Source organism: Mytilus californianus, unplaced genomic scaffold, assembly GCF_021869535.1.
Source record: "Mytilus californianus isolate M0D057914Y unplaced genomic scaffold, xbMytCali1.0.p SCAF_9, whole genome shotgun sequence".
Classification (NCBI taxonomy): Eukaryota; Metazoa; Mollusca; class Bivalvia; order Mytilida; family Mytilidae; genus Mytilus; species Mytilus californianus.
The window spans coordinates 70891634-70963722 of NW_026262745.1; the positions used below are offsets into that span (position 1 = coordinate 70891634).

Sequence of the window (72089 nt, forward strand, 5' to 3'; positions counted from 1 at the left end):
TTAATTAAAAGCTTAAAACGGACAAATAAGTTCCTTTATGTAATGGTAACGCCTCAGGTATCGTATATAACTAATTTGCGTTTAATAATTGATATGTATGCGTTGCAAGGAAAAAAGGAAAACCATTCGTAATGAAGATGAATTTGAATAGTATGATTTAATCACGTGATATATTTTCATGTTCGGGAATATATTTGAAAGTAATCACTTTCTAACCAACAGTCGTAGTGTTAAATTTGATATTACATATTAGGATATAACGTTTTCTTTATTATTTATATGTGTGTCTATGATCAGTAACGTTGATTTGAACACGTATATTTATCAGTATCTTTTAATATATTTTCTTTTTTATAATAATCAAAGTATTCCTTCTGAGATGTTCCATCGAGCATTGGAAATTTGACAAAGGTTTCAACTATTTTATTTTATAAATTTTTTTTTGCTTTCAATGCAGTTTGACCGAATCAATTCATTGCATGTGGCTGTACCTGTTCATTTATTACTAGGATTTAAAGAGAAATATTATGTACATGTATGAAGTATACTTACTGAAAAGCCAAAATAAACATAATTCCACGATTATTAAAAGTAAATCAAAACTTTCATTAATATGGGATAATATTATTATTAAAGTTATAGGAATACCTCATTTCATCACTAAAACAATCTTTGGAAAATTGAGGGAGCATTTTTTGAAATAAAACAGGAATGTGTTTTTTTGTTTTTGTTTTTTTTTTTAAACAAATGTGTAGGGTTCTATTTCATTTGAAAAACAATATCACTATAATTAATTGTGACGTCAAAGGGTTCATATATATGTTATGATAACAGAAAAAAGTTGCACAATAGTAAAATAATACTTTACTATAGTAACCACTGATAGAATAACTAAGATATTAATGTATGTTTTTAAAAGGAGAATAACCCCTTTTTCCCTTGGCAGATTGCGCGTAGGCATAATAACTGTTTGGGTATATGCGCGTATGCAAAATAACTGTTCAGGAATATGCACGTAGGAAAAATAACTGTTCGGGAATATCCGCGTACATTTGCATGTCAAAACAACAACTATTCACGTCATATTGTTGGTTGACGTCTTGAAAATATGGCGTCCGCCTTCAGATTTAGCTCAAGATTTATTAACAATAATTATATCCAAAAAATTTAGAATGCAAATGGGGAATGTGTCAAAGAGACAACAACCCGTCCAAAGAGCAGAAAACTGAACCATGTATTAAGTTCAGTATAAAAATACAGTTATGTCCTTCGCGAAAAGTAATATTCAAAATTATTAACTCTCGAAAAGGCACTTTTTACTTGGTTCTACGTACCTCGAGGAAAAAAGCATTTCGTCGATTTAATAATTTGGGCTATTAACTATTTAGGACGGTCATAATTGTATAAGATCAAATCTTGTTTATACTCCTGACAAAATTTATGACTTAAAAAAATATCTAATCAATCAATTTCTACACAGACAAAACATTATATCCATTAGAATGTTTAACAGAAGAGTATATTTTTACTATGTAGTGTAATGTTGGGTTATTATCTTAACGACGTATATCCTATACCTCAAAAACAACAAATCAGTTTGAAATACTCAAGACATTAGCTAGTTAAAAAAAAAGAATTTGATGCGATATACCATTCCGACAAAAGATATTATTTCAGTTCTTTATTTGATTTATATTTCAGACCAATCAATCGACGGTTTTATTTTTAGCATCCATCTCCCAGTTGATACTATATACCAGCACTTGCTTTTTTCTGTCATATTTTCCTACTTATATCTTAACGAAATTCATTGAAACATTTGTTTCGAAACTATACAAGTGACATCACTTTATCCAACGATTTACGGACGCAATTATAGTTTGAAAAAGTAAAATAACAAATATACCAAACTCAAAAGGGAAATTCAAACAGAAAGTCCTTTATAAAATGGTAAAAACAAATGACATATTCCCGACTTGGTACAGGCATTTCCTTATGTAGAAAATGATAGATTAAACCTGATTTTATAGCTGGCTAAATCTCTCACTTGTAAAACAATCGCATAGAATTCCATTATCTTGACAACAATGTGTGAGCAAAACAAACAGACATAATACGTAAAAATGTCAAAATTTTATTGATCCTTATGGAATACCAGTGAATTAATACTAAAACAGATAAATCAGCTGAAAGATTTTACTAAGATGTCAGCGTACACTCTCGCTATGGACAAATAGTCTGAAATACACAAAATTATAAATTTTAATCCTTATATTTCACAAAGAAATAGAATTAAAAATATTTAAACCAAAAATTAATATAAAATTGTCCTATTTAACTCACATGGTTAGAAATATTCAATATGGCAATCAATTATTCATATTAAAAATGTTCTTATCTAATTTAGCATGCCACTGTACAATACGTTTTTCGAGAACAAAAAATGATTGTTAATTATATTCATTAGCTGCATTAGTGACACATTCAGTCAAACGAAAACGACAAGATTACCTTAACGAGTCATAATCCTATACATAAGAAGGCTTTATACAAGGATAGCGGACGATTCAATTTATCTATGCAATCGATGATTTTCGAAAATCGTATATCTTTATGTAATACTGTTTTTCTTATAAGGAAAATAATATTTTCGAGAATATGACAGTTGTTTTCCATTTGTTTGATGTGTTTGAGCTTTTGATTGTGCCATTTGTTAAAGGACTTTCTGTTTTGAATTTTCCTTAGAGTTCGGTATTTTTGTTGTTTTACTTTTTGGTATCATTAAAATCAAACAATATGTTATTTTATAATATGACAACATCATGATATATCATACTTACTCTTGGAAATTCGCAAACGTATAGGGCGGCAAAAGAACAAAAGTTGTCTCCCCATAGCCATATTCTAGGTTCAACGTCAAGTCCTAGTATTCCTAAGCAGCTATCATTTTCGTCAGACATAATCGCTACAAAATAACTATTCTACAATACAACTGTAATAATATAATGACATTGGCTAATTAGAAAAAAAAATGAAACAAAACTCAAAGACGTAAATTGCTGTTTTGAAAGACGTTGTGTCACAACACTCAAATAAACAGTACAGCCATACGATCGAAATGAATTGGGGTGCATTTAACAATATGTAAAAGCAATTAAAGATGTCGATGTATCAGTTCATAAGGAGTTACACTGGGCTCGAGTATGAACCTTCTTTTTTCTTTTCCAATTTTCTGATGCCTTTTTTTTTTTTTTAACTATTCTTAGATATTTTCTTGTTTTTATCTATACGAAAGATTAATAACTGTAGTTTATATATGCTCCTTTATTTTTTTTCTTTTTTATATTTTCTTAATGACATTAAAGATCAAAAGTTATTCATGTTGATATATCGTACTTCTGCTCGCCTCCAGCACATTTACATAATTATGTAAGCACCATATTTTATTAAATCATACAAATAAGGACATATAGTGTCATACCTCGGTCGCTATAGTTTCTTTAAGTCTATGTCTATAACTTTTGAGCTTGTATATCAGAACAGGGGAAATCTTTCGAACTTATTCATTTTATTGAACTTCATGATTTTAAGCATTACAAATTATCAACAGGAACAAAAAGGTAAGTCTATTTTATAGTTACTCATGGTCTTTGTACGAAGAATAATAGCAGATCGTTTCAAACGTTTAAGCAAATGGAGAGCTGATAAAACTAAAGAAATTTAAAGAAAAGTCAAAGAAAGAATATGCAAAATTTACAGCCATATGGTTGCAATGACAAAATTGATGGTATAGGTATTCTATCTAGTCTTTCCTGTAGCTCGGTGAATGTGATGAATATTTTCAACTCTACTCCTCGACGTAGACGCAGTCATAGTCATCGTCATTTTGCATCACCTACTTTGCATGATGTCTCTATTAATGACTTGCTGCCATTTATACAAAAGCCGTTAGGTATTCATCAAATTCGCAAGAAACTTTATTCATTACCCTTTTCAAAACTTCATTCTCTGTTCAATGTATATTTGAAAACCACTGTTACAAACCCTCATTCAAACAAATACAAACTTACAGCTATCCTTTCGGATATTGCAAGTCACAGACTTTTCAAACCAGTTCGCATTGGAAAAGATGAAAAAGAGAAGATATCTTTTCTTAAACTTTCCTTTGCCAACAAAGGTCTCGATGGCGTCAACTTAGGCAATATCCTTCATCATAAATTAGTTCAGTCGAAAATACCTCCTTATTTTAAAGATCAGTCTGTACCAATAATTTCTTATACCTATACCAAACCAATTACAACTAAAATTTTCAATTATAAACACGTTTTGCAGGATCTCAACATTGACGACTTCAAGTCTAAACCTCCTGATTGCACCTGTGCTAGTTCCCAATTCACATATTAACCGGCTGGCCACGTTATTACCGGAGACCTCAACATTGTCAATAACACTTCCCTGTTAAATTTGTTATCCAAAGGTCCGAAATATCGTGAGCCTAAATCCATCAATTGGAAATACAACTTCAAAATACTGATGGATTCAGTCGATGATTATGCCAGGCTATGGGCTAAACGCGAGAAAGAAGACGTAGATACTCTTTCCGAATGGATTAGAGCTGTGAGGTCGTTGATACAATTCCGAATTAAGAAACTAAATGGGCCTATCAATACCCACGCTATGTCAATTTTTAAAGACCCAAATGTTGCAAAACACTTGTCCTACCTCCATGACAAACATGTTGTTGTCCCCGCAGATAAATCCCAAACAACATCGTTTTTGTGTGTAAATATCATTACATAAACTGCTTGATAAATGAATTAGGTATTGACATTTCACTTGGAAACTCAAAATATACCCTCACGATACTTACCAAAGAGGAAATCCTTGATAATCATAGGTCTGTTATATGTTCCTTTGGAATTGCAACCAAAGATAAAGAACTGGATCTTCCATCACTGTATTGGATACCTAAACTACATAAGTGTCCTTACAAACAACGGTATATTGCTGGGTCTTCCAAGTGCTCCACGAAACCGCTTTCTAAATTATTAACATCTATTTTATCAGCAATCAAAACCGGGCTCCAAAGTTATTGTGCAACTGCCTATTCTAGAGGTGGCGTGAATCAGATGTGGATACTTAAAAATTCCAAAGATCTTTAAGAGTACATACAATCTAAGACTCTCTCATCTTGCAATAGTATTAAAACATTTGACTTTTCTACACTTTACACAAGTATTCCCCATTCCGAACTAAAAGACAAATTGAAAGAGTTGGTATTACTTTGTTTCATTAAAAAGTATGGCGAACGTAGATACAAGTATCATGTCTTGGGGAGGGATAAATCCTACTTTGTAAAGAATTACTCTGATTCAAACAAAAAATTCTCTGAAACAGACATTATCAAGATGCTTGATTTCTTGATTGACAACATATTTGTTACGTTTGGAGGACGTGTTTTTCAACAGACTGTCGGAATTCCAATGGGAACCAATTGTGCCCCTCTTCTTTCCGACTTGTTTCTTTATTATTACGAGGCTGACTTCATACAGGAACTTCTTAGGAAGAAAGATAAGAAGTTAGCAATATCCTTTAACTTTACGTTCCGCTATATAGATGATGTTCTCTCACTGAATAATACAAAATTTGGTGACTATGTTGAACGAATCTATCCCATCGAACTAGAGATAAAGGATACTACAGATACAGATAAGTCAGCCTCATATCTTGACTTACATCTAGAAACTGACAATGAGGGTCGGTTGAAAACAAAACCTTACGACAAAAGAGATGATTTCAGCTTCCCAATTGTGAACTTTCCATTTCTATGTAGCAACATTCCAGCAGCGCCTGCATACGGAGTATATATCTCCAACTTTATACGATATTCCCGGGCTTGTATTTCCTATCAAGATGTCCTTGATAGAGGATTGCTGCTCACAAGGAAGCTATTAAACCAAGAGTTCCAAATGGTGAAGTTGAAATCATCCCTTCGTAAATTTTACGGACGCCATCACGAGTTGGTTGACCTTTATTGAATAACCGTTTCACAGATGATATCGGATATGTTCCTTATGTCGTAACTACAATACCCTTCCCTTTTCACGAATGTGACCTACCGAATTAGACTTTTTACCGGATTTGTAATAACATAAGTAACACGACGGGTGCCACATGTGGAGCAGGATCTGCTTACCCTACCGGAGCACCTGAGATCACCCCCAGTTTTTTGGTGGGGTTCGTGTTGCTTAGTCTTTAGTTTTCTATGTTGTGTCTTCTGTACTATTATTTGTCTGTTTGTCTTTTTATTTATAGCCATGGCGTTGTCAGTTTATTTTCAATCTATGAGTTTGACTGTCCCTCTGGTATCTTTCGTTCCTCTTTTACAGCATATAGAGGTATCAAATACTTAGTTATGTTGAAATACTTCATATCGGTAAAATACCTACAAATGTTATTTGTTTTCATCCTCAGCGGTATCGTGTACTCAATATAACTACTTAATATAACTATTCGATTTAAAAGATTTAGCAGTATGATCTTGAAGTTAAATAATTATAAAAAATATCCAGTTGTCTTTAAATCCATGTAAAAATTAATCGGAAAAAATAGACTCTACTAAACACTACACAATTCAAAGGTGATAATGTCTGTATCAAAGTTCTATTTTTCTGTTCAAGTATTTCTAGAAGTAAAAGTACCCTTGTGAATGTCTTTTTAGCCTTAGACTGTACCTCATCTTTGGAATTTTTGTTATTTTAATATGTTGTCAGAGAAGAATTTTTAAAAAGTAAAAAGAGGTATTAACTTGACTTTGCGGTTTTGTATCATTTTTTGGAGAATTGTGATCTCTTTTATACTCGGGGTGAGTGAAAGCAATCCATATTGTACAGACACGTGTTTAGTGTTTTAGACCTTTAAATGATCGTTGATGTTCTTGAGTTCTTTCAATACTGCTTCATTGTTGTATTTCCAGCAATTCTTCATACCTTTATACAAAACGCATTGTTTCTTACTTTAACTCATCATAGTTACCAAGATTTAAATTGTGTACACAAGAAGAGATAATGTTAAGATTACTCTGCGGTAAATGAACATAAGTATGTGAATAGCAAATTTGTATAGATTTACTCATTTCAATGTTAATTTATGAGAAGAGTTGCATAATTAACTGAAGAGTTAAAGTTACCTATCATGCCAAATGGTTGACGATTCGTCATCATATCTAATGGAAATCCACTTTTGTCTATATCAAATACAAACGTTCCATCGTTGGCTTTTCTGCCACCAGTCCACATACATTCTTGGAATGCTAAAACGATGGAATTGTAATAAATTACTTGAATGTGTAACATATATCGAGGTTAATTAAAAATAATCCTGGCGATGGTAAAAAAAATAGAATGTGAGTATAAAGATTCCAAATCGAAAAATGTTAACTAGTGTATCACAAGATTTGTTGAAAGAATAAAAAAAAATATATGTATGGATAACGTACATAATCAAATATGGAGAAATATAAATACATATAGATTGTCTGCTTATTGACGCATGCATACAATTTCCTTCGTACTCTACTAAAGCTCGTTTCTCGAATTCGTAGACGCTAGAAATACCGAAAACGGTTTTTCTTACATTAAAGGTGGATGAATTTGGCCGAACAATAAAATCGTATATATTTAAGGAATGACTGTAAAAATTTTTCTGTCTATGAAGAAATAACCTAAAAAAAATGTGGTGCACACTAAATAACCCGCGTAGCGTGTTATTTAAAAGTGTGCACCACATTTTTTATGTTATTTCGAAGAGACAAAAAAAATATTACAGTCATTCCTTATAATTTAATTCTAAAATCCGTTTTTAAGGAGTAAATTTTGAAACAAAACGTTGGTGACGTCACGGTTACATGACAAAATTATGTCTATGAGCTGATAGACAAAACACTTTCAGCCAATTAGAAGACGTGTTACATCCAAAATTAGATTATTCAGAGTTAAATTATTCGTAGCGTTTGATTGTTTAAATCAAATCAGCGGCAAATGCAAAACAAATGATAACGGAAGGAAATTTTACATAATAATATAAAAAAAGAATAGAACGAATGGTAAATATAACTAGGGGTTGCATAATGGAAAAGCAAATCTAGTCCTTTTACTATTAACTGGGGTCAATTTATGTAACGTGTTTATATAACCGAGGAAAAGTGACGTTCGTGAACTTTTTACAAGAAATCGAAAAAGGCTAAATACGAACATGGATATTGTTTTGAATTATAGATTGTTTTATTTCAACCAGATAGCAATTAATGGGCGAAGAACTGTCTTTTGATACTCGTCAACTTCAAAGAATCAATTATTGCTTTTAAGGAGTTTCGGATAGAGGAACTTATGAAATTGATACTATACAAGATTAGACAATAATAGTGGATTGTTTACCTAAGTTGTCGTTTCATGTGAGTAATTTCTAAAACCGTTAATGTTATTTCTTGGTCGATACATCTGCTGGTAGACTGTCAGTCCCCGAAAGTATCGCCAGCCCAGTAGCCAGTATATCGGTATGGAAATATAGATATTGTGTCATCAAATTTGCTGTTATAATGATTTTTAAATTAATTGAAATGAAGGGGTATGCAAAGCACTGATTTCTTGCCCGGCATTGACTATATTTACGCTCTTTTATGTCTATAAACTCCTCTTTTTTTACGTTTTTAATTTTCAAATATTTTGACCTTGAGCCAAACTGAAGAGTTAATAATTGTCCAAAGGCGCATTGGTGCATAAAATTGTAACCGTTAATGTTATAACTACCACTGGGTCGATACCTCTGCTGGTGGACTGTTAATCCCCTAAGTTATCACATGCTCAGTAGCCAGTACTTCGGTACTGGCATGAGAATACGGATAAAATGTTATTAAAACTTGCTGCTAAAGAATTTGGAACATTATTTTAAATCAAGGAATATATCTCCCTCGTGAAAAGCTCAAATTTCCTATCCCAGCTTTGCCTATACTTTTTTGTTATTTGAAGTCTAGAAGCTCTTAATGTATTTTTAGTTGTTAATTTTCAAATATTTGTGCCTCGAGCTTAACTGGAGAGACATTTATTGTCGAAATGCACATTATTGGTACAGAAAATTGATACCGTTAATGTTGTTTAGACCAGATGGCAAGTGTCTCCTTTGACAAGCATGTTGCACTAGACTCAACTGGATGTGCCGGTAAATATGATGCATACAGATATAGCTGCAAACATTAATAAAGCACAGACGCTTACGTTCTCCCTCTTAAAATGCTATCTTTGAAAGATATCCTTAAAATAAAAGATTAGATAAAAGAAAGGTTTTTTTTTTTAATTAAGTAGAACAAATGACGCAGAAGTCAACAAATAAAGGTCATCGGACGGCTTCAACAATGAGAGCAACCCATTTATCACAGCAAGCTTTAAAAGGTATCACAAGAACTAAATGTAAACCAATTCAAACGTGAAAACTAACGGTCTGAATAGGTATCAAAATAATAAACAAAAATCGAATATACTATAAAGCAACAAACAACAACCTCTGACGTACAGGCTCTTATTATATATTTAAATATCCGTTTTCTAGTTCGATGCTCGTGATTATCGTAACTGCTTCTTTAGAACTGTTCCTCCTAAAAAAAAATTATGACGGCTTTTTCTACTATAGAACAGATTTGAATAGTTCTACCCTGAAACTGATTCGGAAAGTTCTACCATAGAACTGGTTAGAACAGTTCGTCTCTAGAAAATAATTTGCAATGTGTACCCTATTCTGGTGGACGGTAATTATCCGAGGGTATCACCAACCTAGTAATAAGTACCCCTGTCCTTGGATGAAAATTTGGAAATCTTTTAATTGCAGTTTACTGATATAAAATTTTGAATTTATTTAAAATAATATATATAGATGCTTTAGAAGCAGAGCTCTGATTGCTTGCTCGGATTTGGTTGTATTTTTGGGGTTTATTAGCTCTTGACTTTTTGAATGAGCTTTGAATTTCCAAATATTTTGGCCTCTAGCATCACTGAAAAGATATTTATCATGGTGCATTTGGTGCAATAAAGGTTGAATCGTTATTCTTGTGACTACCTTAGAACACATTTAGAATGTTTATATCAAATTAGAACAGGTTTACATTTTTGACAGTTATACCCTAGACCAGTAGATTAGAAATATATTAGAGATGTTCTAGACTAGAAATATTCTATACTAGAATTGCTTTACACTTGAACCGATCCAAATTGAATTATGTTGTTCCATATTAATCTAAAAAAACATGTCATACGGCAGCCATCAATCTGAAAAAACGATCTTCATTACTTTTCTCATTTACATCGATAAAGAAGGTAAAAAACTCATCAAAGATACAAGGATTATAATTGTATTCGCCAGACGCTCGTTTCGTCTAGACTCATCATGTGGCGCTCAAATAAGAACAGTTGACGCACCAAATCGATTACGAACTTGTAGAGCTTTACAAACATAAAACCACGAATAGCTTATCAACTCCTAACTTACGAATAGACAATTTATTTATCACGGCATTAGCTTCTACTTCAGTGTTTGGATTCCACAGGAAGGCTCCCGGGGTCATGGCACAAGTCCTCTGAAATTAAAAAAGAAGACATACATGTTTTTTTTTATATTTTATTTATTCAACGTATAATCATTAAAGAACGACTTTTCTTTTCATTATATGAAACATTATTATTAGATTTTTTAGTCAACAAACATTATAATTTGAGATTTGAACGACGTTTTATATGCTTTAGAATTGTAATGAATTTGTGAATGTTATTTTGAAGGTATCATTTTACAGTTATGCTCAGACAATTCGTTTTTCTCATGAGAAATTATCTTCTTGTTCTCAATTAATAGTTTTAATATGTTTATGTTTCTGTCTCATCAACACATGCACCAAATATATCCTCACTTTCCTACTGCAAATACTGGCGTCTATGTTTAAGTAATTTTAGTAGTTCTGCGCCATATAGGGTTTTGGTAGACAAGGTACTCGTTGTTGCAAAGTGCAATCATAGATTCTGAAACGTTTCATATTGGAAAAGCCATAGCTTATGGATTTTTTTATTTTTACTTTTTTTGGGGGGGAGGGGCGATTATATGAGATTATTGAGGTGTAAACAGGGCAGAAGGATTTTCAAAATGAATATTCTGATTTTTTTACAAACTCCAGACCTGATGGGAATCGATAGTTTGTTCAAGAAAATACAGGTAAAGCAATTAGCAAGACTAGCAATAGGTCAAAATTAGAAATCTGCCCGCCAAAAAATTTCCGGTCGCGATGAAAGTTAAATGTTCGTCAGAACCATGTTCATTTTTTTCATCAAGATGATTATAAATGAACCAGAGATCACTATGTTAAAAATGTTTATAAGCTTTACCTAAAATTCTTGAAAGAGCAAGATAAAAATTTAAAATTTAAATACAGCAATGCAAATCCTTACAGTGATATTCAACAAAATTGATGAGGCAAAAGCAAAGACCTTATAGTTACATGTTTAGTTTTCTCTTTCTTTTATTAGTAAAAGCTAATAAGTTGTCTTTGTAAAGGCAAATAGTAAGCTTTGAGGCATGCCATGTAGTAAAAAGTACATGTTTCAAAATTGTTTAATAAGGAGATGTTCTATGATTGCCAATGAAACAACTATCCACCAAAGTTCAACTGAAGTGAACGTAAGCAATTATGGGCAACCGTACAGCCTTCAACAATGAGGAAAACCTATACCATAAAGTCGGCTATGAAAGTCCCCGACATTAAAAACAATTCAATTGAGAAAATTAAAGGCCTAATGTATACAAAAACAATTTACGAAAAAGGAAATATGACAGACATGAACCGACAAAAACAACTGAACTACAGGCTCGTCACTTGGAACAAGCACATAAAGAGTGTTGGGGGGTTAACATGTTTTGTGAGCGTTCAACCCTCCCCTAACCTGGGACAGTTGTGCTACAGTCCAACATAAAGAAAGAGTTCCTTTTTCAAAAGGTTTTTATTCGTACGATGATTGAATGTATAATATGCCACATAGTTATTCAAAAGAAGAGTAAAGTATTGATAATTGCACACTACGCCAATAATAACTAGTTGCACTCAGCAAGTCTATATGCGATTAAATTCTATCAATTTTAAAATTATGGCATTTAGAAAAAAAAAGTGTATGAATATATATGCCATATTATGGCTAAACATGTAAACATGAAAAAATAAAATGAGTTTTTGTCATTCATTGTAGCTTAATTAAATAAACAGACATTTGAATAACTGACGAATAATTAGAAACTAAGACTATATGCAAATAGACTTGTTTAATCAACATATGAGTGAAATTTTTTTCAAAACTAGTGAAGACATCTTAGGTTATAAAAATAAAGAAAGAAAGGAATGGATATCTGGAAAAACCTGGGATTATTATTATGGAAAGAAAAGCATTGAAATAAAAAACTAACCAAGCAACAGGAGAATAACAAGAGGGAATGAAAGAGCTGTATAATAGTAAAGAAAAAGAAGTGAAAAAGAATGCAAAGTCAGACAAAAAGGCATACATAAATAATATTGCAGAAGAGGCTGAAAAAGCATCTAAAGTTGGAGATGTGAGAAAGTTATACAACACCCCGAAACAACTTAGTGGCAGGGTAAATACCACCAGTACTTACATCAAAGATAAAGATGGTCAGACAATATGCAAATTTGAGAAACAATTGAAAAGATGGAAAGAGCATTTTGAACAGGTGTTAAATAGACCTGAACCAGGAATCTCAGTTGACAGGTTAGAGGAAGCTCCACCACCAATAGAAATAGAAATGGGACCCATAACAGATGATGAGATCAAAGCAGCCATTAAGAAACTTAAAAACAACAAGGCGCCTGGGGCAGATGGCATACCAGCAGAAGTACTAAAAGCAGACATAAATCTCAATGTGAATATCCTACGTGATTAACTGAATGAAATATGGGGAAAAGAAATACTACTTACTTAGTGGAAAGATAGTATCATCATAAAACTACCAAAGAAAGGCAACCTTACAGATTGTAACAACTGGCATGGAATTACTTTACTATCAGTGTCTGGAAAGATACTTTGTAGAATAATTCTAGAACGAATCAAACACAAAACCGATTCTATTCTACGGGAAGAACGAAGTGGATTTAGAACAAACCGTGCATGTATAGATAACATCCTCATACTAAGAAATATTATAGAACAAGCACTAGAATGGAGATCACCTATATATATATAAATTATGTGGATTTCGAAAAGCATTTGATAGCGCCCATAGAAAGTCACTTTGGTACATCATGAGTATGTATGGAATTCCACAGAAAATAATTAACATCATTATGGAAATGTATGATGGTTTTAGATGTGCAGTCAGACATGATGGAAAACTATCAGACTGGTTTTTAATAATATCTGGGGTAAGACAGGGACAATTAATATCTCCTTTTCTCTTTATATTGGTGGTTGACTGGGTAATGAAGTAGGCAACAACTGAAAATCATGGTATACAGTGGGGACTAACAACATTTTTGGAGGACATGGACTTTGCTGATGATATCAGCCTCTTTTCTCATACACATGAACACATGCAGAAAAAGACAGATAAAGTTACATCAGAGGCAGCGAAAGTAGGACTGGTGATAAATGATTAGAAAACTAAGGTGAGGAAGATAGCTACAAAGAACAAAAACGCAATAACAGTGAACGGAAAAGAACTGGAACAAGTAAATTCATTCAACTATCTTGGTAGTAGAGTCAATGCAGAAGGAAATATTGAAGAAGAAGTCAACATCCGTATTGGCAAAGCAGCTGCTGCATTCAAGAACCTGAACAACATATGGAAAAACAATAAAATTTCTAGAAAGACAAAGATTAGATTGTATGTGAGCAATGTTAGATCAGTTCTGCTGTACGGTTCAGAAACATGGAAAACAACTAAAAAAGTCGAAAGTCGAATTAGAGGATTCGAAGGACGCTGTTTGAGACGAACTATTAACATCAGATGGCCAAATGTAATTTCAAACAGTGAATTATCAGAAAGAACAGGTGTGAAGAATATAGTGAATGAGATCATGAGAAGGCGGTGAAAATATATTGGACATATATTGCGAATGGATAACAACCGGCATGTGAAAAAGGTGCTGACATGGACACCACAAGGCACATGGAGAAGGGATATAGCAGTAGAGATAAAAAGACATGGTTACACCTGGAATCAGATAGAGAAAATCGCAAAAGATAGAACGAGTTGGAGGTCCCTTGTTGATGCCTTATTTGTTCAAGACCATGAAGAGGATTAAGTAAGTAAGTAATCAAATATGATTGGCGTACTGGAAAACTAAATGTGACCGTGTTATTTGTTGTTGTTTAAAATGCACAATTGGTGTTCATATAATAGAAACAATGTACCATTCTTGTCTAAAATTACGTCAGTATTTGTAAGATCAGTATATCAAGCTCACTTTTATGGCAAATAGTCTTTAAAGGAAAGTTTTTTTTTTACACTGTATTCATCATCCTCGCTTTGTTACTCAGCAACGTCTAGAATTAACTTTATAGGGGTTATATTCTGTGAGTACATTCGTTTTATGATCACCATCATGAATTCATTGACATATACGATATGTTCTAGATCTTAGGAACTTTTAATTCTACTGTATGTTGCCTACAATTTAATCAAAATTAGTTATCCGTACTTGCACCGCGCGATATTTAAACAACCGAAGGAATATGAGGAGCAAGTAAGGATAACTAATTTCAATAAGATTGTATTGCCTATTCTCGATTGTGAAATTTTGATTTAATGTAAATTTGAAGGCCCGGTGATCCATGCATAGATGGAGACACTTAATCAACCGATGCACCCGGTCTCTCTAATTTAGAAATCAATCAAATTTGATTTGTCACCATGCATTTTCTTCTTAATCCATGTATGAGATATTAACATCAGTAAACTACCGTTTTCTATATTTACAACTTGTGCTATGACTTGTCTGAACAAAGTGAAACAAGTAAGAATGTAATGAGAAAAAACAATTAAGGAAAAGTATTGGCTACAAATCAACGCAATCATGGACTTTATATTGATAGTTGAAATTGGTCTGATATTAATGAAATACAAGGTAATTAATTAAAATAGATGCACTAGTAACACTACTCACCATAGCATCATCCCAGGATTGCAAGTTATTGCCCCCACCATACAGGTAACAATTAGTACTAGCAGTTTGGTCATCTAGCAACCTGTACCCATGAGGACAATTTGGTGTAACACATGGTGCTATAAATATGACAAAATAGTAGTTTGAAATGATCAGAACAGTACGAAAAAAAAAATGAAGGTAAAGTGTTGACGTAAAACACAATTAGGTCAAGATGAAATGTCCCTTGAATTCATTAAGCGACGTATTATGTCGTACATATTACCGGATTTGTAATAACATAAGCAACACGACGGGTGCCACATGTGGAGCAGGATCTGCTTACCCTTCCGGAGCACCTGAGATCACCCCCAGTTTTTGGTGGGGTTCGTGTTGCTTAGTCTTTGATTTTCTATGTTGTGTCATCTGTACTATTATTTGTCTGTTTGTCTTTTTATTTTTGGCCATGGCGTTGTCGGTTTGTTTTCGATCTATGAGTTTGACTGTCCCTCTGGTATCTTTCGTCCCTCTTTTTGAACTTGATTTATTTTTTATATAAAATGTACCATTGACTTTAAGAGAGCATTTAGTTTAACAGTACATTGATTTTTTATTTACTTTGATTTCTTTATATCCTAGGTTTTCCTTTTCTTGATTCCGATTGGTTACTCTGTGAACTCGTTTGATAATGAGGCACTATTTTTTAATTTCATTGCAGAAATTAGGAACACAAACACTTTTTGTGCGAAATGTATTTATATTATGTAATCACATTTTTTCGCTTAGCGCCCTGTTGTATAGGGATGACACTGTGTTACTTTCTAGTACCGCTAACGGACTACAATCACAACTTGATGTACTTTAAAAATGGTCAAAAAATGGTCAAAAAATGGGAGTTGAATGTGACCATTGATAAGATTAAGATCTCACACGTTGAAAAAGAATCACTGGCGCCGTGATACTATGGTTTCATTTGATGACACATATCTATATCGATATCTGAGATTTACATTGGGTGACACATTTGATTATTCTATTGGTGTAAAAGAACTGGTAACAACTGGTAGCCTTGCTTATGGATCACTGGTATCTTATTGTTGCACACTGGATGGCATGGGCTATGACACATACACCAAACTCTTCAACTGTACCGTAACTCCAATTACAGAGTATGCTTTCGGGGTATTGGATTCAAAACCCGTCAATGGACTTGATAAATTGCAAAAATTGAGCAATTCGTTCGTTTCTGTGCGTTGGTGAATTCACATCTATTCCAGCTATTACAGGTGGAGTGGGATGGATTTCACCGGCAGTTCGATTTCAATGTCTGATAGTAAATCGCTGGTGTCGCTTGGTAAGCATGATCAGGAAGAGAACACTGCGACGAATCTTTCGATAGGATTACCGCTTTTCGGTCAACAATCTTTGAGCTGTTTCTTGCTCTTTGGTCGGGTTATTGTCTCTTTGACACATTCCCCATTTTCATTCTCTACTCTAATCGTGACACTAAGAGTATCAATGTGAGATATCTCATGAAAGATTGTGGACTTTAAAACTTATTCAACACTTAGTGCTGATGGACTTAGTGAAATATTGTTCTTATCGTTAATGACCCGCGTTTGCGGAAACACCAGTCTAAATGGTCAGAGAGTCTAGAGGAAATGTCAAAAATTCGAACTTATAAACACTTGGATTTCTTCTACACTGTGAACATAACCGTATGTACAAATGAACGATCGATGATTGCTCAACTGAGATGCGGAGTGTTCCTGCTCGAAATTAATAAGGGATGCCATCGAGAAATTTCTGCAGAATGACGCTTTTGTTAAATATGCAAGTCAGGCTCTGTTGAATATGAAACTTATTTCGTAATCCACTGCTGAACATATGTAACACAGCGATTTACAATGTTATCAGACCAAATATAACTATGACCTTACAAATCTATCCGATGTGGACAAAACTTTTCTCAGTACAGTGATAGAAGTAAATGCCAAGTTCGTTAATGATACTTTTCGTACCAAAAATTTATCTGTAACTTAATAACCAACTTTTTGCACAAATGACATAAAAAACTTTCTTTGAAAAATTAATGTTTAATATTCTTAAAACAAAGTGCATCATAAGATATAAATTTTGGTACATATTCTTTTTTATTTTGTTGTAAAACGGATTTTTTTTTCTGGGATATTTCATAATGAAGTAAACTGTTGAGATAACTTGTATATGACTTTATTGGTATGAAGAGAATTAGTCTCATCGTTCTTAGTATGTATGCATAGTGTCTTATTGTTTTTTTTTATATAATGCTGGGTACTTATTTGAGATTGCCGTACTCAGAGTAATTGTTTCGCCCAAACTGATGAGTCGACATGTCTTTCATTTAGAAACGTAAATTTTTTTTTGCATTGTCCATATAAGATAAGGAGTTGTGGTATGATTACCAACTAGCCAATTATCAACCAGTGATCAAATAATGTAAACATATCTCCCAGTTGATACGATATTTCAGGGCTTGTATTCCCTTTCATGATTTCCTTGATAAAAGGTTGCTGCTCACAAGGAAGTTATTAAACTAAGAGTTCCAAGTGGTGAAGTTGAAATAATCCTTTCGTAAATTTTACGGATGCCATCATGCGTTTGTTGACCGTTATGAAATATCTGTTTCACAGATGACGACGGATATGTTTCTATTATCGTATCTACAATCCCGTCGCCTTTTCTCCGAATGTGACTTACAGAATTAGACTTATCACCGGGTTTGCACTTACATGAGCAACACGACGGGTGCCACATGTGGAGCAAGATCTGCTTACCCTTCCTGAGCACCTGACATCACCCCCGGTTTTTTTTTTATGTTTTTTTGTTGCTCAGTCTTTAGTTTTCTATGTTGTATTGTGTGTATTAATGTTTGTCTGTTGGTCTTTGTCTTTTTTAATCATGACTTTGTTAGTTTTGTTTTCGACTTTTCGAGTTTGAATATTCCTTTGGTATCTTTCGCCTCTCTTTTAACAACTATATATATCACCGAACTGTCTACAACAATGAGCGCAATCCATACTGTAGAGCAAGCTATGAAAGGCTCCGACATAGAAAAAAAAAACATTAAACAGTTCAAACGGGAAATTCAACGGCCGGATGTATGTACAAAACAGCAATCAAGAAACAAATACGAATTTCCGCACGACAATTGAACGAAAATGTTAACTTTCTTTTCATGAAATAATATTTAATAGTATTCGTTTATTCTTAACTGCAATGAAGATTAGCGAAAGGTCTTACGACATAATCAAACAAATAACAATTGTATCAAATCAGGAATATGACAGTTGTTTCCCATTCGTTTGATGTGTTTGAGCTTTTCATTTTGCCATTTGATAAAAGACTTTCCGTTTTGAATTTTGTTTGGAGATCCGTATTTTTGCAATATTTTTTTTTTCTTTTTACATGAAGACAAACACATAAAGAAACGATCGTTGTCATTTGTTAATTCAAACTTTCGACCTCAAATAGACTTTCAAGTCCCTCCCAAGCGCACTTGCGAAATGATATACAATATACATACAATACTATCACCCGTTGAAACTTTATCAGCATCAATGATTATATACATATCGTATAATGATAAACTCATCACAGGTACCAGGATTAAAATGTGATACGCCAGACGCGCGTTTCGTTTTACTGTTCCTGCTAATATGCACATGAAAATTGCATACATATTTTGTTTTGTACAATATTTCACATCCTCCTCCTCGACACCCTTTAAAACCAAACTCAGTTATGGGGGCAGAGATCTCTTGAATGCAATAAACTCTCACACAATTCTTTACCAACTGTTAAGATCATTTTAAAGAAAGGTATGCATTGCCGTTCCTAACGAAAATTCATTTTGGTTAAGGGTGTACGTCGATGTAACATTTCTAATAAAAACAGATTTATTGATTATTGGTGCTTAACCTCACTTCCTGTATTCTTTGTTATCATCTTTTTACTAAAACGCCTGTAGGTTTGAAAGTGCTATCCAATTTGAATTGATTGATTGAGGATCGCTAAACGTCCGATGGTTGACCTATAGTGTGACTCCCTCGTGGTTAATCAAGTTCGTTATACACTCCCGTAGTAGTAGCATGCATCTTCAACAAACTAACAATTCATAACATTGGTTGGACTAGAAACGCGATCATTGGATGCGACGTTCTTTTTACAAGAACGAGGCTGACCATTCATACATCCCTCACATCTAAACGGATGCCCACTGTAGCACGAATTTTAATGCTAGACTTGAAAAGTTTAGGGATGACTCTATTTTATATCCTTCTTATCCACGAGGAAATACAGGGGAAAACATCTTATTTTAAAATAATTCTCCATTAACTCGAGCTTCCATTTCATTTTGACGCTCAAATAAATAAAAACATAAGAAGAATATCCAATGTGTCTTACATGCAGGTTAACATTGCCTGATAAAGGTTGTTTGAAAATAAAGTTATACGCGTAAAGAAATACTTTCAGGAGGTTTTTTTTGTAGTTGAAACCCGAATTAATTCTTTCTGATCACATGTACTTAAATTTTAATTCTTGAAACTACTTCGAATAGAACATTCTAATGATTTCGATCTTCATACTTTTGAGCTTTTTACAGCTCACTATACGATTCTTAATCCCAACTAGTTTAATTTTTGAGAGATATTTACACAGTTCCGGCTTTCTCGGAGGGAATCGGTATTCTAGGTTTGAGCCCACAATTTCAATTGAAATATTTACTTGCAAATTTTCATACCTGTTTGAAAAAAACTAAATGTACAGTATTAAATTTTGTTTAATTCAAATTAATATTTAAAAAAATATATCGAAATTACGCATTTTCGCAATCAATATGAAACAAAATGAATTATAGCAAAGCATGCGATTTTTTTTTTCATTGAAAATAGAAATGTGTATTTTTTCAAGCAAGTAGTTACTTTCAAAATTAAATGATGGATATTTTTTCTGATATTGCAATTGATATTTTGTAATCTTCTTTTTCTATATATCCGTCGCTCTATTGATTTGTGCTGATAACGCGTATCAAGATAAATATTTCTTTAAATAGAATTAAGGAAAAGAAACAAAAGCATTTAACAATCGATAAACATAACGCTAAATAGAATTGAGAATGAAAACGGGATATGTGTCAAAGACACAACAACCCGAAAAAAGAGCTAAAAACGCTGAACAATGCCGTTTTTCAATCATATAAATTGAACGCTAAACGATATCAAATACCAGCTGACATACGATGAACGAAAGATGTCCTGGCGCTGACCAAACAATGTACAAAACGATACCCAAATGGTTAACGGATGATGCCCTAGTGCAATACGACCCATACCTGAACGATGTGCGGCGTACCGCACTCGAATGAAAAACTTGTTTTTCCCCCGTTACCTGGATTGTATATGCATGAGTAAACATAATTTTTTTAACAGTTTTAAAACAGTAGATTCACACTAAGGAGGCAATAGTTATGTTTGCTTTTTCTGAAATGTTAGTGTTAAAATGAGACAGGTATACAGATATCGACAACGTTTCTGATTGACAGTTTAATCATTCCATCTATAGTAAAGTTATGTGATGTTGTTGATAGATAAGAACAAATGTCAGGTTTATATAGAGAGTTGATAAAACAATACTACATTTAGATCACTTATGTGCTGATCTTGGGGTTAATATTGAAGACCAACGACTATTTTCATTTCTAAACATCAACTTTAGATAAAAGTGTTGTCATCAATACTTACTAGCTGCTGGTTGGGCTTGTGTTGTAGTAGAGGTCGTTGTACTAGTAGCCATCGTTCCCATCATTTCATTTGTTACCATATCAATCATAGGTACCATTGTTACCATATCCATCATAGGTACCATTGTTATCATTATTAAAAAAAGCATAGAAAGGAATGGAAAACTTTCTCCTAAACCGATTCCTGTATCAGTTCCTGAAATGAATTTACAAAATAAGAATTGTTGCCTCTTGCCTATTCGTGTAAATGTTTTCATTGACCCAATAATAGGGGTGTTCCTAAGGTAGGAATCCTATACATAAGAGTGAAAAGAAGATGAATACTAAGTTAAGGTATTTTATAAAACTACTAATAATAGTAAGACAGACATGACTCTCACAAAAATAACAGAAAGTCCAATCCTAAGATTGTCTATCCGTTTAGCTGGATAGGACCACATTTTGCATTTCGAAGGCGTCTTTCACCATTATCACGGATGATACATTTCGATAGTGCAGTGCCAAGTTTATTTAGTTTTTATGAAGTTTTTATATTTTCAAAAACGTGACTGCTGATCACAAAAAAGAAATCAAAATAGTTGAAAAAACACACGTATTATGTATTTTAATATGAAGTTTCAAATTTACATTTAAATACATAATAAGTGTGTTGTTTCAACTATTTTGAACTCTTTTTTTGTGATCAGCAGTCACGTTTGTTAAAATATCATTCAAGATTCACGGTTTACTAACAATATCGTATGTTTTTACTGATACATGTAGATTACAACGACCGAATGTAAACGTTTGTCTTCATTGAGATTTTAAACTCCTGGTAAAGTTTGGAATTTTTTTTCTACTTGATCAATTTAGCAGGAATTCACAATTTGTGCGAGAAATTTGCTGGACATCAGAAGGAGATATTAAGAAATCAAAATTACGGAATTTGTTTCAATTATTTGATATGTAACAACATTTCAGTTTGTCTTCGACTCATGATTTTAAATGTCTTTTTGTTATCTTTCGCCTCTTTTTTACTTTCTTTTGAGAAGTTTCGTCTTTGAAATTACAAAAGAATTGCAGAGCATGTCTTCGATGCGGAAAAACATATAGAGGCTGTCATACTTTCATTGGATAATTTATTATTTGTCAGTTATCTAAAAGGTATGAAGGCACCACTGGAAGAGGAGTAAAACATATTGTGTTCCGTTCAGGAAAAACCAAGAAGTAACAATGTGCCGGCAAGAAAACTTAATTAGGTTTTTAATGTTATGTGTATGATAATTAGGTGGTTTGTAGAAAACTACATAATCCAATGATAAGGACATTCTAAAAAAGACAATTTTTTATTAATATTCTAAAAAAACATATTAAATTTGCATTATGACACACAAATAGAAAATACAAATTCTCTTACTTTATTCGAATGTATTAAATACTGCGGAAAATGAAAAGTTTTGCTATATTTAAAAGGCATGTTCTTTTTATTTTTACCTTAGACGTTCTTCAGGAATTCTAAAATTATAACAGTTACTCATGAAGCAAGAAGAAATTTCCTTATGTTATTGATGAAATCAATTTGTTGGTAAAATAAGAAAGTTTTGCTAACTATGACTATACTTCAGTTATTTGAGAATTTATAAAACCTTTATCGTTTATCATATAGCAAGCTGAAATTCCCTTACTTTGTTGAACATAACTGACCGAAAGCGAAAATGAATAACTTGCTACCTGTGATTGTGCTGTCTATAGTTTTACATAACTGTTCTACAGAAGTAGTAAATAAACTATCGTGACTCACATAGCAATTTGGAATTTCCTTATTAATAGAGTTTTATACAATATGAAAAATGCATTGTCTGACAGAAAAAAAATATATCCGAAATCGTATATAACTGAGTTTACCTAATTACCTCATTTCCATTTATGGAGAAAACTATAAACCAGTTAAAGACAACTTTTGTGCAGATACATTATACATACACAGGCTCTGTTAGAATGTTGTTTTACGGGAATGGTGAGTTTACAATGGGAAAATTGGAATTATCTTTTTTTGTCGTAAACTTTATTTCTTCTTTGTCTTTGTCAATTTCTAGTCATTCACAAGTTATCAGACAGCTTCTTCGTCATTTGGTCTCTTTTGATGATATGTCTCATCGGCAATAAAACCACATCTTCCTATTTTTATATTAACAGTATTTGTGGTATCCTACATGTCATGGAATTGTGATAAATGCAGTAAAAATAGTCAGAAAACTTTGAATGAATCAGTAAATATTTCTGCCGATTTGTAAGTAACTTGGACCAATTCATAAAGTTTTCTTATGTAAAGACTGATCTCTGCTTATACCCTCAATACGAGTTACTGTAGGTTTATATCATCACAAAAAAGGGGAAAATTTGGGTTTGTTTTTTCACAGTCAAGAAGATGCATTAAGTCATTGAATGGGATCAGTTGAAATATGAAAGTTTTTATTGTTTAGTCATTATATAATTTGTTAATGATTAAATTAAGTTACTGAGTATTGTTTTACTTTTCCTAATTTATAATAAAAAAAAAAATACACACATTGCACTTTAAGGATGTTCGCTACTCTTGTTTTTTACTTTTTGTCAGATATTCGGCATCATCTAGTTTTATCCATGTTAGTGCCAATAAAAATTTTCCTCGCAAACGCTTACTTTTCTTTTCATAATTTTATTACATATTGTTTAAAAAAGCCGTTTTTGAAAATCTTTTATAATCCTTGTTATTTTTTAAAAAGTTTTTGAAAGAAAAAAGGTGCCAATTTTAAATATAAAAAAATCTAGAGAGAAACGGTTCCCGCCGAATTTTCAATGGCTTATATCTCGGAAACAAGCACACGGACCCTTAATTTTGTTTCTGCTTATTTAGTTCCTTCATTCATATACTTTCAATTTATACCAGTCTTTTAAAAAGCTTGTTATTTTTAAACAGAGTAGCGAACATCCTTATATTCGGCAATAAGTCACATTCGGTCATGTCACAATCGACTAAGAGCACGAAATAGTTGTTACGACAATTGGGATATATCTGTGGTTATCTGTGACACAGATATTCGATAACAGTCGACCAATTTGTGATGGCTTCCTTAAATGTTCCAAACTTCAACTAACCTCTTGGAAGCCTTAGTTGCATAGCGTCCCTGTAAAAAGCAACCCTTAACCAAGGATGTATGTTAGGAAACGCAAGCACTGGATCGTATCAACTAAGCGATAAATACTTCATGCGCAGGCGCAACTAGAATAGTTGTAAATTGTTTGAAATAATTCAAGTATTTTTTTATGAAGTTATTCATAAAAAAGTATAAAGAGGCGTGTACATACTACACCCTCTGGTGAACATTCGTTATAATATAAGAACATGTTATAATTAAAAATACTGGCATTGATAGAAGTTATACACTTTCAAAGACATTTGTTTATTAGTTACTAATTTACCTCTGGCGGCAAATCTGTCTTCTTTTACAAAAAAATCTTTCTGGTCTTCTCCTGGATCTTCCACTATCACAACCTGTACGGGTTGCTGAGGGGGTTGGAATACTACACATATACATTGTGGAAGGGAAACGACGATCAATACTGTGAGAATCAGCTGAAAATGACAAAACATATTTTTTTGATAATGCTATTGACAAAATATTGAATAGTTGTACAAATATTCATTTGATATCAGAAATTAAATCTACTTGGCGTAGGTTACGATATTCATATGACAAGTCAAACGATTCCGTTCCGGTGCTACGTTTCCTTCCTTACTTTTTCGCAGAAAGATTCCGGTGAAGTTACATGCATGTACATATTACCCAAATGACGTAAACGCTTGATAAAGAAATAACACTTGTAATTGATGACAAATTACGCCTACAACTAATCGATAATATAAAACTCATTAGTTTGCCTTGTGCAGAAAACCGTCCCTCCTCTGATTTCAAGGTAAATTGTGAATCAAAACGTCTAAAGGATAATGAATATTAACTTGACTAACTTTATAAAACTGTAAAAAAACATGTAACTACTGTACGTGACAAGGAAACTAGTAGACTAGAAGAAAAAACACGACGAAATGTAAAAACACATTAACCCAAAACACCGCACATAAAACTACAGAGTGAGTAATGCATGTCTCAAACAGTGCTAATAATGTACGTAAAAATATATTTTTAGAGATTTTCTTAATATCAATTTCCTGGTAGTAATATATATAATCTGATCACGTACATTTACTTAAAATTTAAAAAAGATCAAGTTAGATAATCTCATTTCATTTTGGAATTCAATGACGTATATGCATGCTGCGAAAAAATGTATTCCACAATGTTTAGGACGCAAACGTATCTGTATATGATTAATAGATGTTGATTCGTTCGCTCCAATACAAATATCCACTTCATTCCCGAAATACATATAAAATGTGAACACCTGATAAAGATGATTGCAAATAAACAAACAAATCCTCATAAATTTACCAAAGTGGGTAAGGGCAGAACTCACAGTTCTATGACATATGTTACTGGATGGAGTAAGATATGGTATCTGTTACATTCTTCACATCAAACAATCTTCATACAATAGACATATGAATTAGAGTATTCCGTCCAAAACAACTTTCCATATAGAAATAAGGAGATGTGGTAGGATTGCAAGTGACACAACCTGTTTCATGTTAAAATGATGAAGATAAAACAAACATATAGGTCACCTAAAAGCCGTCAACAATGAGAAAAATCCTAATCGTATAGTCAGTTAAAAAAGGTCCCAACATAACATGTTAAAGTATACAAACAAAAATACTAAAGGCTTAATTTACACAATACAATTTATGAAAAACAACTGAGACGGAAATGAACCAATGGCAACAACTGAACTACTGGCTCCTAAACTTGGTCAGGCAAATAAAGAATGCTGTGGTGTTACGGGCAACCCTATCCTTACACTTCAAACCAGTCAAAGTCTGAAATTGGCAGTATTTGCACTCAACTTTACTGATTCTTACTTGACCAATCTGAATATGTATGAATTTTACTGAAAATTACTTGACCTCTATTTTAACAATACTTGACCTTAATATAGACAGTATAACAGTCTGAACAAAGACTCGACCAGACTGAAACAGTCTTAACCCATTTGATACCTGAACTTAACTTATTATTATCCTGATTTTAATGTCTGAACAAGATTCGACATAAGGTTTGAACTACACTTGATCAATTCTTAATCATAGCCGACCTGTTTAATACATTTCTATTTTACATCAATCTTGATTTTATAATTTACTATAAGTTATTCAACTATGGAACACTTTTTTTTGCTTCCTTTCCAGTTTCAAACAAAACAAATTATAATTAACATTTATCATATTGATTGTAACTACAAAAAAGAAATTCAGTATCATATACTTCTAAATAAATAATTATATTGTGCATAATGTTACACCATAAATACAAGCATATTTTATGGCTATAATTCAAACTATTATAACAACTGTATTAAATTAATGTAAGATTTATAAAGTATGTATTTTTCCTCGAATTTACACTTAATAAGATTACTTCATACACATTCTGAACAGAACACTCATTAAAAAAAATATATCGCTATACAAATAAATATATGATTTTTAAAATGATTATTTAAGGTGTAAAATTGGTACAATATTGTTTATAAACAAGGAAATTATCCAATGAAATATGTTTTTCCTGAGTTGTTAACTGTATTGAATATGAAGTCATCAAGTCATAAAACAGGTGCTATAACATTGTCACCTACTGATGAATCGAAATATAAAATACAAATGGGAATAAGATAGGAAAATACTGGTGACATTTTAAAGAATCTGAAACAAGAATTTCAAAATCCTCAAACACAAATAAAATAGGCTGTTACAATCTTCATGAATACTCAAAGTTTAAAACATTTTGAAAAGCAATAAGAGGTTCAACATGATGCTATTCTTATCATAAAATAGAATTAAAATAAAATATTTGTTATTTGATTTCGTTTAAGTTTGCCAAATAGAATAAATCATAAAAGTAATGTGTCAGGTAAATGATACTAATACAATAAGATATGAAGTATTGGAAAGTAAGACAAAACATGAAAAACACTTGAAATTTTTTTATTTTACCTTAGTTATTTCATTGTGGAATTTCAACAGTAGTAAAACATTTATTTTGTCAAGACTTCAGGCAAATTACAATTTTGAATGATCTGATAAATTCCATTGTCCCCGTGTTTTGAATTAAACAATTCTTGAAGTTTCAACAAATATATCAAGTAATTTTGTTTTATCCTTAGTCCTTGAAAAATGTATTCCAACTCAAAAACATGTTGATATATAGTTTAATAATTTTTGATAGTAAAAAATAATTTTAAGATTTACAAAGTTCACTTTTACAAGGATTTCTCAATATACAAATCCTTGACTTTTATAATACTTCAACAATCGTAAAATGTATTAGTTAATTATAGAATAATTTCAGTTTCCAATATTTTTTTTTTTATTTTTATAATTCAAAGGTCGCCTTGTGTATCACATATGTATCTTTAGAATAGTAAAATTGAGAATGGAAATGGGGAATGTGTCAAAGAGACAACAACCCGACCAAAGAGCAGAAAACTGCCGAAGGCCACCAAAGGGTCTTCAACTCAGCGAGAAATTCCGCACCCGGAGGCGGGCTTCAGCTGGCCCCTAATCAAAAATGTGTACAAGTTAAGTGAAATTGGGCGTCATACTTTACTCCAAAACATATAAATGAACTAAAATTAAAAATCATACAAGACTTACAAAGGCCAAGAGCTCCTGACTTAGGACAGGCGCAAAAATGCGGCGGGATTAAACATGTTTTGTGAGAGTACAAATATGAAACATCAATGTAACAATGAGCAGATTTGGTATGATAACCAATGATACAACTCTCCGCCAGAGTTCAAATGAAGTGGATGTAAGCAATTATAGATCATGGTAAGGAATTAAACAATGAAAAAAACCTTACAGTATAGTCGACAATAAACGAACCCGACATGTAAGAGTTGAAAATTTCAAACGAGAAAACTAACGGCCTAATTTATAATAAAACAATCCCCCCCCCCCCCCCCCCCCCAAAAAAAACAAAACAAATATGACAGATACAAACCAACGACAACTACTTTACCACAGGTTCCTGACTTAGGACAGGCACATACAGAATGTGGCGAGGTTAAACATGTTTGTGTGCGCCTTACCCTCTCCAAACATGGGACAGTGGTGTAACACCATAATGTTAGAATAATAGTAAAAAAACAACTGTTACAATTGGATTAAATCGGTAGATTGGTACGGGGAACAAAAATAACTAACATAAAAACAATTGACATTAGGCACCGAAATTAGAGTATTCTCAGTTACTTAAAGATAGTAGAAAGCCAATAACAACTAACAGATGAATCATGTTCTTCAAGACTAAAGTTTCAACCAGTACACATCTAGCTAATTTGGTTATTTTTTTCAAAAAACAACATCAATATCAGTACCGATAAAATCAATATTATAAGATTATAATACTGTGGTAAATTAATAGTCAAGGGGTCTCGGTGGCTGAGTGGTCTAAGTAGTCAGACTACTGTATCACTAGCCTGTCAAAACTGGGGGGTGTGAGTTCAAATCTCGTACGTGGCAGGTGCGTTTGACTCAAATGTAAATTGTCAAGGATTGTCAGTTTTCCCACCAAAGATCAATGGTTCTCTCCGGGCATGCCGGCTTACTCCACCAATTAAAACTGACCATCACGAAATAGCACAATGGTGCTGAAAGTGACGTTAAACATCAACCAATCAATCAATAAATTAAAAATCATTAAAAAATAAATTCATTCAACGGATCAAAAAGTTAATATGATTGATTGATTGATTGTTGGTTGTTTTACGCCGCATTAGTTAATATGGATAGTGTCTAAATGTATGGGCTTTATAAACAACATCACTTTTAAAAAATAGGATGTAGTTTCCCGTTTTTTTTTATTAGAACTCTACAGATACAGCCAAACTTGCTAACGAAATATTGTTATCTATGAAAGAATATGGTTCAGGGTTTCTTTAATTTGTGGTAACGTACTTCCTTACATTATAGTTTACCAGTTATACATGAATTGTGTTCATTGGAATCTAAAATGCAACTACAGATACAGGTACAGAGAACAAGTTGTGAAAATACACACCGTTAGGAGGAGCAAAAGGAACATATCAGTCCAAACATGGAACGTCAATAATCGGGATGTTCACATGTAATAGTAAATTACATGGTCACCTGGTTGACCACTTGTTAATTAATCCAGCTTGTATCATTATTCAACTCTATTGGAATATATGTCTATATGGTTTATTATCTTCAATAAACATGAGTTGCTATTTTTTTATATATAGATATGTATATATGTGTAACACCTTTGCTGTGACTGACTATTTTAATAAAATGTTTATATCTTTAGGCACAAATTAGAGATAAAATAAATAAAATTAAGGGGTGTCTAAATTATTTACAAGCGAAAACAAAGAAGTTAATGTAATGTATACATTTGCATTGACGATTTGACTTTTAAGGCTTTAAAGATGACAAAAAAACATTTTCAGCATATATCAAACATTTAAATGACTAAAAATCTAATTGAAAAAGTTCTTGATTTAATTTAGTTTAGCTTAAAGGGGGTACATAACACTACGACATATATTTAAAATTTGGACAAAACATCAACTTTGACCTGTTGACAAAAATATAAAGATTTCAAGAAATTTGAATCACACAATTTACAGGAATAATTTCATTAGATATAGAGCAGTTTGACAAACACTAATTTCAATCGTGAGAAGCTTGATTTATCTTACCTAATAGTATGTGATTTAAACATTCAACTGATTTTTAAAGAGTTCACTCCCTTGTGTGTTCTGATCCACCTTCAATTTGGATCATTAGTATTACGCAGTTAGTTTCTGATAACATGTGGTTCCATAAGATAAATGAATCTGACAAAACTGATATTAGTAGTATGAATGGATATGAATTTGAAAAATCGAAATAAATCTCACATATTTTTTATATGAAAAATGAGAAAAACACTTCATAGATAGACATAAATGTTTACAAAGGTTTGTCATTACCCATTACATCAATCTGAAACAAATTAATAATAGATAATGCTTCAGACTTGGTCGAGTATGGTTAAGATTTAAGTGGAGTATAGTTCAGACTTACAATAACGTTTTGATCCCACAGTGAAATTTTGACAAAGATTTGCGTACATGCTATTTTTCACCTACAAAATTCAAATATGCAATAAAAATTTACCTTCATGTGCTATTTTTAGAGGTAAATGAGGTCGAAATTTTAGACATTTCCTCCAAATTTCGGTTTTCTGGACATATCTATCCTTTGGACAGACATACCCAACATATTTGTTTTAAAAGGAAAACACAAGCTAATTTTTGTTAAAATATTTGTAATATCTTCTTTGCATAAATATGCTTCGAATGTATGAAACAATTCTTTTGATATAATTAATTTAATTAAATTTTGATGATTTTAGAAAAAACAAACGGCATTTCTTACTGTATATTTATCCAATTTGAAAACAATCCATCGGTGATTTGTTTGTGAAAATTGGTACAAATAATCGTCATACATAATGTAGCAAAATTTCAATTTTAAAAAGAGGGGTCCATGTACTCGTTTTCAAGCTGTTGATTGAACAATGCAATTTTTCCCAATGTGTCATAGTTGACGTCGCAAAAAATAATAGTTTAAGTTAGCAACGTCATTTTCTCCCCTGTAACTGTATCATATGCCCCGTAAGCCGATTATGGTTCAAATTGTTTCCAATTAATAACAACTCTAATAAAGGTCAAGATTTTAGTTCCGACTGTTAAGCGTGGTTTAGACTACAATGGTCGATTTAAAATCAGTACAGTCGAGTTCAGATACTGTCTATTTCAGACTTTCGATGGTTATAAGGGTAAACATTGGGGCAGTCGTGTTACAGTACAGCATAAGACCTAAACAAAAAATCAGTTTAAAAAATATCCATACAAGTATAAATAAAATAAAAATTACACTGTAAATACATCTTGCGTCCGAATCACACCTCTGGAATTGCCTGCACCATAAGCGCCTAATATATATATATATCCAAGACCATTCCATTTCACCAAATATTTTTTGTTTATGTATTATACTCGAATTTTATTGATCGGAAGTAGGTCTTTAAGTTGCTGTTCAATGTTCTAAATGTCAATATGCTTTTAGATTAAACATACAATATGATTATGAATTATGTCCATTTATCAATTAAAAAAATGAAAAATAGGGAAAAAACAAACATCTTTTGGAATTCTACTTCTTGACCAATAAGCATCATCTGTCCAGATTTGTGATTTCCCCATCAATGTTTGAAAAAGTCAGCGATTGGTTAATTCGTGCTCTTAAAGCTTAACATCCGTTTTGGTTCGGATTTTTTTTTGTTCCTTTTTGTTTTTGTATCTACTAAGGATGTTCGCTACTCTGTTTCAAAAATAACAAGCTTTTTAAAAGACTATTATAAAATGATAGTACTAAATAATACTGCCGACAAAGAAGAAAAAATGAAAGGTCTGTTTCCTTGGTATTGAAATGTAAGCAATTTAAAATTTGGCGGAAAACAAATCTCTCTATATTTTTCTTACATTCAACATTGGTACCTATTTTCTTTCTCTCTTTCTTAACAACTGGTATAGTAAAAGTCAAGATTTTAGTTCCGACTGTTCAGCGTGTTTTAGACTACAGTCGAGTAATATCAACTAAAAATCAGACAGTCCCAGAATGGTAGATTTAAAATCAGTAGAGTCGAGCACAGATACTGCCCATTTCAGACTTTCACTGGTTATAAGTGTATAAATTTGGACAGTCGCGTTACAGTACAACATAAGACCTAATTTTAAAAATCAGTTGCAAATGATTTAATTCAATAGCTCGGTACGAAGCACACACAAAAGCATATATCATAAAAACAATAGAAACAAAGCACGGATAAAAAGAGAACTCGCAGTTACAGAAAGCTAGTTGAAAGCCAATTACTATATATAGTGCAAAATAAACACCACAGGCAGACAACTTTGATATTCAATGAAAATCTATATATGCATATACATGAATTACTTAAAACGGTTAAGGAATTTCGACTTATTATAAGTTTGATTTTAAATCTTTCATTTTATTCGGTAGGGGTATTAACATGTAATTAACATTCATTAAAACAATTTATGGTCATTTTTCTTAATAAAAATTAAAGAATTGACAATTAAAATAAGTACTTCATAAGAAATACACCTTGTCATTTGAAATCAAAGTCTTTGTAAGAATGTGATCAGTCGACAACGAAATCAATGCAGTAATATTTACCTTATAATTGTGAGCCATCCTGTTCTCTTTTAAGCTTATTTTTGAAATGGTATGTTTAGTATATGTAATGTGTAGTTTAATTTGTTGTATTACAGATTTTTATATTTTGAACGTAAATGATCGATGTCTTATTTGGAAAAATGCATTCGTTATTTGTTTCAGAAATTCGTACGTGCTTGTCACCTTACATATATCTCTAGGCGAACCAGTTCATTTCGATCATTCTACCTATGCCAACATTTTAGACTATTTAGAATAATCCGATAGAGAATAAGAATTATCATATTTTTGACACAGTCAAATAATTTGTTAAATACTGAAAATTTAAATATTAAAAAAATCTCTATTCACCGTTTATAGATACGTTTGTTTAATATCATTTCCGTTACCCGAAAAAAAAAAACACTTTAACTATACGCTAATTTCTGATGTCATTTAAGCATTTGTAAGTGTTCAGTGGATAAATCATATGTCCTATTCCTTGAACTGACAAGATCATTGTGCCCTATTGATATTTTCGAGCATTGGTCTGTTTTCACATGCATATTACAGAAATATCTTATTTTAATCATGTATGTCATTTATCGAATGAAACTAACTCTTTATTAATTTAGAGTTTTTTTTTAATAGAAATAATTACACCATAACTAATACAATTTTATATTAATATTCTTGTAATGGTTAGAAAAAACATCAAATAACACCATCACAAACTTAATCCCCATTTCATATTGTATTTTAAGAAATTTACCTGTGACGTCACTTTTTGTGGCGTTGATACATTCATGTGACGCATAGTTCATTATTCTATTGTGCTGTATTTGTGTTCTGTCGTAAATAAATTTTAGGTGTTCGTTGTTATTCTTTGGTTTACATGTTGAAATGGACTATTATATTATTTATTTATGTATTTCTCTGTCCTGAATGTTCTTGCATTTATTTGTACTTTATTCCTGTCACGTAATTGTCATTTGAGCGGTATTTTTAACATTGTTATAAAAGCGGGAGGTTTGGCTAGCCATAAAACCAGGTTCAACCCACCATTGTTTTGTAAATGTCCTGTACCAAGTCAGGAATATGGCAATTGTTATCACATAAATAATTCAAAATTTGGTGACTATGTTGAACGCATCTATCCCATCGAACTAGAGAAAAAGGATACAACAGATACAATTAAGTCTACCTCATATCTTGACTTACATCTATAAATTGACAATGAGGGTCGGTTAAAAACAAAACTTTACGACAAAAGAGATGATTTCAGCTTCCCAATTGTGAATTTTCCATTTCTATGTAGCAACATTCCAGCAGCGCCTGCATACGGAGTATATATCTCCCAATTGATACGATATTCTCGGGCTTGTATTTCCTATCATGATTTCCTTGATAGAGGGTTGCTGCTCACAAGGAAGCTATTAAACCAAGAGTTCCAAATGATGAAGTTGAAATCATCCTTTCGTAAATTTTACGGACGCCATCACGAGTTGGTTGACCGTTATGGAGTATCCGTTTCACAGATGATAGCGGATATGTTCCAACTATCGTAACTACAATCCCGTCCCCTTTTCACGAATGTGACCTACCGAATTAGACTATTTACCGGGTTTGTACTTACATGAGCAACACGACGGGTGCAACATGTGGAGCAGGATCTGCTTACCCTTCCGGAGCACCTGCAATCACTACCAGTTTTTGGTGGAGTTCGTGTTGCTTAGTCTTAGTTTTCTATGTTGTGTTTTGTGTAATATTGTTTGTCTGTTTGTCTTTCAATCTTTTAGCCATGGCGTTGTCAGTTTATTTTCGATTTATGAGTTTGAATGTCCCTCTGGTATTTATATTCCACCCCTCTTTTTCAATAACCGATGAAATAAAGGCTCTTGTCTTGTGAGAGGCTGATAAAAAAAAATGTATCGAACTCTCAACCTTCCTCCTAATCGGGGACAGTTGTGTAACAATATTTCATAAGAATATTACGTGCTTTAGATTGGTCTCAAATCCGTTGGCAGTTGTGACGTTACGATTATATAAAATATACTTCCACACAATCTTATACTTTTCTTATTTGAATAATAGGTCTTTCGAAAAAAATGTTTGCAAATGTATATGCTGCAACTCATAGATGGCCTTCTTTTGTAACGATAACGCACAAAGATTAGATAAACTTACTGCAATTGTGATAAGAGGGTTAAAGCTGGAGATGTTAACTTTGACATTATGTATGTCATTTCAACAATAACAATACCACTATGTTGTAGGTATTACTATGGGTACTGATTGCGACTTTTTGACAGCAGACTGGTGCCTTTATTGTTATTCATCACAGTGTATGTCCACGTCGAGTTAGAATTTGTTTACATTCTATGTAATTGATTAATCAACCTGGATCTACCATTTCTTTGATTAAATAGATAATCAAGAGTTCTCAATATACTGCAGTTTTTAACCCAAGGAAAATGACATTAATTTTATCTTCTGAAAAAATTAAAATAACAAAAATACCGAACTCCGAGGAAAATTCAAAACGGAAAGTCCGTAATCAAATGGCAAAATCAAAAGCTCAATCACATCAAACGAATGGATAACAACTGTCATGTTCCTGACTTGGTACAGACATTTTTGTATGTAGAAAATGGTGGATTAAACCTGGTTTAATGTATAAATAGCAAAATTTGTTTTTTTCGAGACGACAGGCGAAAGATATCAAACATTGTCAAATGGATATTATCAATTTTATCTCTTTTATTTCTTATTATATTTTATATAAATGAAATACTTGTTAATTTGCATGTCATTTCAATCAGTACTACATGGAAATATTATAGTAACATGAGGAAGTTTTGCGGTGACTGATTACATTACATGATTTTAACATTTTCTCACCGATAGACCACTTTATACAAAATTTGCGAAATTTTTTATTTTTGTCGAGATAACATGGTCTCGTCTAAAGATATTTTGTGGTTGATTCCCTTTTGGTTAAATTTCCCTTGGTAATTGCCAGTATCTTATGGTAATGGCTTAATTTCTATTTCTTGCATGAAGAGATATTTCTCGTATTACAATGCACATAGTGTAATATGAAAAAATGATACGAAAAATGCGTTTATTTGATTGGCTTATCCAGCTTCTTTAGACGATATCACGACATTTCCATTGGCTATCATCGGTCAATGATGACACTTGGAGGTGACGAATATGTAAATTTCGTCCCTGGCAAAGGAAATATGGAATTTTTTCAATAATATACAAAACACTCACACTTTTCACCTGCACACATTCTTTTTGTCGAATCTTAATACATTTTGAAGCGTACGAAAAGATTAAAAATGTCTTATGCTAAAGCTTCACGCCAGAACAGGATACGTTTTTTTTTATTAAACACTATGAGAATAAAATTGGCTATCGTGAGAATGTGATATCGATAGATATCAACTATCGTTATTTAATTTGAATAGTACACTTGTTATGAAACCTATAGTTAATTTATGTCACTCCGAAGTTGGACAAGAGAGTAAAACCATTGCGTTCCTCTCAAAAGGGAAAAGAAGATAAACAGGGATAATAAAAAAAATATAGACGACAGACAAACAGTATCTTCTGAAATGATATTTAATATATAGAATAACCGGTTATATCATTATATAATAATATGTATTATAATATAAAGAGAGATGGAAGATCCAGAGGGCCCAGTCAAAGGTCATCAGTCGAATATAACAGACAACGCTATGGGGGAAAGGGGGAGGGGAGATGGGGGACGGAAGACAAACAATTTCACAAAATACTACATAGAAGACTTCTCCTACTCCATATGTGACACCCGTTATGGTGCTCATGATAAGGTCACATTTGGTTGAATAATGCTTTAATACCTATTGAATATCAGATGTGTAGAATTTCTGCAGGCAAAATAACGTTACTTTTACTTTACAATTCATACGAATGGCAGTCAACTGTACCATCTCAGAATTCAAAGCATATATAAAGAAAATAGAAATTGAGAAATAAATATCTCCATTCAATACATACATTGTTTAAGTTTTGATAAGGATCACCTAGACGTGACTTTGATACAGAATTGAGTTTCAAACAGGATTCTTTTAAAGGATTAAGCCATTCTAATAAAGTCTTATATCAATATAATACACGGATGCTAGACTAGTAAATCATTTCTAAGAGACTCTACCTAGTAGTGTTACACTTGCATATCATTTCGTAGTTCAATATAATGGCAGTATACAGTTGCCAGTAACAGCATCAGTCAAGGCCCACTTACAGATATACAAACAACATGCTAACGGACACAAAACAAAACACTCACACAGGGTTCGCAAATATGTATCAGAAGACATTTATACTATTATACTGAATATCATGTGTCTGTATTAAGATCAAGTTACAATTAAACTATTGCTACATATTATATCAATAGATTATCTTGATTCTTATCCTCTGTCTCTTTTACAGCTTATACTATACAAATGACAGATACAATCATGGTGTCTGCTGGAACAGCTCTATCTAAAATAAAAGAACATAATGTATTTCTCTGAAAATGACGCCTATGTATGAGATGTTTGGAACCAGGATTAAATTTGCATAAAACCTCGGAATTAGTTTGAACGATTTTTCTACGTAGAAGTACATATCTGCATCATCGTGAAAACCCAAACCAAACACATGTTACACCCCAGTTCTATTGTTATACTTCATAGTTTCTATTTCTGAAACAAGTGTAAATTGAATAGATCTATTGTTACGAATAACAATGGATTTTGACCACAGGGTGTGACGAGCGGGGTTTCTGGAAACCCCTGCTTCTACATCCCGCAAACAAAGTCCATTGTTATTCGTAACAATAGAAATTGATTATGAACATAAGAAATTACTAATAGTGTTCACTACAAATTGTTTCATGATATTACACATTTTAGGAAATTCCAATAAGCATCTATATGGAATACAAAAATAATTCTTTAAATAATTTTTTGCTTGAAGGTAATTTGTTTTATCCCAGTCATATATCTCTATTCTAAAGCATTGATCTTTAAAAAAAAACTCCCGGACCCCCCTCCCTCGGTTACCCAGTGGCCGATCCGGGGTTGGGGGTTCCGCTGGTTGGACCCGACTTATATTTAAAAAATCAAAGCATTTGAATGGTTGGACCCCACCCCCCCTTTTTTTCTCTTGAGTTGGGAACCCCAGGCTGGATCAGCCCCTGCATGATTGCCCCTCAGAAAAGGGAGTTCCTCAATTTTAAATATTGTATGTTGAGCGTGTCTTGTAGTCGGGTTTCAAATGCAGACACACCTATTCCTTAGTATGTTCGAATATGAATGTTTGTTTATTCTCGAGATGAAGGAATGGGGCTTTTGTTTTATAATAAAATCGTAAGATATAAAATACAGTTATGATTACCTTTATTAGACTGATACAGATAAGTACTTTGGGTTATAATATTGCCTTTATCTTTAGTCTCTTCTACCAAATCCAACGCTTGCCACAAAATACCCGTCCATATTGACAACTGTATACCAGGAGCATGATGTATTTTTATGTTTGTAATAAGAATACACGAAACAGTCAACCTTGACCTACTGATCCATATTAGCACATGGATTTAACGGGAATATGCAAAACAACTTTGACATTTGTAAAATATACTCACTTGTCAAAGTTTGAACGAAGATAACCAAAGAGAGGTTACTAGTGGGGTTTCATGTAACAAAAAAATATTCTTATAAATCATGATTTGATATTATCAATAAATATGCTATCTTTTTTTTTTTTTTTTTTTTTATTTAATAATCAATGTTAACAAATATAGGGTTTAGAATGGGGTGTAAGTTAGTTATACAACTCGGGATACGGTGTGTCTGGATAAGAAACCCTTCCGGCCTCCGGCCGACGGGGTTTCTTATCCAGACACACCTATCCCTTGGTGTAAAACTATTACAGAATTTATTTTTACTATAGTTTCCTAAAGAAATACTTAAAACTTTTAAACAAAATACGCACATCGATTAGATACATCATATGTCATGTATAAGTATATATAGCAACATTAAACAGCCGAAGAAGGATACCAAATGTTGTAATCATAAGTCAACGAAGACGGATAGACAACACCATGATCCAAATCAAACAAAATAAACAGACAAGGCGGATTTAACAAAACAATGCATAAAACACTAATGATTTAGCAACACAAATCTAAAAACATACACAGGGAATAAACTTCATGAAGGTCACCAATTAAAAGTTCCACTAGGGGCATTAGTTTTGTTTGTCATGATCTGTAAACGTCCTGTTATATATAGCACTTTTGGAGTAGTAAAAGCGTAAAAAAGAACGGGACTATGGCTACAACAGCTAATACAAAAGATACCAGAGGGACATTTAAACTCATAAATAGAAAATAAACTGACAACGTCATGGCTTAAAAAGAAAAACAGAAAAACAGACAAACAATAGTACACAAAACACAACATAGAAAACTAAAGACTAAGCAACAAGAACCCAACCAAAAGCTGGGGGTGATCTCATGTGCTCCGGAAGGGTAAGCAGATCCTGTTCCACATGTGGCACCCGTCATGTTACTCATGTTAGCACAAACCCCGTAACATGTCTAATTCTGTAGGTCACATTCGTGAAAAGGGGACGGGATTGTAGTTACGATAGTAGGAACATATCCGCTATCATCTGTGAAACGGATATTCCATAACGATCAACCAACTCGTGATGGCGTCAGTAAAATTAACGAAGAGATGATTTTAATTTCACCATTTGGAATTATTGGTTTATTAGCTTCCTTATGAGAAGCAACTCTCTATCAAGGAAATCGTGATAGGAAATACAAGCCCGGGAGTAACGTATCAATTGGGGGATATATACTCCTTATGCAGGCGCTGCTGGAATGTTGCTACATAGAAATAGAAAGTTTACAATAGGGAAGCTGAAATCATCTTTTTTGTCGTAAAGTTTTGTTTTCAACCGACTCTCAATGTAAATTTCCAGATGTAAGTCAAGTTATGAGGCAGACTTAACTGTAAATGTTGTATCCTTTATGTTTTCGATCTGTGAGTTTGACTGTCCCTCTGGTATCTTTCGTCCCGGACCCCCCTCCCTCGGTTACCCAGTGGCCGATCCGGGGTTGGGGGTTCCGCGGGTTGGACCCGACTTATATTTAAAAAATCAATGCATTTGAATGGTTGGACCCCCCCCCCTTTTTTCTCTTGAGTTGGGAACCCCAGGCTGGATCAGCCCCTGCATGATTGCCCCTCAGAAAAGGGAGTTCCTCAATTTTAAATATTGTATGTTGAGCGTGTCTTGTAGTCGGGTTTCTAATGCAGACATACCTATTCCTTAGTATGTTCGAATATGAATGTTTGTTTATTCTCGAGATGAGGGAGGGGGGCTTTTGTTTTATGATAAAATCGTAAGATATAAAATACAGTTATGATTACCTTTATTAGACTGATACAGGTAAGTACTTTGGGTTATAATATTGCCTTTATCTTTAGTCTCTTCTACCAAATCCAACGCTTGCCACAAAATACCCGTCCATATTGACAACTGTATACCAGGAGCATGATGTATTTTTATGTTTGTAATAAGAATACACGAAACAGTCAACCTTGACCTGCTGATCCATATTGGCACATGGATTTAACGGGAATATGCAAAACAACTTTGACATTTGTAAAATATACTCACTTGTCAAAGTTTGAACGAAGATAACCAAAGAGAGGTTACTAGTGGGGTTTCATGTAACAAAAAAAATATACTTATAAATCATGGTTTGATATTATCAATAAATATGCTATCTTTTTTTGTTTTTTTTTTTTATTTAATAATCAATGTTAACAAATATAGGGTTTAGAATGGGTTGTAAGTTAGTTATACAACTCGGGATACGATGTGTCTGGATAAGAAACCCTTCCGGCCTCCGGCCGACGGGGTTTCTTATCCAGACACACCTATCCCTCGGTGTAAAACTATTACAGAATTTATTTTTACTATAGTTTCCTAAAGAAATACTTAAAACTTTTAAACAAAATACGCACATCGATTAGATACATCATATGTCATGTATATGTATATATAGCAACATTAAACACCGAAGAAGGATACCAAATGTTGTAATCATAAGTCAACGAAGACGGATAGACAACACCATGATCCAAATCAAACAAAATAAACAGACAAGGCGGATTTAACAAAACACTGCATAAAACACTAATGATTTAGCAACACAAATCTAAAAACATACACAGGGAATAAACTTCACGAAGGTCACCAATTAAAAGTTCCACTAGGGGCATTAGTTTTGTTTGTCATGATCTGTAAACGTCCTGTTATATATAGCACTTTTGGAGTAGTAAAAGCGTAAAAAAGAACGGGACTATGGCTACAACAGCTAATACAAGAGATACCAGAGGGACATTTAAACTCATAAATAGAAAATAAACTGACAACGTCATGGCTTAAAAAGAAAAAAAGAAAAACAGACAAACAATAGTACACAAAACACAACATAGAAAACTAAAGACTAAGCAACAAGAACCCCATCAAAAGCTGGGGGTGATCTCATGTGCTCCGGAAGGGTAAGCAGATCCTGTTCCACATGTGGCACCCGTCATGTTACTCATGTTAGCACAAACCCCGTAACATGTCTAATTCTGTAGGTCACATTCGTGAAAAGGGGACGGGATTGTAGTTACGATAGTAGGAACATATCCGCTATCATCTGTGAAACGGATATTCCATAACGATCAACCAACTCGTGATGGCGTCAGTAAAATTAACGAAGAGATGATTTTAATTTCACCATTTGGAATTCTTGGTTTATTAGCTTCCTTATGAGAAGCAACCCTCTATCAAGGAAATCGTGATAGGAAATACAAGCCCGGGAGTAACGTATCAATTGGGGGATAGATACTCCTTATGCAGGCGCTGCTGGAATGTTGCTACATAGAAATGGAAAGTTTACAATAGGGAAGCTGAAATCATCTTTTTTGTCGTAAAGTTTTGTTTTCAACCGACTCTCAATGTCAATTTCCAGATGTAAGTCAAGTTATGAGGCAGACTTAACTGTATATGTTGTATCCTTTATGTTTTCGATCTGTGAGTTTGACTGTCCCTCTGGTATCTTTCGTCCCGGACCCCCCTCCCTCGGTTACCCAGTGGCCGATCCGGGGTTGGGGGTTCCGCGGGTTGCACCCGACTTATATTTAAAAAATCAATGCATTTGAATGGTTGGACCACCCCTCCCCTTTTTTCTCTTGAGTTGGGAACCCCAGGCTGGATCAGCCCCTGCATGATTGCCCCTCAAAAAAGGGAGTTCCTCAATTTTAAATATTGTATGTTGAGCGTGTCTTGTAGTCGGGTTTCTAATGCAGACACACCTATTCCTTAGTATGTTCGAATATGAATGTTTGTTTATTCTCGAGATGAGGGAGGGGGGCTTTTGTTTTATGATAAAATCGTAAGATATAAAATACAGTTATGATTACCTTTATTAGACTGATACAGGTAAGTACTTTGGGTTATAATATTGCCTTTATCTATAGTCTCTTCTACCAAATCCAACGCTTGCCACAAAATACCCGTCCATATTGACAACTGTATACCAGGAGCATGATGTATTTTTATGTTTGTAATAAGAATACACGAAACAGTCAACCTTGACCTGCTGATCCATATTAGCACATGGATTTAACGGGAATATGCAAAACAACTTTGACATTTGTAAAATATACTCACTTGTCAAAGTTTGAACGAAGATAACCAAAGAGAGGTTACTAGTGGGGTTTCATGTAACAAAAAAAATATTCTTATAAATCATGGTTTGATATTATCAATAAATATGCTATCTTTTTTTGTTTTTTTTTTATTTAATAATCAATGTTAACAAATATAGGGTTTAGAATGGGGTGTAAGTTAGTTATACAGCTCGGGATACGATGTGTCTGGATATGAAACCCTTCCGGCCTCCGGCCGACGGGGTTTCTTATCCAGACACACCTATCCCTCGGTGTAAAACTATTACAGAATTTATTTTGACTATAGTTTCCTAAAGAAATACTTAAAACTTTTAAACAAAATACGCACATCGATTAGATACATCATATGTCATGTATATGTATATATAGCAACATTAAACACCGAAGAAGGATACCAAATGTTGTAATCATAAGTCAACGAAGACGGATAGACAACACCATGATCCAAATCAAACAAAATAAACAGACAAGGCGGATTTAACAAAACACTGCATAAAACACTAATGATTTAGCAACACAAATCTAAAAACATACACAGGGAATTAACTTCATGAAGGTCACCAATTAAAAGTTCCACTAGGGGCATTAGTTTTGTTTGTCATGATCTGTAAACGTCCTGTTATATATAGCACTTTTGGAGTAGTAAAAGCGTAAAAAAGAACGGGACTATGCATACAACAGCTAATACAAAAGATACCAGAGGGACATTTAAACTCATAAATAGAAAATAAACTGACAACGTCATGGCTTAAAAAGAAAAAAAGAAAAACAGACAAACAATAGTATACAAAACACAACATAGAAAACTAAAGACTAAGCAACAAGAACCCCACCAAAAGCTGGGGGTGATCTCATGTGCTCCGGAAGGGTAAGCAGATCCTGTTCCACATGTGGCACCCGTCATGTTACTCATGTTAGCACAAACCCCGTAACATGTCTAATTCTGTAGGTCACATTCGTGAAAAGGGGACGGGATTGTAGTTACGATAGTAGGAACATATCCGCTATCATCTGTGAAACGGATATTCCATAACGATCAACCAACTCGTGATGGCGTCAGTAAAATTAGCGAAGAGATGATTTTAATTTCACCATTTGGAATTCTTGGTTTATTAGCTTCCTTATGAGAAGCAACCCTCTATCAAGGAAATCGTGATAGGAAATACAAGCCCGGGAGTAACGTATCAATTGGGGGATATATACTCCTTATGCAGGCGCTGCTGGAATGTTGCTACATAGAAATGGAAAGTTTACAATAGGGAAGCTGAAATCATCTTTTTTGTCGTAAAGTTTTGTTTTCAACCGACTCTCAATGTCAATTTCCAGATGTAAGTCAAGTTATGAGGCAGACTTAACTGTATATGTTGTATCCTTTATGTTTTCGATCTGTGAGTTTGACTGTCCCTCTGGTATCTTTCGTCCCTCTTTTATCTCAAGTTCGATGAGATAGATGCGTTCAACATGGTCACCAAATTTTGAATTATTTAGTTAGAGAACATCATCTATATAGCGGAAAGTAAAGTTTAAGGATACTGCTAACTTCTTTTCTTTCTTCCTTAGAAGTTCTTGTATGACGTCAGCGTCATAAGAATAGAGGAACAAGTCGGCAAGATAACACACTAATTAAAATATGTACAGTCAAATCATGATTAGGTTCATTTAACGCTGACGAGTCAATTTCTAGAGTAAGTCATGATACCCAGCAGACCTTATCGGGTGCTTTATTTCAAAACTTATAGTAAATATAAAAAAAATCAATTTTGGATGAAACACGTCTTCTGATTGGCTGAAAGTTGTTTGTCTATCAACTCATAGACGTAATTTTGTCTTGTGACCGTAACGTCATCAACGTTTTTTCATGAATTACTCCTTAAAAATGAAATTTAGAATAAATAAAAAAGAGGTTTCGTGGTGCATTTAGGTGACCAAGTAATATAAAATTTATTGCACGTATCCTTATGTACTTAGAGTATCTTGTAGAATGAAGAACATAAAAATAAAGAGATGTGGTATGATTAACAATGAGACTATCCATCAAAGTTCTAATGAAGTGGATGCAAGCAAGTATAGGCAACTGTATGGCCTTCAACAATAGGAAACACCAAACCGTATGGTCGGCTTATTATTTTTTATATATTAGATTAGCTTTGGTTGAATTTTAGACAAAACAAATAAATCTAGGCAGTCAAAAAAATACTCGTTATTAAATACAATAGTTAACTGTTGTTTAAATTTTATAAATCGGTAGGAAAGACCAATAATTACCTATTGACCTACCTAATTAGACTTATCACCGGGTTTGTTTTTATATGAACAACACGACGGGTGTCACATGTGAAGCAGGATCTCCTCACCCTTCTAGAACCCCTTAGATTATCCACGGTTTTGAAGGGGTTCGTGTTGCTCAGTCTTTGGTTTACTATGTTGTGATGTGTATAGTTTTGTATGTCTTTTTTCTATTTTTGTCATGGCTTTGTCAGTTTTATTTCGACCTATGAATTTGAATGTCTCTTTGGTATCTTTCACCTCTCTTCTACTATGTGCATCCACTCAAGTCAACATTGGCACAATCGGGAAGAGAACACGGTCGGTAAAATTCAAGAGGATCTTATGTTTCTTGTATTTTAAGATTAAGACTACTCAAACATGTCGATAGTGGGTTGAGACATGTACATATCTTGTCGGTCAAGCAATTTGTGATCGATTGATCGATTGTTATTTGTTTTATCTCAAGTGGCAAATACGTCATGCATTTTCCAGTTTTCAAGACGAGAAAAAATAAAATAAGTAATACAAAATGTAGATCCTGCAATAATGATTGACCGAGATGAATGACGGGAAATTTGGAATGCCAATTGAAAACAGTTAGAAAAGGATATGAATAGAAGTTTAGCCTTAAAACATACCCCTTGAAGAGTTGTTTCAAGTAACTTTAACGTGACTTTTGATCTGACGTTCAGGAATGGTGATAATTTGTTTTGAAAAAGGACATAAGAGCTAAATACAGATAATATATCGCAAACTATTGTGCATTAGTATGTAGTGTTAGACAATATTTTACGCAAACTTTAAATATAAACAAGCCATGAAAAAGTAATTCAGCATAATCAGTATTACCAATGATCAATACCATGAATACTGACTGTTGAATGATAAACTTAAAAAAATGGGCAGATACTTTGATCTCCAAACTGTAAATTGTTTTGGATGTTCCTACAAGTAGGTAATTTAGAAGTAATTTGCATAATAGTTGGTAAGGTTGGGTTTTTTTTATAGAATATATGCTCAACAAACTAATGTGGTTTGAAATTTGAATTCAAGCTTACCATTTGTCCAGTTTCTAGGTGTGAAGTTTTGGTGTACAGAAAAAGTGGATTTGCTCCTTGCTTTTCCCATGTACAATAAGGGGTTCGGTCAATACCAACGAACCATCCATCATCTATTGGACATCCGTAATAACTTTTATTTACATAAAACTTGCGCCGTGAATTTCTGAAGAAATAACTAGATATTAGCAGTACCACATTAGGAATGAATGTATGCCTCATATGATATTAATTTTCAGACAATCAAAGTTGATATGATGTACAATAAGATATATGATATGGTATAATATATAGTATGATTTTTACATAAAAAAAACTTTCCAAAAACATGATATACAGTTAATGATGGGTATTTCGAGTTTGAAGTTTAAGAAATAAATGCAGAGCAAGGAAGAATTATCGTTTCAAATATAAAACCCAAAGCAACGTTCCTGTGTAAATTTTCCAAACATTTCTTTGTCCATTTAGAAATTGTACCACTCAGAAATATACCTCATTTTTAAACTTCGAAATGAGAATATAACTACTGTCTTGACAAAAAAGTTGTTTGTCGATTGCATGTGTAATGTAACCCGCTCATTTTTCGCTTTTGATCATGTTAACAATATACCTTTAATTCTCATTAATACTTTAATTATAATCTTTTTGCTCCGTTCTCCTTTAAACTAATCTGAGACCACACGTCGGTTCAACTACTTGTTTTGTTATCTTCAACAGTCATTTATTATTCATAATTGTATTATGTGTAATTTACTTTATTTTCAATTTACTCCTGTTTTTATACTATATACAAAATAAGTTTTAGTCATTAAAAAATAAACTATTAGTGCATAAGTTACCACAACACGACGGGTGTCTGTTTGTCTTTTTATTTTTGGCCATGGCGTTATCAGTTTGTTTTCGATCTATGAGTTTAACTGTCCCTCTGGTATCTTTCGTCCCTCTTTTACCCAGTAATGGAAAAGAAGTTAAATGTATTGCATGATTCAAAGTCATTAAAACTACTGTCCGCTAGCTTTGCTTTACTAAACCAGTTCATCTTATCTGTATGTCTGCCGTTCAAGGTCATCCATGCAACAACGTGTTTATTCTTGAAAAAATCAATTTTCACCTGTGAACATCAAAATTAATAAATGTATGAGTAAAAACCGATGTTTAGTCCTACGTCAGAGTAAAATATTTTTTTCTATCGTGTATACAAATTATTGTTTACCTAACTTTGCCACTGTTGTGACGATAGATGATTATTTAAAACACTATAAGAGAAAGTTTTCTATAAAAGTGTGCTTCGGATTTAAACAAAAACAATATTAAATGCAAGGTACAAGCCTAAGACTTCGTTTTAGTTATTTGTTGTCTTTTTTGTTCAATATTTTCTATAGATATAGAACTGGAACAACTTTCTTCAGAAATTGTTGAAATAAAAGTGTATCAGTTATATCTGTTATCAAATTATCGTATTTTCTTTTATCAAATACAAGTTACCGTCTTTATATTTGCAGTATTTCAATTATCGATGATTTTATTTCTAAGATGGCGGCTAGTGCCCTGAGTAACGAACGATGTTGGTAGATCGTTACACAAAGTTTGGTTTTTCAAGGTTACAAAAACGGGCTTCCCATTTCCAGAAAATGATATAAACACAGGAAACCAAACTAAAATGTAAAAGTTTTTATTTCACATCTCATATTAGTTAAAAAAAATTGCATGATAAAAATGTTTAAGAAGGACATTTCAACAATGATGTGATCTTAATAAATAATAATAAAAATCCATTTCATAAACACCAAAATTAGACGCTCGTTTCGTCTACAAAGAATTCATCAGTGACATTCGAATAAAAAAAGTTCAAAAGTCGGGAATAAGGTACGCAGTTGATTAGCATTAAATACCCGAAATTCAGAAAGGTATTACCAAACACAGCTAAGGTAATCTATTCCTGGAGTAGAAGATCATTAGCATTTCGAAAACTTTTGTATACAGTTAATTCAGAATTATGACCATATATATGACAATTCATGTCGACACAGAAGTGCTGACGACTAGGCTGGTGGTACCTTCGGGGAGGACACATCCACTTCTAAAGCAGAACTATTTCATTGCTCCATCGAGAAATTTGTTCTCATCAGCCATACTGTTCAGAATTGTATAATGTTTATAAAAACTGGTTAACGGTAACCCATCGCTTCAAGCATACCAGTCATAATTGCTTCATCGCCTAATTGAATTACTCAAAAGTGTTTTTGTCTTTGTTTTGAATGCAGTATTAGATATAACATATTGAATTACTTAATAACGACGGAGAAGTCTAAGTATTTTGTCAATCAGGTTATTGAAATGAATACAATTGAGAATGGAAATGGAGAATGTGTCAAAAAGACAACAACCCGACCAAGAGCAGAAAACAGCTGAAGTCCACGAATGGGTCTTCAACACAGCGAGAAAATCCTGCACCCGAAGGCGACATCCACCTGGCCCATAAACAAAAATGTGTACTAGTTCAGTGCAAAACATATAAATGAACTAAAATTGAAAATCATACAAGTCTAACAAAGGCCAGAGGCTCCTGACTTGAGATAGGCGCTAAAATGCGGCGGGGTTAAACATGTTTAATGAGATCTCAACCCTCCCCCTATACCTCTAGCCAATGAAGAAAAAACAAACACACAGCAATACGCACAGTAAAACTCTGTTTAATACACATGATGTAACTCGCGACAACGGATGACTCGAACATCTGATGAGTTGAATAGTTTTGTTCGGTCCCTTTGACTTTAACTTATCGAGGTCGACTATACATATTATTATCAAATCAACTTATCCATTGGAATGCATTCTAAATTAACATATTTGTTAAATTTTCTACGGGCGAATTTAAATGCTGCATTAAACTACTAGTGTTGAAAAGTTCGTACCTTGTGTTGTTCTAACACTTTCTTTATCAATAAACATAACCAGAAATAAGATAAACATGGTCATTTCAGCTTTCAGTTCCATACTATATTATTAAAGAAAAGCATGTTTAAAATAGATGCATAATGCATTTATATGCAAATTTACAAAATAAATTACATGATTACTAAACAAAGAGTTAAAATATTGTTGTTGGCTTTTTATTTTTCCTTTTTTTTTTTTTACATTATCGGTTACATCAAGTTATAAATCTACATGACAAAAAAAAGGTTTTTAGCAGTATTTGACAGACATTTATATGCAAATTTACAAAATAAATTACATGATTACTAAACAAAGAGTTAAAATATTGTTGTTGGCTTTTTATTTTTCCTTTTTTTTTTACATTATCGGTTACATCAAGTTATAAATCTACATGACAAAAAAAAAGGTTTTTAGCAGTAGTTGACAGACAAAAAATGAATAAGCCACCGTTTTTAAAGCGGACATAATTTGAAAATATACTTTGTTTTTGTTGATATCGTCAATCATTCTTAGATTTATATCTGATTAAACGTTTAAAATTGTTATAATGTTCACTTACATTCAATAAACTTCAGTTGATCACTAGAAAAGTTGTGGATGGCAACGACGCAATACCTTTATTTGTTTTAACGTGTAATTGACAACATCCATCCTTTCCTGTTATAGATTTTAAAAAATAATCGTAGATGTGGTTTCGGTGTTTTTCCGAATGTTAAGCTTAAGGCTGTTTTTAGTATTATAATTGGATTGTTGACTGAATTTATCAGTGTCATTCTTAACATTTCCGTCTTGTTCATAGAGTATTTAAACTATATAAAAATTTTAAAAAAGACATGCAATCCTTTTATACAAAGATAATATTTTTACCAATTCCCTTCTCTTTATTCCCTTTTAAGTAGGTATTGGTCAATCCGTCATTTTTTTGTTCAGTTGTTTGATAGTCTCGTTCTCGATATGTCATAGTATTCTTACTTGAGTTTATGTTTCTTTTCGCTTGGTCTGATGTTCTTGCCGTTTTGGTAATTCCCATATACGTAGAAACTGTACTCTGACTAGGATTTTGCCTTCCTCTACATCTGCAACTGAAAGTGAAGCATTTCATATTTGTCTTTGATTATTCTTAACTTTGAAGTTAGGTACTCATTTTTGTGCAGTTATGCACATATATCATGTAAAGTTAATTATTGTGTACGATGTCTACATTATAGTCTTTAACTTAAGTTTTTATTAGATTCTAATACATTCAGTTGCGTGTTTTTGTCAATTACACGTTAAAACAAATAAAGGTATTGCGTCGTTGCCATCCACAACTTTTCTAGTGATCAACTGAAGTTTATTGAATGTAAGTGTACATTTTAAATATTTCAAACGTTTAATCAAATATACATCTAAGAATGTTTGACTTTTTGTGTTGATGTTTTTATCTTGTACGTGTAATGAATAGATTCACGAAATCTATATACTTAAAGGTCTAATTGATCAATCTGATTTATCTTTTTTTTTTTTTAGTTGAAAAATCCTACCGCTCATTGTTAAGTTAGCAGCCGTTAATAATTTTGTAAAAATTCAAATGTTATGTGAAGAAGTTGATTTCGATATCCTGCTAAGCCAAAAGGTTTTGAATTACCCGGACATGTAATAAGTTCATAAGCCACTGCTGGTGGAGTTTTAATTCCCCGAGGGTATCACCAGCCCAGTAGTCAGCACTTCTGTGCTGACATGAATTATCATTGATATGGTCATATTTATTTAATTGACTGTTTACAAAACTTCTTTATTTTTGAAATGATAAGGTTTTTCTACCTCAGGAATATATTACCTTAGCTGTATTTGGCAAAACTTTTAGAAATTTTGGTCCTCAATGCTCTTTAACTTCGTACTTTTTTTGGCCTTTTTAACTTTTTTGGATTCGAGCGTCACTGGTGAGTCTTTTGTAGACGAAACGCGCGTCTGCCGTAAACACAAAATGTATTCCTGGTATCTATGATGAGTTTATTTTCAACCTCTATTGCTTACATGATATGTAGCTGTAAAGTTTCGATTATTTATTTAAGCTTCCACTAAACTCTTTTTTCTAATAATCTAAAGTAAAAATACATTAGTTTTTCTCCAAGTTCGAGCAATGGCAATCTGCCCCCAAACAGAACGGGTTTTTTTATGTTATTGATTTAGCAAAACCTGCTGAAAATGTTTTCTTTGATTTCAGGATAAGCAGAGGACTGTTCATTTCACATCCATCTGTGTTTTTCTTCTTTTTTTTTGTGGTGTGTATCTGGTTGGAATTTTCTTAAAAACATGAAGTTTTATGATTTTATCAATCGTGTATTCTATCATATTATTATTGTGTAGATTCTAACTAATTTGATTTGTTCAGAAAGAGTCGCCTTTCAAAAATATTTGCAAAAGTAGACTGAAAACAGTAGATAGAAAAGTGATATTGCAGGGTTCTTTTTAGAATAGCTGACACAATCGAAGCAACCAATAAAACGAATTGGTGCACCACTTCTGGCTTATTGGCGATAATAATATAGCAATTGTAGCATTTTAATGAGGTCGATACGAGGATATATCGACATCAAGCATAGGCTATATTTGTATGTAAGGAATTTTGGGTCTTCAATGCTCTTCAACTTCTTACTTTACATTTTTGATTCGAGCGTCATTAATGAAGAAACGCACGTTTGGCGTACACAAAATTGCAATCCTGGTATCTCTGATGAGTTAATTTACAAGCACTGGGTCGTAAATGCAACTGCTGGTGGAGTTTTTCTTCCTGATGGTATCACCAGCCTAGTAGTCAGCACTTCTGTGTTGACCAGAATTATCATTAATATAAATTAACATGTTTAGAAAACTTTGATTGTTTCCAAATACTAAAAAAAAATTCTACCCACGGAATAAATTACCTTAGATGTATTTGGCAAAATTTGGGGCCCTCAATGCTCTTCAACTTCGCATTTCATTTGGCCTTTATAATGTTTTTGATTCGAGCGTCAATGATGAGTCTCTTGTAGACAAAACGCGCGTCTGGCGTACAAAATTTAAATCCTGGTATCTTTGATGAGTTTATTGTATTTTGTCGAACAATTTTAATCATACTGGAAAATACATCATCAAGTTATTCAATAAAATCAATAACTTCAAGAAATCTACACAACTTCATAGCAAACAAAATTGATATTAAAAAAAAATATCTAGTAAAAAAAAAACTAGAGTTGCAGTCGTAAACCAAACTTAAAACCTGTTGCTTTTAATAAAACTTGATTGAAAGTCATTTGTGGTTATAAAGCATAGTAAATGTCTATCAAAATCGAAATTCAAATCTTTACATTCTTTTACATTATGTCATCCCTTGACTATTGATAGCTGACTAAACTGTATGAGTTTTGCTTCGGCTATCTTCCAGTGGGATTAGAGTTTTCTGCTAATTTTTGAAGACCGTGCCATGATCTGTAGTTTTCAGCATTTTTAATAGATAGTTGTCGAATTAGCACATCCAATTACATCTTCTATTTTTCATAGGAACTTTAGAATGATTAAAGCCGTGTGAGAACTATGTTTTAGGGTTGATTAATAGTTCCGTCCGATTGAATCATACGTTTCAAACCAGTTCATGATACCTTAAACGTAGAAATGCTGCCATTTGTCCAATATAAGTATATAATAGATGGGGAAATTGAAAATTATCGCTTTTAACCTCACACGAAATACGTGTGTAACAAAGTTGCGAACATACAAAATGTACTTACACGCAACAATATTTACGTTTCAACTCGTATAAATGGATCAATGTTCGTTAAAAATCATTAAACAGCCGGCCTTTGAATGCCAAAACGGAACATTGATGTGTGCAGATGTGAAATGTAATAAACTAAAGGCAAATAACAGTCACCATGAATTAAGGATGTTCGCTCCTCTTGTTTTTGAATTTTTGTCAGATATTCGGAATCCTCTGGTTTTATCCATGTAGTGTCATTACAAATGTTTGCACACTAACCCCTACTTTTCTTTTCATAATTTGATTAAATATAGTTTAAAATACCTTCTTTGAAAATCTTATTAAATCCTTGTTATTTTTCATACTTTTAGACAGAAAAAAAGGTGCCAATGTTAAATGTATGAAAAATCTAGAGAGAATCATTTCCCGGCAAATTTTCAATGGCTTATATCTCGAAAACAAGCACACGGACCCTTCATTTTTTATCTGCTTTTTTAGTTCCTTTATTTATATACTATCAATTTATAACAGTCTTTTAAAAAGCTTATTATTTTGAAACAGAGTAGCGAACATCCTTAACAGTAAAATCAGATGAAATTTAAAAACCTTAGGAATAGGACAGTCTCCATAAACATAGAAGAGAAAAATTCGTTTATAACTGGTACAGCAACCGAGAATGATTCTATAATTTCCATCTAAAGCATACCTGATATATACGTAATAAATATAGACCTAAACATTTAAAACCAATGGTGTCTAAATGATTTAATACTTAATCTTATAAAAAGGGATCATGAAAGAATGGCTTGAAATCGCTAATGTACTGCGCTGACAATGTCCTCTGGAATTAGCAGTAAAGTTAGATGTAATAGACAACTTTCGAGTTCGATGCATTTCCGTCATAAACTCTGGTTTTAAGTGAACATCATTCGTGCGTTTAGGGGCATCGACACTTCCGTTCCAATGTTGAGCGAGTGGTTGAAAAACTATAATGCTATATTGCACGAATTGTTTTGGCAAATTTAATTCTCATAATTGACAATAAGCACTGCTGTCTTTAGGTAATTGTGATTAAGTACTTACAAAAAAAACGTTTTTTTTTCTATTTTATCCTGCAAAATGATGATCACAAAGACGCTTGAGGAACGTTAATATTGCAGGGATACAGGCGATTCCCTCTATCTGGTAAATGACGTCATAAAGGCGCGCATAATTGACGATTTTTTTCCGGTGAAGGATGAACTCTAAAGTGGTCTATTAATAAATGTCAATACAAACATTCTCGAAGTTTCGAAGGCAGTGGGTGTGAACACTATATGAAGATTTGGATGGATTGGGATATTGCCGAATTAACTGAATTTCATTTTGTAAAATTCTCAAAATCTGTACAGGAAAATTGTTGTGTAAGGTCAATTTGTTTGGAAATATTTGGTGAAAAATTGTAGATGTTAAAAACACTAAAAATGCATCCTCTAATTTTTGTTGCCACAATCCCCTTCATCCCCCTATACTCTATTATGAATTTAAACAACTATCACAAGGTTTATACTGCCATGACCAGGAATTACGTGCATTTCCGGAAGACACGAGATCATCCCTAGATCATATTTTTTTTTTCTGGCTGTTATTTAATTCACACAAGGTGAGATATTCCTCGTTTTACATTAAACGGAGTGTATTATCAATAAGTTATACGTGAATTTGTTAATTTAATTGCTCTATTCTGCATTATGATACGAAATTGCCAAAATTTACATTGGCTATTCGTTAGGTCAATGATGACTTTCAAATATTAAGGCCAGGATTATGCTTTTCTTTAATTCGTTTGATGTGTGCTGGTTGATAATTTAATATGGAAGGACATGATTTATTTATTAGTTATAATTGGCTCTCAGTAACTGTTTGTACTCTTGGATCAGTTACGTGTGTTTTTTTGCCTTACTAATGTTAATTTTTTTATCCGTTCAAATGCAACTGTTGTTTATAGGCTGTTCTTATCTTTTGTTTTTACACCACCGTCTCAGATAAGAAGGAGGGCTGAGCGCTGCACACACGTTTTGTTGGTGTTTTCGTTTGAATTCTTCCATATTAGCTTATGTTCTACATCTGACAATACGGTATAGGTTAATCTCATTGTTGAAGGTGACCTATTGATGCTTAAATTCGCGTCATTTAGACTACGCTGGATATTTGTCTGATTAGCAATCATACAACATATCCTAGTTTTATATGATTCTCCTCCATGACAACAAATAAATAACATCTTTTTATTAACTTTCAATAATAACAATAAACTTCCCAAAGGCTCATGTATTATTTGATTGAAATTTAATAACTCGAGTTGATATCCCATGTTCATCCATTATGAAACCTGTAAAGGTATTTTTGATATTTTCTGTTCATCGTTTTGCGGGCTATCGGTTATTTTCCTTGGTTTTTGTTTCTTTTGCCAGTTGTAAGTTATGTTCTTCTTTAGCTAAGGTTTTGTATTGTCCACTCGTATTTCATGCTTTTTGTATTATTTGGAACCTGACAAAATAAAGTTACATTGGCTTGAACACATAGGTTTCATTTAAATACTATGAGCCTTGACAATATAATCGATTAGCAAGTTTGTATTTGGAAAATTGTTAACACAAGTCAGTTGAAGCATCATAATTCAGGTAAAATCAAATTTGTCTAAACTGGAGCCAGATCTGGTACTTTAACCAGTCAATGAAAATAAGTACACAATAAGAACCAATTGAATTGTAACTATCTTAATTAAAACATATCATGTTCCAAACATTTTTGATGTTAGGTCAGTTGTCTTACGCATTTAAACACAACGTTTATCTTATTAATAAGCTCTTTATAAGTCTGCAAGGACTGAAATAACCATCATATCCGCTGGCTGTGCCATGGCTACAAAAAAAAACATAAAATTAAATTAAACGAATTGCAACATGAAGCTCACCAGCAACATGGTTCTCGTTTATTTTTCTCCTGAATTATTTCGTTCATATTTTTAATAACCAAGTATCCCATAATATTACCATTTTAGATTTATTAAGGAAGTTCGCTACTCAGTTTCAAAATAACAAGCTTTTCATAACACTAGTATTTATTGATAGGGGATTAATAAAAAAACAAAAAGAGCAAAAATAAAATGAAGGTCAATGTGCCTGTTTTCTAGAGATTAGCCATAGAAATTTTGGCGGGAAAATATCCTCTCTTGATTTTTCATAGCTTTATCATTGACAAGTTAAAGTTCTCAAAAACTATTAAACAATAATTAAGATTTTATAAGACTTTTACAGATGGCTTATAATTATATATGTAAAGGATTTTTAAAAAGAAAATGGGGGTCAATGGGCAAAATTTGTTTAAAGCATGCAAGATAAAACCAGAGGATTCCGAAAATCTGACAAAAATTCCAAAACATGACAGGCGAACTTCCTTAAAAAAAAAAAAAAAGACATTGGCTGTCGGTGCCTACAAAATAACAAATTGTAAGCCTGATATCTTTGATGAGTTCTTACAACCCCTGGGATGATGCTACTGCTGATTGAAGTTTCGTTCGATATGATATAACCAACATAGTAGTCAGAAATTTGGAGTAGACAACTTATCATTGAAATGTTCATTTTCTGTTTATAAATTTTAAACTACTGTGTATTCTTTTATTTTCATGAATACAGATTTGCATGGATTTAGTATAACTTGTATTTTCGTGGATATTTAATTTCTTTGTTTTTGCAAAGTCTGCATACATTCTTTCGGAAAATTTGTAATTCGTTGAACATTTAAATTCGTGGTTCCTCTGTACCCACAAAATCCACGAAAATTGGAATCCAAAGAAAATTATTGAATCATAGTGATCAAAATACAACAATATACTTAGGTTTTCAACCCCCAAAAATAAATTGCCTTTCTCCGTATTTCGCATAACTTTTCGGTATTTTGTTTGTTTAAAATGGTCTTCAGCTATGCGTTTGATTTTGCCTTCAAATTGTTTCCATTCGGCATAAACATACCAAGTTTGTATATCCTTAATCATACATATTAACATATACTAAGTGCACAACGTTTCCGAACAGTGTTTAATTTGAAGATCCTCAATAACTACATTAGTACTTACTACGTGACAAGTTTCTATCTGTGAAGTTCTTTGTATAAAGAAACATCGGAATCGAGCCAATGCGTTCATATGGACAGCCTATACTTTTATCGAGGACGTACATCCACCCTTGATCATTAGCGCATCCTCCGTAGTTCTGATTTACATAGAATTTTCGTTGATTATCACTAAAAATATGTTTTTGTTGGAAATTTTAAATGGATTTAATAGATTAACATAAGACCACAATTAAACGAAATACAGCATAAAAGCAGTCAACGTATTAAGCATCGTGATACCGTCCTTTAAAAATATGTGTATCATTTGACCTTTCTTAATGCATGTTATTTATATCTTTGTATGAGGGGCGTAAAGGGGGGGGGGGGGTATCTGCACGGAAGAACGCGGAATAAAATTGCCATTTCACGATGAACGAACAATTAAAAATGTCTTGCACGTTGATTTTTTTTTCCGATTTCACGAAACACGGTGAATACCGAACCTTTTTCACGGCTGCACGTGAAATAAAAATTGAAAAGCTCGTTGCACGAAAATAACCCTTTACCACCCTCTTGTATGTTTATGTAGTTTATTTTATTTAACTTTCAAATATGATTTAGACAAACAATTCCTTCCTCCGTTATTAAATTAAAAAACAGAAAACGTCGTATACACACAGTTTGGCTTTCGAAACTAACAATGTGAAGGATTATTAAAAAAAGTATACAATAATGTTGGTTCACACGGTATTGGAATTCGTTCTATGACCTATTGATATCCATTTTTTTAACACGTCAATTACAAAACAAAAACGCATGACAAAAATATCGAACTCCAAAATAATTCAAAGAGAGAAAGCGATAAAACGGACAAAATCAAACGTTATCAACCAACGGAATGATTAAAAAACAACTGTAATATTCCTGACTTGGTTTACAGGCATTTTCGGAAGAAAATGGTGGGTTAAATCTGGTTGTATAGCTAGTTAAACCTCCCACTTGTATGACAGCTGTTTTTAATATTGTGAGCAACCCAAACAGACATAATAGGTTACGGTGACTATAATTTGGATCCTGGAGTCAGTTTCACAAAAGAACTTACGACTAAGATTGATCGTAAGTATACTGAATTGTTCATGACTTACAATCAATCTTAGTCATAAGTTTTTTTGTGAAACTGACTCCAGCAGCCAAAACTGTGTTAACGTAAATCACAGACATACAACACAATTGACTAAAAAATTCAATTAAACATGCAAATTATTCTAACAAAGACGCCGACAAAAAAGAAAAAAAATTGACAATGATGTCAACAAAAATAAAGTTTTTTGTCGTTGAAAGTGCCTACTGTATATAGTTTACACTTTCTCGATAAAGTAAGAATTAAGTAAATATAAATACAAAGGTAAACAAATTAGAAACAACACTGAAAAAACCGTTTGTGTCCGAATCGCACCTCACCATCCATCTGCACCAGGAATGCCCAAAGTAAAAAAAACCGATAACGGGATGCATAAATACCGTGTCACGTCTAAAGTCATACGACCAAAAGAAGCATAATAGCACGAAGACAAAACAAAGTGGAAACTAAATTTGAATTAAGATAAAACGATACACATCTTCAGCGCCTAGAACCTTTAACCCAAGACCATCTTGAATTTAATATGAGGTAAACACTGACTATTTATATATTAGGTCTTGGTACTCAAAGATGAACTTTTTGATAAAAAGGACGAGACGTTCTTTGACAAAACCCTGGCTCATTGATGTTTTGCTCAGACACTGATTACGATTGACAAAGTCTGAGTAGCAGCTGCAAGCTCTGGAATATCGTATGAGTTGAGAAGTGTATACATCATACGCGGGTAAAGTTGGTATATTTCTGCTAAGGTGGTGAAAATTTATCATTTAAAAATTGAAATCGTATCGTTGATCATAGATTCTGTAACACCACAAATTTTTGCCAGGTCTTAAAGAACATACAAATAGTACAAAATTATTAAAACAAAATAGATCCTATGCAAAGGCGTCATTTTCAAAATATGCACACTATTTTGATAATGTGTGTATTACATGAAAACTAATTGACTGGTGATCTTTGTAAATCACATTTTGACTATTCACTTATGATACACAAATGCATAAAATTAAAGAAGGAAGGTACATTTAAACTGTTTCTCATATTTGACGTAAATGTTGTGTGTAATCTCTAAGTTCTGGGAACCAGTATTTATAGATTATTTTCTGTTCTACCCATTGAATTATCCGCTGCAAAATTCACAATGAAACTATTTGACCATTGAGCGCATAAAACGAGCAAACAATCTTCACATTGTGTCGAACGATGGATATCTTACGATATTTATATGTAGAAAACCCTGTTTATCGTTCTATTCAGTTCTTTTCTCCCTTCTTTAGACGTTTTAACGCTGAATAAAAGAAAGCTCGATTATGTCTCCTCACACATTGCGACGCCGTGATACAGGAATTAGGGAGCAAATTGACAAGACGATAAAGGTGAAAGGGAGAACGTTAAACTTCAAACTAACAAGCTTTTCATAACACTAGTATTTATTGATAGGGGATTAATAAAGGAACAAAAAGAGCAAAAATAAAATGAAGGTCAATGTGCCTGTTTTCTAGAGATTAGCCATAGAAATTTTGGCGGGAAAATATCCTCTCTTGATTTTTCATAGCTTTATCATTGACAAGTTAAAGTTCTCAAAAACTATTAAACAATAATTAAGATTTTATAAGACTTTTACAGATGGCTTATAATTATATATGTAAAGGATTTTTAAAAAGAAAATGGGGGTCAATGGGCAAAATTTGTTTAAAGCATGCAAGATAAAACCAGAGGATTCCGAAAATCTGACAAAAATTCCAAAACATGACAGGCGAACTTCCTTAAAAAAAAAAAAAAAGACATTGGCTGTCGGTGCCTACAAAATAACAAATTGTAAGCCTGATATCTTTGATGAGTTCTTACAACCCCTGGGATGATGCTACTGCTGATTGAAGTTTCGTTCGATATGATATAACCAACATAGTAGTCAGAAATTTGGAGTAGACAACTTATCATTGAAATGTTCATTTTCTGTTTATAAATTTTAAACTACTGTGTATTCTTTTATTTTCATGAATACAGATTTGCATGGATTTAGTATAACTTGTATTTTCGTGGATATTTAATTTCTTTGTTTTTGCAAAGTCTGCATACATTCTTTCGGAAAATTTGTAATTCGTTGAACATTTAAATTCGTGGTTCCTCTGTACCCACAAAATCCACGAAAATTGGAATCCAAAGAAAATTATTGAATCACAGTGATCAAAATACAACAATATACTTAGGTTTTCAACCCCCAAAAATAAATTGCCTTTCTCCGTATTTCGCATAACTTTTCGGTATTTTGTTTGTTTAAAATGGTCTTCAGCTATGCGTTTGATTTTGCCTTCAAATTGTTTCCATTCGGCATAAACATACCAAGTTTGTATATCCTTAATCATACATATTAACATATACTAAGTGCACAACGTTTCCGAACAGTGTTTAATTTGAAGATCCTCAATAACTACATTAGTACTTACTACGTGACAAGTTTCTATCTGTGAAGTTCTTTGTATAAAGAAACATCGGAATCGAGCCAATGCGTTCATATGGACAGCCTATACTTTTATCGAGGACGTACATCCACCCTTGATCATTAGCGCATCCTCCGTAGTTCTGATTTACATAGAATTTTCGTTGATTATCACTAAAAATATGTTTTTGTTGGAAATTTTAAATGGATTTAATAGATTAACATAAGACCACAATTAAACGAAATACAGCATAAAAGCAGTCAACGTATTAAGCATCGTGATACCGTCCTTTAAAAATATGTGTATCATTTGACCTTTCTTAATGCATGTTATTTATATCTTTGTATGAGGGGCGTAAAGGGGGGGGGGGGGGGGGGTATCTGCACGGAAGAACGCGGAATAAAATTGCCATTTCACGATGAACGAACAATTAAAAATGTCTTGCACGTTGATTTTTTTTTCCGATTTCACGAAACACGGTGAATACCGAACCTTTTTCACGGCTGCACGTGAAATAAAAATTGAAAAGCTCGTTGCACGAAAATAACCCTTTACCACCCTCTTGTATGTTTATGTAGTTTATTTTATTTAACTTTCAAATATGATTTAGACAAACAATTCCTTCCTCCGTTATTAAATTAAAAAACAGAAAACGTCGTATACACACAGTTTGGCTTTCGAAACTAACAATGTGAAGGATTATTAAAAAAAGTATACAATAATGTTGGTTCACACGGTATTGGAATTCGTTCTATGACCTATTGATATCCATTTTTTTAACACGTCAATTACAAAACAAAAACGCATGACAAAAATATCGAACTCCAAAATAATTCAAAGAGAGAAAGCGATAAAACGGACAAAATCAAACGTTATCAACCAACGGAATGATTAAAAAACAACTGTAATATTCCTGACTTGGTTTACAGGCATTTTCGGAAGAAAATGGTGGGTTAAATCTGGTTGTATAGCTAGTTAAACCTCCCACTTGTATGACAGCTGTTTTTAATATTGTGAGCAACCCAAACAGACATAATAGGTTACGGTGACTATAATTTGGATCCTGGAGTCAGTTTCACAAAAGAACTTACGACTAAGATTGATCGTAAGTGTACTGAATTGTTCATGACTTACAATCAATCTTAGTCATAAGTTTTTTTGTGAAACTGACTCCAGCAGCCAAAACTGTGTTAACGTAAATCACAGACATACAACACAATTGACTAAAAAATTCAATTAAACATGCAAATTATTCTAACAAAGACGCCGACAAAAAAGAAAAAAAATTGACAATGATGTCAACAAAAATAAAGTTTTTTGTCGTTGAAAGTGCCTACTGTATATAGTTTACACTTTCTCGATAAAGTAAGAATTAAGTAAATATAAATACAAAGGTAAACAAATTAGAAACAACACTGAAAAAACCGTTTGTGTCCGAATCGCACCTCACCATCCATCTGCACCAGGAATGCCCAAAGTAAAAAAAACCGATAACGGGATGCATAAATACCGTGTCACGTCTAAAGTCATACGACCAAAAGAAGCATAATAGCACGAAGACAAAACAAAGTGGAAACTAAATTTGAATTAAGATAAAACGATACACATCTTCAGCGCCTAGAACCTTTAACCCAAGACCATCTTGAATTTGATATGAGGTAAACACTGACTATTTATATATTAGGTCTTGGTACTCAAAGATGAACTTTTTGATAAAAAGGACGAGACGTTCTTTGACAAAACCCTGGCTCATTGATGTTTTGCTCAGACACTGATTACGATTGACAAAGTCTGAGTAGCAGCTGCAAGCTCTGGAATATCGTATGAGTTGAGAAGTGTATACATCATACGCGGGTAAAGTTGGTATATTTCTGCTAAGGTGGTGAAAATTTATCATTTAAAAATTGAAATCGTATCGTTGATCATAGATTCTGTAACACCACAAATTTTTGCCAGGTCTTAAAGAACATACAAATAGTACAAAATTATTAAAACAAAATAGATCCTATGCAAAGGCGTCATTTTCAAAATATGCACACTATTTTGATAATGTGTGTATTACATGAAAACTAATTGACTGGTGATCTTTGTAAATCACATTTTGACTATTCACTTATGATACACAAATGCATAAAATTAAAGAAGGAAGGTACATTTAAACTGTTTCTCATATTTGACGTAAATGTTGTGTGTAATCTCTAAGTTCTGGGAACCAGTATTTATAGATTATTTTCTGTTCTACCCATTGAATTATCCGCTGCAAAATTCACAATGAAACTATTTGACCATTGAGCGCATAAAACGAGCAAACAATCTTCACATTGTGTCGAACGATGGATATCTTACGATATTTATATGTAGAAAACCCTGTTTATCGTTCTATTCAGTTCTTTTCTCCCTTCTTTAGACGTTTTAACGCTGAATAAAAGAAAGCTCGATTATGTCTCCTCACACATTGCGACGCCGTGATACAGGAATTAGGGAGCAAATTGACAAGACGATAAAGGTGAAAGGGAGAACGTTAAACTTCAAACTAACAAGCTTTTCATAACACTAGTATTTATTGATAGGGGATTAATAAAGGAACAAAAAGAGCAAAAATAAAATGAAGGTCAATGTGCCTGTTTTCTAGAGATTAGCCATAGAAATTTTGGCGGGAAAATATCCTCTCTTGATTTTTCATAGCTTTATCATTGACAAGTTAAAGTTCTCAAAAACTATTAAACAATAATTAAGATTTTATAAGACTTTTACAGATGGCTTATAATTATATATGTAAAGGATTTTTAAAAAGAAAATGGGGGTCAATGGGCAAAATTTTTTAAAGCATGCAAGATAAAACCAGAGGATTCCGAAAATCTGACAAAAATTCCAAAACATGACAGGCGAACTTCCTTAAAAAAAAAAACAAAAAGACATTGGCTGTCGGTGCCTACAAAATAACAAATTGTAAGCCTGATATCTTTGATGAGTTCTTACAACCCCTGGGATGATGCTACTGCTGATTGAAGTTTCGTTCGATATGATATAACCAACATAGTAGTCAGAAATTTGGAGTAGACAACTTATCATTGAAATGTTCATTTTCTGTTTATAAATTTTAAACTACTGTGTATTCTTTTATTTTCATGAATACAGATTTGCATGGATTTAGTATAACTTGTATTTTCGTGGATATTTAATTTCTTTGTTTTTGCAAAGTCTGCATACATTCTTTCGGAAAATTTGTAATTCGTTGAACATTTTGATTCGTGGTTCCTCTGTACCCACAAAATCCACGAAAATTGGAATCCAAAGAAAATTATTGAATCACAGTGATCAAAATACAACAATATACTTAGGTTTTCAACCCCCACAAATAAATTGCCTTTCTCCGTATTTCGCATAACTTTTCGGTATTTTGTTTGTTTAAAATGGTCTTCAGCTATGCGTTTGATTTTGCCTTCAAATTGTTTCCATTCGGCATAAACATACCTAGTTTGTATATCCTTAATCATACATATTAACATATACTAAGTGCACAACGTTTCCGAACAGTGTTTAATTTGAAGATCCTCAATAACTACATTAGTACTTACTACGTGACAAGTTTCTATCTGTGAAGTTCTTTGTATAAAGAAACATCGGAATCGAGCCAATGCGTTCATATGGACAGCCTATACTTTTATCGAGGACGTACATCCACCCTTGATCATTAGCGCATCCTCCGTAGTTCTGATTTACATAGAATTTTCGTTGATTATCACTAAAAATATGTTTTTGTTGGAAATTTTAAATGGATTTAATAGATTAACATAAGACCACAATTAAACGAAATACAGCATAAAAGCAGTCAACGTATTAAGCATCGTGATACCGTCCTTTAAAAATATGTGTATCATTTGACCTTTCTTAATGCATGTTATTTATATCTTTGTATGAGGGGCGTAAAAGGGGGGGGGGGGGGGTATCTGCACGGAAGAACGCGGAATAAAATTGCCATTTCACGATGAACGAACAATTAAAAATGTCTTGCACGTTGATTTTTTTTACCGATTTCACGAAACACGGTGAATACCGAACCTTTTTCACGGCTGCACGTGAAATAAAAATTGAAAAGCTCGTTGCACGAAAATAACCCTTTACCACCCTCTTGTATGTTTATGTAGTTTATTTTATTTAACTTTCAAATGTGATTTAGACAAACAATTCCTTCCTCCGTTATTAAATTAAAAAACAGAAAACGTCGTATACACACAGTTTGGCTTTCGAAACTAACAATGTGAAGGATTATTAAAAAAAGTATACAATAATGTTTGTTCACACGGCATTGGAATTCGTTCTATGACCTATTGATATCCATTTTTTTAACACGTCAATTACAAAACAAAAACGCATGACAAAAATATCGAACTCCAAAATAATTCAAAGAGAGAAAGCGATAAAACGGACAAAATCAAACGTTATCAACCAACGGAATGATTAAAAAACAACTGTAATATTCCTGACTTGGTTTACAGGCATTTTCGGAAGAAAATGGTGGGTTAAATCTGGTTGTATAGCTAGTTAAACCTCCCACTTGTATGACAGCTGTTTTTAATATTGTGAGCAACCCAAACAGACATAATAGGTTACGGTGACTATAATTTGGATCCTGGAGTCAGTTTCACAAAAGAACTTACGACTAAGATTGATCGTAAGTATACTGAATTGTTCATGACTTACAATCAATCTTAGTCATAAGTTTTTTTGTGAAACTGACTCCAGCAGCCAAAACTGTGTTAACGTAAATCACAGACATACAACACAATTGACTAAAAAATTCAATTAAACATGCAAATTATTCTAACAAAGACGCCGACAAAAAAGAAAAAAAATTGACAATGATGTCAACAAAAATAAAGTTTTTTGTCGTTGAAAGTGCCTACTGTATATAGTTTACACTTTCTCGATAAAGTAAGAATTAAGTAAATATAAATACAAAGGTAAACAAATTAGAAACAACACTGTAAAAACCGTTTGTGTCCGAATCGCACCTCACCATCCATCTGCACCAGGAATGCCTAAAGTAAAAAAAAACCGAAGACGGGATGCATAAATACCGTGTCACGTCTAAAGTCATACGACCAAAAGAAGCATAATAGCACGAAGACAAAACAAAGTGGAAACTAAATTTGAATTAAGATAAAACGATACACATCTTCAGCGCCTAGAACCTTTAACCCAAGACCATCTTGAATTTAATATGAGGTAAACACTGACTATTTATATATTAGGTCTTGGTACTCAAAGATGAACTTTTTGATAAAAAGGACGAGACGTTCTTTGACAAAACCCTGGCTCATTGATGTTTTGCTCAGACACTGATTACGATTGACAAAGTCTGAGTAGCAGCTGCAAGCTCTGGAATATCGTATGAGTTGAGAAGTGTATACATCATACGCGGGTAAAGTTGGTATATTTCTGCTAAGGTGGTGAAAATTTATCATTTAAAAATTGAAATCGTATCGTTGATCATAGATTCTGTAACACCACAAATTTTTGCCAGGTCTTAAAGAACATACAAATAGTACAAAATTATTAAAACAAAATAGATCATATGCAAAGGCGTCATTTTCAAAATATGCACAATATTTTGATAATGTGTGTATTACATGAAAACTAAATGACTGGTGATCTTTGTAGATCACATTTTGACTATTCACTTATGATACACAAATGCATGAAATTAAAGAAGGAAGGTACATTTAAACTGTTTCTCGTATTTGACGTAAATGTTGTGTGTAATCTCTAAGTTCTGGGAACCAGTATTTATAGATTATTTTCTGTTCTACCCATTGAATTATCCGCTGCAAAATTCACAATGAAACTATTTGACCATTGAGCGCATAAAACGATTAAACAATCTTCACATTGTGTCGAACGATGGATATTTTACGATATTTATATGTAGAAAACCCTGTTTATCGTTCTATTCAGTTCTTTTCTCCCTTCTTTAGACGTTTTAACGCTGAATAAAAGTAAGCTCGATTATGTCTCCTCACACATTGCGACGGCGTGATACAGGAATTAGGGAGCAAATTGACAAGACGATATAGGTGAAAGGGAGAACGTTAAACTTCAACTTTGTACTTGTTTGGCTTTATAACTATTTTGATCTGAGCGTCACTGATGAGTCTTATGTAGACGAAACGCGCGTCTGGCGTATTAAATCATAATCCTGGTACCTTTGATAACTATTTACACCACTGGGGCGATTCCGCTGCTAGTGGACGTTTCGTCCCCGAGGGTATCACCAGCCTAGTAGTCAGCACTTCGGTGTTGACATGAATATCAATTATATCGTCATTTTTATAAATTTCCTGTTACAAAACGTTGAATTTTTCGGAAAACTAAGGATTTTCTTATCCCAGGAATAGAATACCTTAGCCGTATTTGGCACATTTTTTTGGAATTTTGGGTCATCAATGCTCTTCAACTTTGTACTTGTTTGGCTTTATAACTATTATGATCTGAGCGTCACTGATGAGTCTTATGTAGACGAAACGCGCGTCTGGCGTATGAAATTATAATCCTGGTAGCTTTGATAACTATCATATGAATTAAAAACATGGTAACTTTTTTCAGTTCAATATAATATAAGGAGCACTTTTCAACAGTGCTTTGACATGAAATGGCAGCTGTCACTTAATTTCAACTTCAAACAAAAGAACTATGAATGCTTGAAGATGACGTATCCAACAAAGAAAGTAATAGAGCAAAGAATTAGTGGTGTGCCTTCATTAAAGAAAATAAATTAATTATAGATCAAATGAAAATTTACCCAGCAATCGAAAACTTGTTAAATCTACTGCATGATCCTAAATCATTAAAACTGCTCTGCACAAGGTTTGATTTGCTAAACCAGTTCATCATATCACATGTATCAGTATTCCTTCCATTAAAAGTTATCCATGCGACAATTTGGTTATTTTTGAAAAATTCAACTTTCACCTGTGAATTGTCAAAAAAAAACATATCTCTAAGTATGTGAAACATTCACAGTAAATTGATAATCTATCTTTGAGCGAGATAGAAAGACTTCACCTTTTGGGTCAAAATCAGTACTGTAAAGCTCTAAAGCCTATAATGGCGTTTCTCTGAAAAAATACATATAGACAAAATGTGTTGACTTCTCTTGCTTTGTTGTTCACTTAAAATTAGGGATGTCAACTCACGCGAACAATTACTAATCGAGTACTCGTTGATTTTATACTTGAGTTCTCGATCGCAAATATATCTACAACACGGAAACACAAACATTTTAAAGACGTATTTTACATTCTGTGGTTTGTTTTTCAACGGACGAATAACCATCTACATAGGTATCTGTGACAAGGAATAATTAATTCATCATAATTAATACTCATTACCTCCAAGTTCTAGTTAAGCTAAAAACATTAATCTAATCAATATAATTTAATGAACACCAATCTAAAAATTAAATTAAACCATATCAAACATTGGTATTTGGTAATCGTTCAGAAAACACGTTTACAAAGGCGTAAGGATTAGAAGTTTAACTGTTCACTGAGGTTCAACACAGGATACAACGAATTTATTTTATGTGGAAACGTTTTCTTGTCAACTGTTATTTGGAACAGTCCGTTTTACAACTTTACAACCAACAATCTTGCAGACGAAAATATTTGCTCTGACGGTACCGATGTGACGGAATGACTAAGACGCGTTTTGTATAAAGTGTTTGCCTAGGTATAGCCCACGTATTATCGGAGGCAAATGACAATTTAGCACAAATATTTGAAACAAAATGTAGTTTATCTACTACATGTACTAGTATAATTATTCAGTGATGCCAATTTAATTTTCCGAAAGAAGTTCTCTAGAAGATCAATCTTATATAAAGAAGACATCAATATTTTAACAGGAAACCGATTAATCGAGTATCGATTTGGTATTCGATACTCGTTACTACCGAGCGATACTCGAATATTTGAGTACTCGTTAACATCCCTTCATAAAATGAACGTATGAATATTGATATATTGATATTATGAATATTATGAAATGATGTCTTAATCAAGTTAATAAATTAAGTTCGGAACATTTTTTTTTCTTTTTAATTTCTGACATGACAATCATAACTTGCGACATACCATTCGTATATTTGCAGTATTCCAGTTATCCACAACACTGTTTCTGAGATGACGCTGAGAACCGGCTGTTCCAAAAGACGTCGGAAGAGGGTTGCATTCTGACTGACTTTGCCATGCGTCATAAACAGACTTACCATTTCCTTCAAAGGCAACGAATACAGGAAACCAAACTGTAAACAATCGATACGGTTGAGTCATACTTTTAACATTTTAAGATTATTTGTAAAAGGAAATTAATTATTTTTAAGGATTTTTTTGTGCTCTTTTAATTGCTGTATTAAATACAAAAAATGCGTTATTTATTGTGTTGTTTATACGCAAAAAAGTGACAATGCAAAAAGAGTAACTAAATACTTACTTCATTGGCCTATTATTTTAAACAAGTAATAATTATTAATTTCAAGCAGGAAGGAAAGTATAAACATATAAAACAATCCGTTACATATAATTTTTCATTACGTTCATACTTTTGATCGATGAATGTCATTACCTTCGTTTGTGCTGACAGTTTCGTTCACCATGCATACAACAAACAAGGTTACAATGAGACTGGTCATCTCACTACTCATTGTCTGAAACAGAAAAAAAATCGTCACTGTTTTCATTTCAACTACAAATTCCTCGTCTTCAGTTCAATTGAAAGTTAGATTTTCGCATACGTTTGAGTCTTCTTAAATTGCCCTTCCATTTCATAACATATTAGACTTTTACCTTACAGTTAGGACGACAGACTGCAGTCTACAGAAAGCACGAATGCTGCCGAACCGCGCGTTGGCGGCAAGTGTCTGATCATAATCGTCAGAGACCCATTTTGGAGCACATAAACTATATGTCATTCGTTCCTTTAATAATTTTTCTCAATATTCACTCTTTTTTTTATCAAATTCCCTTTCGTTACAAACAAAAACCTTGTTCTCTTTAAACCTCAACTTTCTAGCTACGAAGTTTCACTTGTAAAAAGTTGTCACGTGACTTTATTATTTCACATCTTTAGCATACAGCTGTAAATTAATGGATGCGACACCGTAGACCCACATAAGTTTGACTGTTCATCCATGCCATGCATTATGTGGTATGCAACTGTAACACGTGCTTACATTTATTAAATCGAATGATTTAAAGTTCTGTGAGGACATAACGCGAGATCGACATTGAAATTTCTTAGCAGATGCGACAGAACTGTTAGGGAAATACAGCTTTTAGTTGTGCTTTAGTTGAGAAGTCGATGCATAAAATGTAAAAATAAGCCAATTAAAATTATGTATATATAATGTCGTCTCTATCAAAACGGATCTATTATGCTTTCGAGACAAAAGACTGCAATCGCTAGTCTGTTGCGGCTTTACCATATTATCTTCTCAATGCACTCTGAAATCCTACAGTTGAAGTGAAAGCAATAAGAAGACCGTCAGCTATATCAGACTAAATATACATAGAGCACTGGGTAAAGAATTTTGCTCAGTAGCAATTCGAAGCATTTTTTGTCAATCGAGGACGACTAAAGTGTAATTCTTCAACCAACTGGATTTAAAGTGATCTCATACCTGTTTTACTTTATAACAAATTTAAAGCAAACAATGCTATTGTTTTAGCATATACATTCAACATGTTTATCTGTAAATTTGTGAACGTATAAAATACTTCAAACCTGATTGACCAGAATAGTATCTTCTACCTACTTATTTTCGCTTGTACCGATTTTTCGTTTTGCTTGGATCGGTGAATTCACCATTTACTTTGGTCAAAACAACAATGTCTAACATTTCTCTTTTAAAACGATCCTAGGATAAATTACTATTGCAGGACAATCTAAGAGCCATGTTGTTCATAGTGATTTATTTTTCATACATGCAAAGACTCTATTTAATTATAATATAATTAAAAACATACCACTATAATTCTTGTCAATGAACACCACTTATACACAAGGTGCAAGTCTAAGTTTCAGGACTATAATTGACAATACATTTTTCAGCAGTTTATATAATATAATAGGGAAAACGTTTCATTTTTCATCTACGCATGTTTACTTGTTGCTTTATTTTTTTTTTGACAAGCGGTTCATCCGTCCGCAGCTTCCGTGTTCGGAGATAGATAACAATTAAGATGTGACGCAGGACATGATATCCATGTTGTAATGAAAAGTCATGTAACATGTGTAAATACTTTATCTATTATAAGGCTATTATAGCATTATATGAAATGCTCTAACTAAATACAATTTTAAACTCTCTTTGAATCTGATAATATATATTTTAGTTGGTTGCGTCCTTATCAGTGACCCCTGCAATTTACTGCACACTGCTATTGAACTCATTTTGTTTGATGAAATTCGACTGTATGGCGACTCTCGTTTTCTTTTTTCTGTTATTTTTTCAGGGCTTATGTTTTTTTTTTTCCGATCTTACAAAAATGTATAATGCACAAAATATACAAAGAAACTGTATCAGTTAAGGTGGCTGGGGTGTCTTCCACCATCCCGGATTTTGAAGTAGCAGATAACAATAGGTCTAGATCTTTAATGAAACGTGCAAATTTTGAGAGTAGTATGTAATTCATGTGTAAAACGTTTTATGCTAATATAGAAAATAGTGTGTTTTATCATATTTACGGCTATATTTTCTAAAAAACACAATATTTTTGTTTGATTATTTTTTTTTTTCGAATTTGCAACATACTGGGAGATGACTCAGATAAAGTAATTTTTATAATAGAAAGTGTTGTGGATTTACCAATTTTAATATGTAACAAGAAAACAAGTCCGGTGACCCCATTTTGTCTTTTTCTTATCTGAAAGCAAGAAATAAGAGCTATCTTCGCACATTTTATCTTAAGATTCTATGGTGTATTTTTATTTTCATCACACAAAATTGGATTTTCCATGCATAATCTATACAAAACCTGACAATTTTGCCCAACCTGTAGCGTGAACAAAAAAGTCCGGTGACCCATACTTTTATATTTTGGATAAAAGGCATGATAAAAACTACATTTTGATAAATTTTATGGATTTTAATTAAGACCCCCAATCCACCTTAATCAGATATTTTTTTTACTTATTTTGAATGTTGAAAACACTTACTAGGTAAACCAATAAATCCGCCAAATTAATATTTATGGGTCGTTATTTGAGAATTATGTAAGAAGTGTATGTTAATAAATTAATAAAGAAAAATGATTCTACATATTCGCATGTGTCTTTATTTTGTCTTACACGCAGCACGTCATGCCGTACTTTAATATTTATGTTGTATAATGTATGTTACAGAGTATCCTATTTGTATTTTTTTATATAGAACTGTATTTGTGAAAGTTAGGTGGGCTGTGATCATATAATGATTAAATCTATTCAGTCAATCGTATATAATTGGCTTATATGTGAACTCTATCAGAAACCAAAAATAACACTATTCCTATGAATCCATAAAAAAAAAGTTCCGAACTGCCAACATCCTCCCCGTTTATCACTCGACAAACTGTGTTTACTTCTTCCTTAGTTGTGTTTGTCGATGCCACTGCTGGTGGAGTTTTTATTCTCCGAGGGTATCACCAGCCCAGTAGTCAGCACTTCTGTGTTGACATGAATTATCATTGATATGGTCATTGTTATAAATTCACTATTTACAAAACTTTACATTTTTGAAATAATAAGGCTTTTCTATCATTTGTCTATCTCAGGAATAGATTACCTTAGCTGTATTTTGCAAAACTTTCAGGAGTTTTTGGTCCTCAATGCTCTTCAAATTGGTAATTTATTTGGCCTTTTTAACTTTTTTTTATTCGAACGTCACTGATGAATCTTTTGTAGACGAACGCGCGTCTGGCGCAAATACAAAATTTCAGTCCTGGTATCATGTATGATGAGTTTATTTACAACCACTGGGTTGATGCCACTGCTGGTGGAGTTTTTATTCCCCGACGGTATCATCAGCCCAGTAGTCATCACTTCTGTGTTGACATGATTTATCATTGATATGGACATAATTATAAATTCACTGTTTACAAAATTTTACATTTTTGAAATGCTAAGGCTTTTCTACCTCAGAAATAGATTACCTTAGCTGCATTTGGCAAAACTTTTAGGAATTTTTGGCCCTCAATGCTCTTCAACTTCATACTTTATTTGGACTTTTTAACTTTG

The 72089-nt window shown here is 32.8% G+C and overlaps 1 protein-coding gene and 1 long non-coding RNA gene across 7 annotated transcripts; both read right to left on the reverse strand.

Moving 5' to 3' along the window:
* Positions 1–2223: 2223 nt before the first annotated feature.
* On the reverse strand, positions 2224–46925 carry LOC127713971 (uncharacterized). Its single transcript, XM_052219921.1, has 8 exons — positions 45479–46925; positions 24405–24558; positions 20965–21159; positions 15203–15321; positions 10537–10624; positions 7190–7312; positions 2841–2965; positions 2224–2238 (listed from the first exon to the last, which is right to left on the reverse strand). The coding sequence occupies exons 1-8, from the start codon at positions 45698–45700 to the stop codon at positions 2224–2226; spliced, it is 1041 nt and encodes a 346-aa protein (XP_052075881.1). The 5' UTR covers positions 45701–46925.
* Positions 46926–54773: 7848 nt separating this feature from the next.
* On the reverse strand, positions 54774–68517 carry LOC127715057 (uncharacterized). Of its 6 annotated transcripts, XR_007988095.1 has the most exons (7): positions 68439–68517; positions 67949–68118; positions 66616–66785; positions 63392–63558; positions 59820–59986; positions 56254–56420; positions 54774–55037 (listed from the first exon to the last, which is right to left on the reverse strand). It is a non-coding gene; the product is annotated as an uncharacterized LOC127715057 (long non-coding RNA). The 6 variants fall into 6 exon arrangements; XR_007988096.1 differs by lacking the exon at positions 63392–63558; XR_007988100.1 differs by lacking the exon at positions 59820–59986.
* Between the last annotated feature and the right edge of the window lie 3572 nt (positions 68518–72089).

Bases quoted from the DNA above. Each gene is read 5' to 3' on its own strand.
- LOC127713971 (XM_052219921.1), bottom strand. From the start codon at position 45,700: ATGAGGCATACATTCATTCCTAATGTGGTACTGCTAATATCTAGTTAT. The intron at 24,559-45,478 runs GTAAGCTTGAAT...TGTCATTTTCAG, and splicing joins ACCTAGAAACTGGACAAATG to CTGATTCTCACAGTATTGAT. The intron at 2,966-7,189 runs GTAACTTTAACT...GTTATTTTGTAG, and splicing joins TCAACCATTTGGCATGATAG to CGATTATGTCTGACGAAAAT.